Source organism: Lolium perenne, chromosome 3 (genome assembly GCF_019359855.2).
Source record: "Lolium perenne isolate Kyuss_39 chromosome 3, Kyuss_2.0, whole genome shotgun sequence".
Classification (NCBI taxonomy): domain Eukaryota; kingdom Viridiplantae; phylum Streptophyta; class Magnoliopsida; order Poales; family Poaceae; genus Lolium; species Lolium perenne.
In genome coordinates, this window is record NC_067246.2 from 281,778,596 (window position 1) to 281,850,684 (window position 72,089).

Sequence of the window (72,089 nt, forward strand, 5' to 3'; positions counted from 1 at the left end):
TGAGATACTCGATCTTTCAAAGATCCACCGTGCAGAGTTATTCCCTCTTTCCTTTAGGTGCAGTTGAGCAACAACCTCAAAGGGGAGGAAATGAAGCGCTTCATTCGTGGTGTGGTGGATCAGCTTAATTCATGGTGTAGTGGATCAAATTCATTCATGACATCATGGATCAACTTCTTCAACAAAGAAGGCCATCATTGTATCGACAAGCTCGTTGAAGATCGGTGTAGTCCTTGTTACCTTCTCTTTTCCTACTTTAGGAATCTCGGGACGAGATTCTTGTAAGGGGGATAGAGTTGTAACATCCCTGTTTTGCTAAACCCTAATTAGGATTTGTTTGTGCATTCATGAGCATCATTTAAAATTGCATTAAGAAAAAAATTTGCTTTTGAAATAAAGTGGAAACCCTAATGTGTGCAATTTCCCCTCCGTTTAAAATCCTCTCAAAATGTTTCAAACCAAATAGTTGGTCTCTCAAATACAAATAGAAAGGCCACTGAATATTTTACATAAAGTTTGGAGTTATTTTGGTTTTGCAGAAGAGTTGAAATATCAAAATACTATAGTTTTAAAGCTTGTTCTCAAGTTTCCAGGAAAACCCTCAAATGCCAGGGGGCTTTTTACAAAAATCACTGTTGTCTTCTTCCTCATGCCTAGGCAGGCACCTGCGTGTCGAGCTCCTTGCTCCCCGCACTGCCACCTCCTGCTGGCCGCCGCTGAACGAGGAGAGCACCCCGACCTCGACGCCCTCCTTCTCCCCTATCCTCTTCTCCCTAGCGCGCCCTCTCTTTTCCCTCTCTCTCTCCTCACCCCGACCCAAACCCTAACCTCCCAGACGCCGTTGGCCGCCGCCTCGCGCCGCCGCTACGGCCATTCCCCGGACACGCCGCCAGCACCACTAGAAGCGCCTCGTCGCCCTCTCCATCCCATCAAAAGGAATCGACCCGAGTCGTCCTAAATCGCCGCCGCCATCGCCGTTTCCGACCAGTACCGACGGCCACTTCGTCGTCGATTCCTCCGCCGTCGGGCCGCCATAGGCCTCGCCGCCGCCTCCATCCGTCTCAGGGTGAGCCTCTGCTGCCGTGGCGCTACTCGGCCCTCTCCCTTTCTTCCTCCACCGGCCCCGCACCGTGCAACCGAGCCCGCCGCCGCGCTGCTCGCCGTGGTTGTAGCTCCGGCGACCATCCCGGGGCGGCGCCGCCACTGGGTGGTTCCCCGTGGCCATGCGCATCCGATGCACTAGGCCACGTCGCCCCGCGCGTCTCCAAACGGCCAGGCCGTGGTCGACCTGCAAGGGCAGGCCATGGCTGATGTCGCGCTGACGTCATTATGACGTCAGCCGGCCATTTCCTTTTTCTGTTTTTCCATTTTCTGTTATATTTGATTTATATGACATGTGGGTCCATCCTGTCAGGGTTTTATTTATTTGGAAATTGTTAAAATGCTGACAGTGGGTTCAACTTGTCATACTTTTATTATTTTCCAGAAATTTCAGAAAATGAGTAAAACTTGTTTAATTAATAACTAATTCATTTTAATTCAGAAAAATGTGTATAATATATCAAAATCTTCAGAAAAATGAGATCTACACTTTAGTATCAAAAGCATGCATTATTAAACAACTTTGAACCCTGTCCTTAATAGAAGAACAAATGAACCCTTTTCTTTAATATGCGGGGTTTATGGAATTGCAAAGTATTATGCATTCCAACCCTATTTAAATTGATGAGCATGTTATAGGATCACTTTCATTACTATTAACATGGCATATCATCATCCTTGAGTGCGCATTGCATTATGCCATGTATTGAATGTTATTTCTCTATTTCTAGTGTTTGCTTCTTCGCGATCGATAGAGCACGAGTCTGAGACAACGAAGATCAACAACACCGAAGATCAACACTCATCCTCCGACGAACAAGTCAAGCATGGGATCCCCGAAGATCCACTTCGGTTTGTCAGGGACAAAGGCAAGCCCTAGCCTGGTTCATATATGATTTTGAAATGCTTTTACTCTGGTTCCTACATATTGCATGCGATTCAACTGTCTTTTATCGATAGATAGAGTTACCCTATCTGTTGCATGTCCTACCTTTGTAGCCTCAAATACATGATCCACTGCTCCTAGCATAACTAGGTTTGGCATGTGTGCATCGCTAGAGCCTTTATCTCTTTATGCTTAGTCATGCTTAGTTTGTTACGCTACTACTCCGGTCTTCGGACTGGAGCCATACAATGAAATGAATCTAGCATGACAGGTTGACATGGTAAGTATAGAGATGATGTTAAACATGATTAAAGGCTCAGACGAGAGGCCACATTGGGATGTGGTGGGTTGTTTCGTTTCTGCCGACCCTAGGAACCGAGTTCTCGCCTCTTGAACCAAGACTGAGCGTACAACCACGCGAGGCCCTATTATGGTACCCTCTCGACTCACTAACTTGCCTAGTAGATTCCATGAGTCACATAGTTTGCGCGTTACCTGGTCATATGCATTGCATTTTGCTTGGGGTTAAAGGTACATAACGAGTGTAAGCGTGGTCGTGGTGGCTGGGGGTTGCGGCCTCTGGGGAAACCCACCTCGGTACACATCGTTAAGGACCGACTTCGGGACTTGACCCGTTACGGCGGAACAATCCTTAGCGCGTGACTCATGGTCTCGGCGACAGCAAGGTAAAGGTCGTGGTCAACCACCCTCTGCCGGCTTTCCAAGGAAGAGAGCTAATAATTTGGCATTAAGAGTCGGTTGGCACGTGTGGGTAAAGTTGTGCACCCCTGCAGGGTTAATTTTTTTCGAAAAGCCGTGTCCACGGTTACGGACGACTTGGGAACGGACGTGGAGATCATAGACAACTTGAACCTAATCGTAAAACTTGGCAAACAATGTGTGTTTACGGATACCTTCTTCGGGTGTTGAGGGGGTGGTCCGAGGATAGTGGTTCGAGATGATGAAGATTGGTGGATACAACATGATGATCAATAGAGATAGAGATGTCGCTCTCTTATCCCCTTTCAAAGGTTCTGAGTAGTCGAACTTCTTATCCCTCTTGTTTATTAAAGGAAAACTGGCTTTACGCAAAAGAAGCTCCACAGAAAGCCCGCATACCCGCTTTGCTAAAAGGTTGTACTAAGTCTTGCTGAGTCCCTGTACTCAGCTTTGCATGCTTTTGTTTCAGACGAAGTCGCTCCAACAGATGGTGGTTTCTAGTCGACATCGACGAGTGGCTTGGGGTTCCCAGGTGGCAGCCTGGAATCTATGGGCTGGGACGTCGCCGTTATGCTCCTGGCCTCTTAGGCCTTTTGCTATCTTGCTATGTCTAATAGCATAACTTTGCTTCCGTTGATTGATGCATGCCAGGTCAGTGACCTCTGCTTGTAATGCTTTGGTTCTTCGCTCATTTATGAGCTTGTATTACCTCTTTGAGTCGTAGAGTCACTGTTGTGTTACCGATTCTCTCACTGTAGTCTCTCGAGCTCTAGGTTAGGCTTATGTCAGACGAAGATCTGGTATTTGTCTAATCCTGATCCCGGGGGTGCCACATGTTGCTAATGATATGGAAAATTCTAAGCTTGGGGAAGCTGGTTTTGATGAGCATGATATTTTTAGTCCCCCAAGCATTGAGGAGAAAATTTACTTTGATGATACTTTGCCTCCTATTTATGATGATTATAATGATAGTAGCCTTTTGGTGCCACCTACTATGGAGATTAAATTTAATTATGATTACAATATGCCTCCTATATTTGATGATAGCTACTTTGTTGAATTTGTTCCCACTACAACTAATAAAATTGATTATGCTTATGTGGGTAGTAATAAATTTATGCATGAGACTCATGATAAGAATGCTTTATGTGATATTTATATTGTTGAGTTTGCTCATGATGCTATTGGATATTATTATGAGAGAGGAAAATATGGTTGTAGAAATTTTCATGTTACTAAAACACCTCTCTATATGCTTAAAATCTTGAAGTTGAGCTTGTCTAGTTTTCCTATGCTTATTGCATTATGCCTACATAACTTGTTTATTTACAAGATTCCTTTTCATAGGAAGCATGTTAGACTTAAATGTGTTTTGAATTTGCTTCTTGATGCTCTCTTTTGCTTCAAATACTATTTCTTGCGAGTGCATCATTAAAACGGCTGAGCCCATCTTAATGGCTATAAAGAAAGAACTTCTTGGGAGATAACCCATGTGTTTATTTTACTTCTGCACTTTTATTTTATATTTGTGTCTTGGAAGTTGTTACTACTGTAGCAAACTCTCCTTATCTTATTTTATTGCATTGTTGTGCCAAGTAAAGTCTTTGATAGCAAGGTTGATACTAGATTTGGATTACTGCGCAGAAACAGATTTCTTGCTGTCACGAATTTGGGTTAAATTCTCTGTAGGTAACTCAGAAAAATCTGCCAATTTTTGTGTGTGATCCTCAGATATGTAGGCAACTTTCATTCAATTTGAGCATTTTCATTTGAGCAAGTCTGGTGCCTCTTAGAAATTTGTCTTTACGGACTGTTCTGTTTTGACAGATTCTGCCTTTTCTTTCGCATTGCCTCTTTTGCTATGTTGAATGGATTTCTTTGTTCCATTAACTTCCAGTATCTTTGAGCAATGTCCAGAAGTGTTAAGAATGATTGTGTCACCTCTGAACATGTGAATTTTGATTATGCACTAACCCTCTAATGAGTTGTTTTGAGTTTGGTGTGGAGGAAGTTTTCAAGGGTCAAGAGAGGAGGATGATACAATGCGATCAAGAAGAGTGAAAAGTCTAAGCTTGGGGATGCCCCGGTGGTTCGTCCCTGCATATTTCAAGAAGACTCAAGCATCTAAGCTTGGGGATGCCCAAGGCATCCCCATCTTCATCGACAAATTATCAGGTTCCTTCTATTGAAACTATATTTTTATTCGGTCACATCTTATGTACTTTACTTGGAGCGTCTGTATGTTTTTGTTTTTGTTTTTGTTTGAATAAATGCTTGTGTGGGAGATAGACACGCTCTGCTGGTTCATATGAACACATGTGTTCTTAGCTTTTAATTTTCACGGTAAAGGTTGAAACTGCTTCGTTAATTGTTATATGGTTGGAAACGGGAAATGCTACATGTAGTAATTGGTATGATGTCTTGAATAATGTGATACTTGGCAATTGTTGTGCTCATGTTTAAGCTCTTGCATCATATACTTTGCACCTATTAGTGAAGAAATACATAGAGCTTGTTAAAATTTGGTTTGCATGATTGGTCTCTCTAAGGTCTAGATATTTTCTGGTAAAGGTGTTTGAACAACAAGGAAGATGATGTAGAGTCTTATAATGCTTGCAATATGTTCTTATGTAAGTTTTGCTGTACTAGTTCATACTTGTGTTTGCTTCAAACAACCTTGCTAGCCTAAGCCTTGTATTGAGAGGGAATACTTCTCATGCATCCAAAATCATTGAGCCAAAAACTATGCCATTTGTGTCCACCATACCTACCTACTACATGGTATTTCTCCGCCATTCCAAAGTAAATTGCTTGAGTGCTACCTTTAAAAAATTCAAAATTTATCACCTCTGATTTGTGTCAATGTTTTATAGCTCATGAGGAAGTATGTGGTGTTTATCTTTCAATCTTGTTGGGCAACTTTCACCAATGGACTAGTGGCTTCATCCGCTTATCCAATAATTTTGCAAAAAGAGCTGGCAATGGGATTCCCAGTCCCAAATTAATTAACCTTCATAATTTTACAAAAAAATAGACACTCCTCCATGGTATGTGATTGTTGGACGGCACCCGAGGATTCGGTTAGCCATGGCTTGAGAAAGCAAAGGTGGGGAGGAGATTCATCCAAATAAAACTAAAATAAAAGGGCACTCCTTCATGGTATGAGATTGTTGGCAGGCACCCGAGGATTCGGTTAGCCATGGTTTGTGAAAGTAAAGGTTGGAAGGAGTGCCACCCAAAAATAAAAATGTTTCATGGGAGCCGCTCTTTGATGGTTTGTCTGGCAGGGGGGGTTAGAGTGCCCACTACCATTCATTGACAACAACAAACACCTCTCAAAACTTTACTTTTATGCTCTCTTATTGTTTTCAAAATAAAAGCTCTAGCACAAATACAGCAATCAATGCTTCCCTCTGCGAAGGGCCATTGTTCTACTTTATGTTGAGTCAGTTTACCCACTTCCTTCTATCTTAGAAGCAAACACTTGTGTTAACTGTGCATTGATTCCTACATACTTGCATATTGCACTTATTATATTACTTTGCATTGACAACTATCCATGAGATATACATGTTACAAGTTGAAAGCAACCGCTGAAACTTAATCTTCCTTTGTGTTGCTTCAATGCCTTTACTATGAATTTACTGCTTTATGAGTTAACTCTTATGCAAGACTTATTGATGCTTGTCTTGAAAGTACTATTCATGAAAAGTCTTTGCTATATGATTCAATTGTTTACTCATTGCATTTATATTGTTTTGAATCGCTGCATTCATCTCATATGCTTTACAATAGTATGATTAAGATCATGTTGGTAGCATGTCACTTCAGAAATTATCTTTGTTATCGTTTACCTACTCGAGGACGAGTAGGAACTAAGCTTGGGGATGCTGAAACGTCTCCAACGTATCTATAATTTCTGATGTTCCATGCTTGTTTTATGACAATACCTACATGTTTTGTTCACACTTTATATCGTTTTTATGCGTTTTCCGGAACTAACCTATTGACGAGATGCCGAAGTGCCAGTTCCTGTTTTCTGCTGTTTTTGGTTTCAGAAATCCTAGTAAGGAAATATTCTCGGAATTGGACGAAATCAACGCCCAGCATCTTAGAATCCCACGAAGCTTCCAGAACACCCGAGAGAGGCCAGAGGGGGGCCACTGGGCCACCAGACGCCAGGGTGGCGTGGCCCAGGCCTTGGCCGCGCCCCCCTAGTGTGTCACCGCCTCGTCGACCTTCCGACTTCGCCTCTTCGCCAATATAAAGGTCCCTGACCTAAATCTTCGATACGGAAAAGCCACGGTACGAGAAACCTTCCAGAGCCACCGCCATCGCGAAGCCAAGATCTGGGGGACAGGAGTCTCTGTTCCGGCACGCCGCCGGGACGGGGAAGTGCCCCCGGAAGGCTTCTTCATCGACACCGCTGCCATCTCCACCGCCATCTTCATCACCGTTGCTGTCTCCCATGAGGATGGAGTATTTCTCCATCGAGGCTAAGGGCTGTACCGGTAGCTATGTGGTTAATCTCTCTCCTATGTTCTTCAATACAATGATCTCATGAGCTGCCTTAAATGATTGAGATTCATATGAGTTTTGTATCACTATTCATCTATGTGCTACCCTAGTGATGTTATTAAAGTACTCTATTCCTCCTGCACGGTATAATGGTGATAGTGTGTGCATCGTGTAGTACTTGGCGTAGGTTATGATTGTAATCTCTTGTAGATTATGAAGTTAACTATTGCTATGATAGTATTGATGTGATCTATTCCTCCTTTCATAGTGTGAAGGTGACAGTGTGCATGCTATGTTAGTACTTGGTTTAGTTGTGTTGATCTATCGTGCACTCTAAGGTTATTTAAACATGAATATCAAATATTGTGGAGCTTGTTAACTCCGGCATTGAGGGTTCATGTAATCCTACACAATTAGTGGTGTTCATCATCCAACAAGAGAGTGCAGAGTATAGCATTTATCTATTCTGTTATGAGATCAATGTTGAGAGTGTCCACTAGTGAAAGTATAATCCCTAGGCCTTGTTCCCAAATACTGCAATTATCACTGCTTGTTTACTGTTTTACTGCATCTGTACTGCCTGCAATATTACCACCATTGACTGCACGCCAGTTGTAGCATCAAGCTATTTTCTGGTGCCGTTACTACTGCTCCTATATATTCATACCACCTGTATTTTACTATCTCTTCGCCAAACTAGTGCACCTATACATCTGACAAGTGTATTAGGTGTGTTGGGGACACAAGAGACTTCTTGCTTTGTGGTTGCAGGGTTGCATGAGAGGGATATCTTTGACCTCTTCCTCCCTGAGTTCGATAAACCTTGGGTGATCCACTTAAGGGAAAACTTGCTGCTGTTCTACAAACATCTGCTCTTGGAGGCCCAACACTGTCTACAAGAATAGAAGCACTCGTAGACATTAGCCATGTGTTATGATTCCCCAATAGATAGCTTGATAAGATAACGATAACAGTAACAAGATATAAATGGCACTAGCATGCACTACGACTCGTAAGGCAGACCCGATAACCAAAAAACAGTTGTAGGAGGGTGGTGGAGGCAATATGGGCTGCTTGAGGTAACAAGTGGATAGGACACGTGACAAACACAACTCAAGGCTAGCATAAGAGCGAAGGCAAAATAAAATAGGAGAGAGACTCTTGAAGAGACAAGAGTGTGGAAATGCTTGCATCTTAAAGATTGTCGAAGAACACCTGGAGGACTTGTCGTATCTCACAACACCACTGCGTGATCCTATCCGGGAAGAAGCAAATGCTACAAGAAACAACAGATGCAAAGCTTACAACTACGGAAGAAGAACCGGCATGATCAAGATGCTATGCTTGACATGTCAAAGATGATGCGATGCAACTTATCCATATTAATCAGAGCCAGAACCCCGGGCAAACAATTTAAGGTTGGAGTTGCATTTCTACCGACAAAATTAAGTGTTGATTAGCATGGCATATCATGGCAGGGCTGCTCTACTTCAATATTAAACGGAGCGGGAAAATCCTAGTTGGAATCCCGAAATACTCCCCATATATGTGAGGTGGAAATGCGAAATTATCAACGCGCAACATGATGCGATATACAAAGAAGCATATGGATGGCACATTCATGTTCAACACATTTTTCTGAGCAACTTTCATATAGAACACTTTTTATTTCGAGTTATAGATGAAAATATATGATTTTTGCAAGGTTTGAACATTTTCTGCAATTTTAAGAAAACAGAGAAAAGAGGAAACATTTTATACCCAGGAAGAGCCAGCTGCAGGGGCTGACGCATGGGGCCGGCTGCTGAATGGGACATTGACAAGGCAGGGAAGCTGAGGTGGCTCCAGGCAGAGGATGACGAATGGGGTCCACCTATCAGATCGGAATAGAAATAAAAATGGTGAGGCTTCTCTGGCTGCAAGGGGATTCGAACCGAAGATCTATTGAACAAGAACAAAGGAACCAACCATCCGGGCTACACTGATGGTCCTATAGGAATACTGGTGCTGCTATGGAAGAACCAGCAGAAGGCTGGAGGACCTTGAAAGCTGCAGCCACGGCGGAGCTCATATATGAGGATCGATTTGTCGATTTGGGGCGAACTGGGAAGGGGAGGAAGGTGCGCTGGACGCCCCTCGACGTGCTCACCCTGTTGGTGGCGGTCTTGGCGCCGGGGAAGCATCGGAGGAAGGCCGACGGCGAGCACCTGTAGGAAGAAACGGTGGTTACCGTCTGTAGATCGATCGAGAGCGGTAAAGGGAAGGAGGTGAAGCTCAAGAGAACGAGTACATCACCAGGAAGGTGTTGCAGGTCACGGCCGGGCCGGAGGAGGCACGACAGCGACAAAATCGTCGAGTTTCTCGCTGGTGATAGAGGAGGAATTGGTGACAGTGTCGTCGGTACGGGTTGCGTCGGTTCCATTCCTTGCACGAGGATGTGCATCTCGACGAGTCGCTTCTCCTGGTACTCTCGGTTTGGCGCGGGGTCGACCGTAGCGGCGGGGCAGCGAGAGTACTGTGGGGGCGGTCGATGGTGGTTTCCCTCTTTGTTTCTGTTCGTTAGAGGGAAGAAGAAAAGGGGAAGAGAGATGGTGGCGGTGCGAGAGGGAGGAGGGGTCTAGGGTTTGCTGGGGGCTCGAGTTGGGGATTTAAGAGGGGGGGGGGAGGGGACCGGTGGTTGAGAGGGAGGACCACGGTGGTACGTCTCCAACGTACCTATAATTTCTTATGTTCCATGCTAGTTTTATGACAATACCTACGTGTTTTATTCATACTTTATAATGTTTTTATGCATTTTCTAGGACTAACCTATTAACAAGATGCCACAGTGTCAGTTCCTGTTTTCTGCTGTTTTTGATTTCAGCAAAGTTGGTTTACAAATATTCTCGGAATTGGACGAAACAAAAGCCCACGGCCCTATTTTCCATGGAGTGTTCCAGAAGTCCGAAGAAGAGTCGAGGAAGGTCAAAAGGGGCCCACACTACATGGCGGCGCGGCTGTGGGCCCCCCCCGCGCCGACCTATGGAGGGAGCCTCCTGGCTCCCCCGACGCTGCCCCTTCGCCTATTTATTCCTTCGTTTCGGAAAACCCTAGTACCGAGAGCCAAAATACGAGAAAAGTTCCAGAGACGCCACCGCCGTCAACCCCATCTCGGGGGGTTCTGAAGATCACCTCCGGCACCCTGCCGGAGAGGGGAATCATCACCGGAGGGCTCTACATCACCATGCCCGCCTCCGGACTGATGCGTGAGTAGTTCATCCTTGGACTATGGGTCCATAGCAGCAGCTAGATGGTTGTCTTCTCCTATTATGCCATCATGTTTAGATCTTGTGAGCTGCCTATCATGATCAAGATCATCTATTTGTAATGCTACATGTTGTGTTTGGTGTGATCCGGTGAATATGGAATACTATGTCAAGTTGATTATTGATCTATCATATATGTTGTTTATGATCTTGCATGCTCTCCGTTGCTAGTAGAGGCTCTGGCCAAGTTGATACTTGTAACTCCAAGAGGGGGTATTTATGCTAGATAGTGGGTTCATGCCTCCATTGAATCTGGGACAGTGGCAGAAAGTTCTAAGGTTGTGGATGTGCTGTTGCCACTAGGGATAAAACATCAATGCTTTGTCTAAGGATATTTGTATTGTTAACATTACACACAGTACTTAATGCAATTGTCTGTTGTTTGCAACTTAATACTTGAAGGGGTGCGGATGCTAACCCGAAGGTGGACTTTTTAGGCATAGATGCATGCTGGATGGCGGTCTATGTTCTTTGTCGTAATGCCCTAAGTAAATCTCATAGTAGTCATCATGATATGTATGTGCATTGTTATGCCCTCTCTATTTGTCAATTGCCCAACTGTAATTTGTTCACCCAACATGTTATTTATCTTATTGGAGAGACACCACTAGTGAACTGTGGACCCCGGTCCATTCTTTTACATCTGAAATACAACCTACTGCAATCATTGTTCTCTTTTGTTTTTTGCAAGCAAACATCATTTTCCACACCATACGTTTAATCCTTTGTTTTCAGCAAGCCAGTGAGATTGACAACCTCACTGTTAAGTTGGGACAAAGTATTTTGATTGTGTTGTGCAGGTTCCACGTTGGCACCGGAATCCCTGGTGTTGCGCCGCACTACACTCCTTCACCAACAACCTTCACGTGGCCTTCATCTCCTACTGGTTCGATAACCTTGGTTTCTTACTGAGGGAAAACTCGCTGCTGTACTCATCATACCTTCCTCTTGGGGTTCCCAACGGACGTGTGCTTTACCGTCACAAGCACACGGCGATGAGGAAAAAGGAGGCACGCCTCCTGCATGACGAGGTGGAGAAGACGACAGGAAAAAGGAGTGGGGCGAAGGGGTACACAGGCCTTGGGCCAGAAGATGGGTTGGAAAGGAGATGGACTGGAGGAAGAAGAAAGCTTAGGGAAAAGAGAGATGGCCCAGGGGAGGTTAGGGATTTTTTAAATGAAAAGATAAGAGAAGGTTTTATTATAAACATGAGAGGGAAATAAAATATTTAGGGTTTATAAAATAGATTTATTTTATCGAAACATGGATGATTTGATGCATGATGCATGATGACATGATGATGCACAAAAAGAAAAGGAAACACGCAATTCTATTTGGGGGTATGATCTCGGGCCGTTACAGAACTCACACGAACTCACACGAGACCGAAACCCCGGAGTGAACCCAAGCCGATGCACCTAATGCAATGGCTAAGAACACCACTAAGATGCCCAAGTCCTTCTCTCCCAAATTCCAACAAAGCTACAAAAGCTATTGGGGGAATCGGGGAGGAAGAACAAAATAGGAGGAGGAACACCAAATTACTCCAAGATCTAGATCTAGCAAGATCCCCTCACTTGGAGAGGGATTCACTTGGTGGAGCACTAGATCTCCTCTCTCCTTTCCCCCAAAAAGATGCAAGAAATAGTGGGGGATCAAGAGGAGGATCAAGCTCTTCAAAGTCAACAATGGAGGAGAGAGAATGGATGGGAAGAACTACCTCAGACGGAGGTGAGAGAGATGTATAAATAGGGGCCCAGAAATATGACTGTTGGGCTGGAAAACGGTCAGATTCGCGACCCAAACCGGTACTACCACTTGTCGAAGCGATAGTACCGCTTGTGTCAAAACTGTGCAGAAAACTGACAGAAAACGACCCAAACCGGTTCTGCCTCTTGTGAAAGCAGTACTATCTCTTGAACCGATACTACTGGGTAGGTACCGGCCCAATACCGGTCCAGATCCAGGGGCTCACAGAGACCAAGCCGGTACTAGACCGGTACTGGACCGGTACTACCGCCCTTTTTCTTTTTCCCTCTAAACCGCGATACGGAAAACGCAATAACTCGAGCTAGGAAACTCCGATTGAGGTGAAACCAATTTTGCCGGAAAGAGGATGACAAGAGCTACCTCCACACATGGAAAAGAGTGGAGGATGATTTTCTTATGAATTTATAGGTGTAACCTCTCAATGCAGTAAACCGGGAAAATCATCCAACTCAAACACGCAACATGAGATGCATCCAGAATCTGTTTTCGATGAGCTAGAGCTTGTCATGAGAATGAACACAAGCTCTAGAACATATCATGGAGAAGAACCAACAACAACCAAGAAACACGATGAAATGAATGCAAGGTTTGAGCTCTCTCCGACGATGCGACCATCTATCCTACCTGGCACAAACCTTGTTCTTGCGCATTCCACCCGAGTTGGCAAGCTCCATCTTCATCCCTCTTCAACCTTGTACATGCCACAGTCTTGATCCTACATACACGCCACCTTGTTCATCCATCTTCTACGCACGCCACCGTCTTCATCTCTTCTTCACGGTCTTCGTCCCTCTTCATCTTCTACACCGTCTTCATCTCTCTTCGACACCGTCTTCTTCATTGTACTCGATCTTCTTCATCTTGCAACCTTGAGACAACCATATGGCTCAAGTATTGCCTATGGACGTGACCTAAGAGAGAATCTCAATACAACCATTAGTTCGTAGGGATTGTCATCAATTACCAAAACCACACATGGGGGCTCCATATCCTTTCAATCTCCCCCATTTTCGTAATTGATCACTACAAGAAAAGTTGCCATAGACGACGAAGTTGAAGTCGCGCCGTGGTTGCTGTTGCACCATGGCCAATGATTTTTTGCTCTCTCCATGGACTTTTTTCTGTCGTTTTTGAGGCCACCAAGCCCGATGAAAATGTCCCAAACGTCGCGTATGGTGGCCCGGGACGTGGTGCATCATGAATTCTTGGGTTTGCTGGCCGAGTCAACGCAAATCCGCACCGCCCAGGGATGTAGGGCGCATATGGCAGCCTCTCTAGCATTGTTTTTCTGTCGATCGCGCCATCTTGTTCAACGCTCTCCGATCGAGTCGTTTACGATGCAGGATCATGGATCCCGCATGTCATCCTCTAGGAACGAAAATTCTTTCTTTTCTTGGATTTTTGACCCCCTGATTTCTGGCTACTTCCTTTTTTTTGATCCTGTGCCGCCTTGGAAACATTGAGACCGCTGCTGCAAAATGGGACCCGCATGTCATCCTCTATATGCAATCAAGTTTCTTTTCTTGGAGTTATTTTTGGCAACTCATATTTGGTCACTTGCCTTTTTCTTTCGATCCCGTGCCGCCTCTCAAACGGTGATACTGCTGCTGCTAAATGGGATCCGCATGTCATCCTCTATGTGCAATCAAGTTTCTTTTCTTGGAGTTATTTTTGGCACCTCATATTTAGTCACTTGCATTTTTCTTTCGATCCCGTGCTGCCTCTCAAACAGAGATAGCGCTGCTGATAAATTGGACCCGCATGTCATCCTCTATGTGCAATCAAGTTTCTTTTCTTGGAGTTTTTTTGGCACCTGATATTTGGTCATTTGCCTTTTTCTTTCGATCCCGTGCCGCCTCTCAAACGGTGATATCGCTGCTACTGAATGGGACCCGCATGTCATCCTCTATGTACAATCTAATTTCTTTTCTTGGAGTTATTTTTGGCGCCTGATATTTGGTCACTTTCCTTTCCCTTTCGATCCCGTGCCGCCTCTGAAACATTGACACCGCTGCTGCTAATGGGACCCGCATGTCATCCTCTATGTACAATAAAATTTTCTTTTCTTGTATTATTTTTCTCCCTCTGATTTTGGGCTCTTTCCTTTTTCTTTCGATCCCCTGCTGCCTTGGAAACATTGAGGATGCTGCTGCCTCATGGGTCCCGCATGTCATTCTCTATGAACAATAAAAGTTTCTTTTCTTGGATTATTTTTGGCTCCTGATATTTGGTCACTTGCTTTTTTATTTCGATCTCATGCCGCCTTTGAAACATTGAGGAACCTGCTGGCTCATGGGACCCACATGTCATCCTCTATTTACTATAAAAGTTTATTTTCTTGGATTTTTTCACCCTCTGATTTTTGGCTATTTCATTTTTCTTTTGATCCCCTCCCGCCTTGGAAACGTTGAGTAAGCTGCTGACTCATGGGACCCGCATGTCATCCTCTATGTACAATCAATTTTCTTTTTTGGAGTTTTTTTCACCCCTGATTTTTGGCTACTTTCTTTTTATTTTGATCTCAAGCCGCATTTGAAACGTATAGACCGCTGCTGTAAAATGGGACCCGCATGTCATCCTCTATGTACAATAAAGTTTCTTTTCTTGGATTATTTTTGGCTCCTGATATTTGGTCACTTGCCTTTTTCTTTCGACCTTCTTTCGACCTCATGCCGTATTTGAAACGTTGAGTAAGCTGCTGGCTCATGGGTCCCGCATGTCATCCTCTACGAACAATAAAATTTTCCTTTCTTGGAGTTATTTTTGACCCCTAATTTCTGGCTACTTCCTTTTTTCTTTTGATCCCCTGCCACCTTTAAAATGTTGAGGATTCTGCTAGTTCATGGGTCCCACATGTCAGCCAATATGAATAATAAACCTTTACTTTCTTGGAGTTATTTTGACCTCTAATTTCTGGCTATTTTGCCTTTTTTGAAATCCTGTACCGCCTTGAAAACGTTGAGGATGATGCTGCCTCATGGGTCCCGCATGTCATCCTCTCAGAATGATAAATTTTATTTTCTTGTATTTTTTACCAACTGATTTTTGGTTTATTTTTTCTTTTGATCCCCTGCCACCTTTAAAACGTTGATGACGCTGCTGGGTCATGGGTCCCCGATGTCAGCCTCCCTGTACAAAAACATGTGATATCTTGATTATTTTGCAGACAATACACAGTGTATTTCGCTCTGAGCTATTGCAAACGGATAAATTAAATCTTTATTTTTACATAAACAAACTTATATGTTGAATCTCCTTGTTTTTTATATCTGCGAAACGTAGGACTTTCCTATTTTAGAGTGGGCTGAAATTGTACGAGTCAAAAGGAGTCCAGCAGGATAGTTCGAAGGCCCAGATGGCCAGATGCAGCCCAATTGAAATCTTTCTTTTCTTGGATTTTTTTGACCCCTTGATTTCTGGAGACTTCCTTATTCTTTTGATCCCGTGCCGCCTTGGAAACGTTGAGACCGCTGCTGCAAAAGGGGACCCGCATGTCATCCTCTATGTGCAATCAAGTATCTTTTCTTGGAGTTATTTTTGGCACCTCATATTTGGTCACTGGCCTTTTTCTTTCGATCCCGTGCCGCCTCTCAAACGGTGATACCGTTGATGCTAAATGGGACCTGCATGTTGATGACCGACAAGTATAGGGGATCGCAACAGTCTTCGCGGGAAGTAAAACCCAATTCATTGATTCGACACAAGGGGAGACAAAGAATACTTGAAAGCCTTAATAGCGGAGTTGTCAATTCAGCTGCACCTGGAAACAGACTTGCTCGCAAGAGTTTATCAGTAGTAACAGTTTATAGCAGTAGCAGTGGGGAAATAACAGCAGCAGAGTAACAAAGACAACAGTAGTGATTATAGTAAACAACAGGATTAAAATACTGTAGGCACTGGATGACGGGCGTTGCATGGATGAGAGAAACTCATGTAACAATCAAAGCAGGGCATTTGCAGATAATAATAAAACGGTGTCCTAGTACAAAGCAATCCATAGGCATGTGTTCCGTATATAGTCGTACGTGCTCGCAATGAGAAACTTGCACAACATCTTTTGTCCTACCAGCCGGTGGCAGCCGGGCCTCTAGGGAATCTACTGGATATTAAGGTAATCCTTTTAATAAAGTACCGGAGCAAAGCATTAACACTCCGTGAACACATGTGATCCTCACATCACTGCCATCCCCTCCGGTTGTCCCGATTTCTGTCACTTCGGGGCCTCGGGTTCCGGACAGCGACATGTGTATACAACTTGCAGGTAATATTATAAAACAATGCATATCATGATGAAACAATAACATGTTCAGATCTGAGATCATGGCACTCGGGCCCTAGTGACAAGCATTAAGCATAACAAGTTGCAACAATATCATCAAAGTACCAATTACGGACACTAGGCACTATGCCCTAACAATCTTATGCTATTACATGACCAATATCATCCAATCCCTACCATCCCCTTCAGCCTACAGCGGGGGAATTACTCACACATGGATGGGGGAAACATTGCTGGTCGATGGAGAGGTGTCGGTGGTGATGAAGGCGATGATCTCCTCCAATTCCCCGTCCCGGCGGAGTGCCAGAACGGAGTTTCTGGTCCCGAGATGGAGTTTCGCGACGGTGGCGGCGTACTGGGAGGTTTCTGGCGACTTCGACTTCTCTTCTCGCGTTTTTAGATCGAAACCCTTAAGTAGTCCAGAGGAGGGCGTCGGAGGCTAGCCGAGGAGGCCACACAGTAGGGCGGTGCGCCCCCCTCCTGGGCCGCGCTGGCCTAGTGTGTGGGGGCCTCGGGCCTCCACCTGGCTTGCCCTTCTGGCTCCGTAATTCTTCTGGAAAAATAAGACATTCGACATAAATTTCGGGGATTTTCCTGAAAGTTGGATTTCTGCACAAAAACGAGACACCAGAGCAATTCTGCTGAAAACAGCGTTAGTCCGTGTTAGTTGTATCCAAAATACACAAATTAGAGGAAAAACAATAGCAAAAGTGTTCGGGAAAGTAGATACGTTTTGGACGTATCAACTTCCCCCAAGCTTAGCTTATTGCTTGTCCTCAAGCAATTCAGTTAACAACTGAGTGCGATAAAAGAACTTTCACGAACACATTTGTTCATATGATGTAAATATTCTCATGACATGGACAAGTACTTAGGCAATTCATAATAAGATACATGCAAATAAGATCATCCAATAGCTATGTCAATCATGGAAAGGTACCAACAAATTAATAATAAGCATCATGAATCATGTCTATCAGCAGGATTGCAATGTTCATAAAAGGGTATGATAAAGTGGTATCTCGCTTGCCCGTATTTGAATAGCAAAACATAAATGCTCAGGCACCTCTGAAGTTCATAGAAAGACTAGAAATAGAGATTGTCGAAGATAAAAGCATCAAAGTTATACCACAGTCAATCATATTTTGGGACAAGCATATTATACTAAGAATGACAGTTGTGCTCTCGAGAAAGTGCTCAAAGAAAGGATGGAGACACAACATAAAAGTAAAATATTGACCCTTCGCAGAGGGAAGCAGGGATTAACATGCGCTAGAGATTTTCATTTTTAAAACAGGAGTAAAATTATTTTGAGAGGTGTTTGTTGTTGTCAACGAATGGTAATGGGTACACCAACTACCTCGCCAACCGGACTTTCAAGAGCGGCTCCCATGAAGGACGTTATTTCTACCAGCAAGGTAGATCATCCCTCTTCTCCTTTGTTTACACACGTATTTTAGTTTATTATGGGTGACACTCCCCCCAACCTTTCCTTACACAAGCCATGGCTAACCGAATCCTCGGGTGCCTTCCATCAATCTCATACCATGGAGGAGTGTCTATTTGCAAAATTAAGTTGCTTACTGATGAATCAGAGCAAAACATGTGAAGGGAATTATTAATGAAGTTTGATTAATTGGGGCTGGGAACCCCGTTGCCAGCTCTTTTTGCAAAATTATTGGATAAGCGGATGTGCCACTAGTCCATTATGAAAGTCTTTCAAAAGTAAATGACAAGGTTGAAAGATAAACACCACATACTTCCTCATGAGCTATAAAACATGGACACAAATTGAGAGGCATTTTGAAGGTTTAAAGGTAGCGCATGAGAATTTACTTGGAATGGTTTGAAATACCATGCATAGGTATTTATGGTGGACACTTTGGAACAACTTGGTTTTCAGGGGTTTGGAAGCACGAGCAGCGTTCCCGCTCAGTACTAGTGAAGGCTAGCAATAGACTGGGGAGCGACAATCAAGAGAGCAGTAACTGTCATAATCATGCTTGCGGCAAAATAAATTAACGGAGGCACAAAAGTGATACAAGAACTCTGAAGCAAAGTAAATCATCGAGGCTTAATTGACTTTTGTTCAGTCATATGCATGCGTGACCATGTGCCAAGTCAATTCAAATGAATTATTCAGAGGAGGATACCACAATGTCATACCTATTTATGAATAAAACAATGCAAGCAAACATCTATGACATGCTACTCATATTAATAAACTGGAGCTAAACATGAGAGATCATGAACTACTAGACTTTCTTAAATGACATATACCTCACATGAACCAACTAAGCATGCTCACATGGATGAGTATATGTACAAAAATGAAAATAAATAGAGTTCATACCAGCCTCTCACCACAGTCGAATTGTCGTAGATCGTCATTATTGCCTTTCACTTGTGTAGCTTGGATAATATGAAATGAAAACCACGCTCCAGCCACCGAAGACCATTGAACTCATAATGAACTTTACAAAACCAAAGAAGAACAGCAAATATTTTTGGTGTTTTCGAATTGGAAACAAGAACAAAAGGAAACAAGCAAACAAAGCAAAATCTTTTTGGATTTTCTTATAGCAAACCAACGATAGCAAGTAAAGCAAAATAAAAGCAAGAAACCAAAATGAACAAGTGGTGAAGAGAAACAACAGAAATATTTTTGGTCTTTTTGTGTTTTAGGAAAGAAACAAAGCAAAAACAAGAAAATGAAAACTAGATGAGTCACATAAACACAAAGCAGCAGGAATTCGTCAATCTTGACAGCAGTACAGTAATCGATTTTTAAGAAATTCTTCCGCTACTCAAATCGAAAAGTGTTCAACTAATGAAAGTTAGATAACAACCTGGGGAACATGCACAAAAATTGGCTCGCAAAATAACGTTCTGGCTGTTTTTGAGAATTTTTTCGGTAACAGCCCAGAATCTGTTTTCAGGCAGCACTTCCCCAAATATCATCTCCTTCTTATTAGAAAACCACTTAAAGAAACTAAACAAGTATATACAAGTATCCAGCAACCATAATATGCAAAGAATGAGTGATGCCGGTATACCTCCCCCCAAGCTTAGGCTTTTGGCCTAAGTGGAGTTCAACCCCAGCGAGGGTCAGTGTTCCACGCCGGTGGATCATACATGGCGTAGTCATAGTGAGGTCCCGGTGCAGAAGAAAAGGGTGAAGGCTCCACATGCCCAAAATGTTGGTGCGAAGAACTTGCTGCATCAGATGACGAGTTGAGGTGTTCCTCGGCCTCCTCCGTGCCATCTCTTGCATGATGGCCATCTCCCTCCAAGTATGCATTCAGTTCACCTTCCATGACTGACCAATCCTCCCTGGATTCAAGGTTAAATAGAACAGGTGCAGGCAATCCTACTAATTTTTCAGTTTTCTTAGTTGTTCTCCAAGTTTTCTTGTAAAATGTTATCTTGTAAGACAGGTTACCCAAATTAGATGAATCAGAAACAAATTCATGTTTAATCATGGATACTATGTCAAGTTTCTCTATGGGAAGCTGAATATCAAGATGATGAGGTTGTACACCATGCATAGCTAATAAACGAGAGGCGATGAGACCTCCGCAAATTCCTCCCCTCTCACGGTTAGTAGCAAGTCTATAGGCTATCAAAGCACCCAAATTATAGGTCTTATTACCTTGCAATGCAGTAGCTAGAAAGGCTAAATCCTGAATAGATAGCTTACTTGCATTCTTTCTAGCAAGAACGCATTTGGTGATGAAATGAGCAAAGTAACGAATAGCCGGGAGTTGAATACTACTGATTTTACCACCATCCTCTGAGAAGCTTCTTCCATGACAAATCATTTTGTAGAGATTCAAGAGCTCTTGCGGCGATCCCCTTATCTTCTCGCATGATCCCCATTGCGGCACTCTAATTGCTGCACAAAAATCATCGAATGGCAAGTTGATAGTTTTATTATAAATTTTGTACCGAACCATGGGGTTAGATTGCGACCAATTGAATTCAAAATCTTGCACTACAGACATAGTCAATTTTTCATATTGGCATGGTTCACCAACAACAAAATCATCCAACCCTGCACGAGAAATTAGATTCTGAACATCTCTCAAGATTCCTGCACTTCTCATGAAATCTGTGCACGGGTAGTAAGAGGGGTATACTCCCTCTTCGCGGTTAACTCTCATGACTTGTTGCACCTCCAATTCTTGTTGGTTTAGTTGATGCCTATTCCACTCCATTTTCTGAAATTTTTCAACAAACATTATAAAATTTGATTTGGTGACATATAATTGAGGGAAACTACTATAGGAACTTGCTAGAGTACTAATCATGCATCAAAACTAGTTTCTACAACTTAGAACAAGCATGCAAGCTCACTAAACATGTTACCTACAGCAGCAAAATATTCAAGATATACTCAACCAAACAAAATTCTACTTGGATAATCGGAGGAGTCACATACCGGAGAGCAAATGTGACAAATTTCAGACAGAAATCTGGGCTGAGCAAAGAGATCGAGAAATCTTGAGCTCTTGAGCAGAAACGCGAGTGAGAGAAATCTGGTGCGAGTTTTTTCGGGAGAGAGAAGAGAGTGGGAGGAAGAGATAAAGTAGTGGGGCAAGGAGGAGCCCACACTCCAGGGTGGCGCGCCCCCCTTCCAGGCCACGCCGGCCTGTGGGGTGCCACCCTGGGGTGCCCCACTGGTCATCCCCAGGTGCTCCCAGGTGTGTCTTCGAAAAATAAGACCAACGGTATAATTTTTGTGAATTTTTGAAAACTTTGAAAAATGCACATTTCTGGGTATTAAGTTTATTATTACTGGACAGAAAAAGATTTTGAAATCTCTAATTAACTAAGGAATTTAGCAAAACAAAAATGCTACAGCAAGTAGAACAAGGGGAGGAAGAAAGAAATGTTGTTTACCTCCTCTATGCATATAAAAAGTATTTGTTAACAAGGTTGATCAAGTCTTGCCACCAAATAAATTTTACATAGCATAAGAAGAAATAAACCTCAATTCAATCATGTTACCTTGAATTGTATTGATATGGATCCAATCATAAGATTTTGATATCCTTCTTTAGGCTCATATATAGGACAATCAATAGTTCCAACTTTGATAGTTCTCAAATTAGAAATGGTATTAACTCCACATACTTTATCAATCCTCTTGGGGAAATAGACGGTATGCTCCTTATCATCAACATTGAAAGTAACTTTTCCTTTATTGCAATCAATAACAGCCCCTGCGGTGTTAAGAAAAGGTCTCCCAAGAATAATAGACATATTATCATCTTCAGGCATTTCCAACACAACAAAATCAGTTAATATCAAGCAGTTATTAGTAACTTGAACAGGAACATCCTCACATATACCAACAGGAATAGCAGTAGATTTATCAGCCATTTGCAAAGATATATCAGTAGGTATCAACTTATCTAAATAAAGTCTCTTATAAAGAGAAAAAGGCATAACACTAACACCAGCTCCCAAATAACATAGAGCAGTTCTAACATAATTATTCTTAATAGAACAAGGAATAGTAGGTATACCTGGGTCGCCCAACTTCTTTGGAACTTTGCCATTGAAAGAGTAATTAGCAAGCATAGTGGAGATCTCCTCATTAGGAATTTTCCTTTTGTTAGAGACAATATCTTTCATATACTTTGAATAAGGAGGCAATTTAATAGCATCAGTCAAAGGGATTTGCAAGAATAAAGGTTTCATCCAATCGCAAAATTTATTATAGTGTTCTTCTTCCTTTGATTTTAGTTTCTTAGCAGGAAAAGGCATTTGCTTTTGTACCCAAGGTTCCCTTTCATTACCATGTTTCTTAGCAATAAAATCTTCTTTAGTATACTTTTTATTTTTAGCATGCTTTTCAGGTTCATCTTCAACTTCTTCTTTATCAGAAGCATCATTCTTATCATTATCATTATCATTATCATTTCATTACCACTTTCAGTTTCAGCATCAGAAATAGAAATACTATTAGGATCATTAACAGGTTCAGAGGATTCTACAACAGTTTTATGTTTCTTCTTCTTTTTCTTAGAAGGAGCACTAGGTTCAATGCGTTGAGAATCTTGTTCAACTCTTTTGGGATGCCCTTCAGGATATAGAGGATCCTGGGTAGAAACACCGCCTCTAGTTGTTACTTCATAAGCATGTTTTTCTCTAGAATTATTTTTTAACAAGTCATTTTGCAGTTTAGTGAGTTGATCAATTTGAGTTTGAACCATATGAAAATGTTTAAAAAGCATCTTAACATCATTGGAGGTTCTCTCCACAATATCATGCAAATTGATGATAGCTTGAGAATTTTCCATTAGATGATTCTCTACTCTCATATTAAAATTTTCTTGCTTAACAATATAATTATCAAACTCATCTAAGCATTGAGCAGGAGATTTCGAATACGGAATATCTTCCCTAGTAAAGCGTTGAAGAGAGTTTACCTCAATCATGGATGAAGGGGGAATTATCTTACATAGATCTTCTATGGGACGTAAGTTCTTCACATCTTCGGATTTAATACCCTTTTCCTTAAGAGATTTCTTGGCTTCCCTCATATCTTCATCGTTCAATTTAATTAAACCCCTCTTCTTCAATATCGGCGTCGGAGTTGGTTCAGGTGTAGTCCAATCATCATGATTCTGGCCTATTTTAGCCAATAATTCTTCAGCTTCGTCTGGAGTTCTTTTCCTGAAAACACAACCAGCACAACTATCCAAATATGCTCTAGATTCAACGGTTAGTCCACTATAGAATATATCAAGTAAATCATGCTTTTCCAAATCATGTCCAGGTCGAGCTCTGATAAGAGTGCAAAATCTTGCCCATGCTTCAGGCAATTTCTCTCCATCTTCCTGGTCAAAGCTATGAATTTTCTGTAAATCAGCATGTTGAGCACTGGCAGGAAAGTATTTCCGAAAGAAAACATTAAGCAAATCACCTGGACTTTTAATAGAGCCAGGAGGCAAATTATTATACCAAGTTTTAGCATCATCCTTTAATGAGAAAGGAAAAATTTTAGCAACAAAATAAGTACGCATCTTGACATCATCAGAAAACAAGCTACTCATAGAAGAAAGTTCATTCATGTGTTCTACAGCACTTTCTTTTTCAGTACCACAAAAGGGTGTTTTCTCAACAATAGCTATATGAGACAAATCAAGAGAAAAATCATAATCTTTATCCTTAATGTTTATAGGAGATGTGGCAAATTTAGGATCAGGAGATAGCTTATATCTAACAGTATGTTGTGCGAGAAACTTTTTAATTTTTCTTGCATTAGTAATAGCATTGCCTTTATCAATGAAATCATCATTAAGCTCCACATAATCCTCATCAAGATCATCACTAGAATAATCAACAGACTCAGGTGAATTAATAGGTGTAGCAGCATTAGGAGTTTCAGTATTTTCAATTTGTCTAGACCTAGCAATTGTAGCACCTAGAAAAGATCCCAATGAACCACTATCGTCAAGCACAGCAGAAACATTATCAATATTATGAGAATTTTCAGATTCAGCAGAAGTACCAGCAAGTGAAGCTTGTGGCGGTGAAACAAGTTGACTTATCACAGATGGTGAATCAAGAGCAGCAGAGGTACTCAGAGTTGTACCTTTTCTTATAGTGGATGGTAATATGGCGACTTTAGGATCGCGAGATTTACCCATGATGGAGAATTTGCAGCGAACAATATCAATCCAAGTGAACTTCCAAATAAAGCTATGCTCCCCGGCAACGGTGCCAGAAAATAGTCTTGATGACCCACAAGTATAGGGGATCGCAACAGTCTTCGTGGGAAGTAAAACCCAATTTATTGATTCGACACAAGGGGAGACAAAGAATACTTGAAAGCCTTTACAGCGGAGTTGTCAATTCAGCTGCACCTGGAAACAGACTTGCTCGCAAGAGTTTATCAGTAGTACAAGTTTATAGCAGTAGCAGACAAAGACAGCAGTAGTGATTATAGTAAACAGCATGATTAAAATACTGTAGGCACAAGGATGGATGACGGGCGTTGCATGGATGAGAGAAACTCATGTAACAATCAAAGCAGGGCATTTGCAGATAATAATAAAACGGTGTCCAAGTACAAAGCAATCCATAGGCATGTGTTCCGTATATAGTCGTACGTGCTCGCAATGAGAAACTTGCACAACATCTTTTGTCCTACCAGCCGGTGGCAGCCGGGCCTCTAGGGAATCAACTGGATATTAAGGTACTGTTATCACCAGAATTTGACCAAGTCAGAGGTGGGCCACGATCAAGATGGGCTTGAAGATTATATACGGAGAAAATACGTAGATCGGCCTTATATGCAAAGTTGGGCTAGATTGCCCATATATCTGTAATATAATAGATCGTATCTTGGACAGAGTTTTACCCGTGCACGGTTAGGTGCACGCCTAAATTAGAAAGTCCCCTGGACTATAAATATGTATCTAGGGTTTATGGAATAAACAACAACCAACGTTCAACCAAACAAATCAATCTCGGCGCATCGCCAACTCCTTCGTCTCGAGGGTTTCTACCGGTAAGCAACATGCTGCCTAGATCGCATCTTGCGATCTAGGCAGCACAAGCTCCACGTTGTTCATGCGTTGCTCGTACTGAAGCCTTGTTGATGGCGAGCAACGTAGTTATCATAGATGTGTTAGGGTTAGCATAGTTCTTCGCGTAACATGCTATCGTAGTGCAACCCTTGCATGTCTAGCCGCCCTTACACCTATCTTAGGTGTAGGGGCGGCACCCCGCTTGATCATTATTTAGTAGATCTGATCCGTTACGATTGCTCCTTGTTCTACAAGGATTAGTTTAATATCTGCAATAGTTAGGCCTTACAAAGGGGTGGAGGAACCAGCGGCACGTAGGGTGTCGTTCGCTAGCCCTAAACAGGATGTTCCGGGGATCAACCTCGTGTTGGTTTTTAGGCCTTGTTTAGGATCGGCTTACGATCACCGTGCGTGGCCGCGAGGCCCAACCGTGAGTAGGATGATCCGGTTATGCGGTGAAAACCTTAAATCGTCGTAGATCTCATTAGCTTTATCTTGATCAAGCAGGACCACCATATATTCATGCACCTCGTACGAATCATGGGTGGATCGGCTCCTTGAGCCGATTCACAGGATAACCTGAGAGCCGCTCGAGGCTCGTATTTAATGTTTACGTGTATGCCATGCAGGAAACTAAGCGAGGCATCTCCATCACCTTCCTGACCAGGTATAGGTCAGGTGGCACGCCCTTGCAATCAGCATCGGACGTGTGACCAGAAGGCTTTGCAGGCCGTCGCTCGGAGGGACCTCAGCCAGCCGCAGCTCTAGGTTGTTCCCGGCTCTACGGTGTTGCCCGTCGCTGCCCGCCGGTGGGTTTCGGACGTCAACACATTCTGGCACGCCCGGTGGGACGAGCTTCTACATCAACCACATACGAGATGGCGGACGGCACGCCAGTCACATACGAGGACCTGACCGACGAGCTCAAGAAGAAGTATGACGAGATCAAAGTCATCCTCGAAGCCGACCTCATCGGCTCTTTCCACAGAACCCGTTCACATGGCATCAGGTGGAAGGGGTTCTCACCGGAAGGCGCGCTCGATGGAGTGGACCTATCCGTCCCGTCAGAAGAACGAACCAGGGCCGTGCGCCAGGAGATTAGCGGCATGGTGACTCACTCGTTGCATCGCCATTCTGAGAGCCTGGTGAATACTTTGGAGCATGTCGCCGTTCGGATGATCAAGGAGGTCATGAAGCATCAGCACTCTCTATCAGAACCAGCTCTCGGGACCTACCAAGGAAAAGTGCCACTTCAGTCCCGTCCACCGTCGTCATTCACATTGGCGGCACCAGAAGTGCCTAATTCACCGTCATGCGCCGTTGACAGGGTTAACAACACTTACCCTGGGAGGTGCCAGCCAAGATACTCGTTCAACATCAACATGATAGAACTGGGGCACCCCCCTGATGAGGGTAGAGGCGAGGGCAACTGCTCTCGCAGCGAAGATAAGGAAGAAGCTGCTCCGCGCGATCGGCTCCGACACTGCCGAAAGATCCTGGTGATGATCAAGATGGAAGCCGATTCTAGCGATCGGCCTGTATCATCCGTACCACCTGCTCTCCCAGTATATGGCGTCGACCTCACAGGGGACGGAAAGCTAGGGTATGGGTTTACATCGGCTGACGAGCTGGAGGAAGTCGACATTGGTCCTGGGGATAAGCCGCGACCGACTTTTATCAGCAAGAAGCTAGATCCACAGCTCAGGGGACAGATGATAGCTCTGTTAAAAGAATACCCAGATTGCTTTGCATGGGATTACACGGAGATGCCTGGGTTGGACAGGAGCATCATTGAACATCGGCTCCCCCTTAAGAAAGGATTTCGGCCGTTCCAACAACGAGCACGTCAGATGAGGGCCGAAATTCTGGAAGAAGTCAAGAAAGAGATCGAGAAAATGTTGGCCGCCGGATTCATCAGGCCATGCAGGTATGCTGAGTGGATCTCCAGTATCGTTCCTGTAGAGAAGAAGGACGGCCGATGGCGTGTGGCCATCGATTTCCGAGATCTCAACAGAGCCACTCCAAAGGACGAGTATCCGATGCCTGTGGCAGAAACGTTGATAAACGCCGCTGCTGGCCACAAGGTGTTGAGCTTCATGGATGGCAACGCCGGCTATAACCAGATCTTCATGGCTCCGGAAGATATACACAAGACCGCATTCAGAGTGCCAGGGGCAGTAGGCTTGTTTGAATATGTGGTCATGACCTTTCGGTTGAAGAATGCTGGTGCAACGTACCAACGAGCCATGAATTATATATTTCATGATCTGATCGGAAAGTTGGTGGAGATCTATATCGACGACGTGGTAGTCAAATCTGTCTCCATGGAGGGACACTTGGATGATTTACGGCGCGTCCTAGACCGAACTCGGAAATTCGGACTGAGAATGAATCCGAAGAAGTGTGCCTTTGGCGTGACGGCTGGTCAGTTCCTAGGTTTTCTGGTTCATGAACGGGGAATTGAGATCGGCCTGAAAAGTCAGGAGGCGGTGCGTACCATGCAGCCGCCAACCACGAAGAAGGAGCTCCAACGTCTCATCGGCAAAATCAATTTCGTCCGACGATTCATCTCTAATCTGTCAGGGCGAATCGAGCCGTTCATGGCGCTGGTGAAAACTAAATCTGACGACGAGTTCCACTGGGGGGCAGAACAGCAGCAGGCGTTTGACGAGATTAAGCGGTATCTGACGACGCCGCCTGTGCTAGTTCCGCCCCAGCAAGACCGGCCGTTCTACATCTACTTGTCAGTAGCTGACACATCCATCGCTTCGGTAGTGGTGCAACTCTACGAGGGCGTTGAGAAGGTCGTTTTCTACCTCAGCAGGAGGATGCTGGACGCGGAGACAAGATATCCTGAGGTCGAGAAACTTTGCCTTTGCCTGTTCTTTACCTGCACCAAGCTTCATCACATCCTTTTGACGGCAGAGATCATCATCATATACAAGTCAGATGTTGCCAAGCACATGTTGTCGGCCCCTGTTCTGAAAGGCCGACTTGGTAAGTGGATGTTTGCGTTGTCAGAGTTTGATCTCCGGTATCAGCCTGCGAAAGCAGTCAAGGGACAAGCGTTGGCCGATCTTATCGTTGAACGGATCAGTACCAATATAGCAGCACTATCTATACGTGCATGGGCTATGTTCTTCGATGGATCGGTTTGTGACGATGGTTGTGGCATCGGCATTCTGCTCGTGTCGCCTCGGGGGGCAGAATACTCCTTCTCCATCAGATTATCTACCCCTTGCACCAACAACGTAGCAGAATATGAGGCAATACGTAAGGGAATGGAGTTGCTACTGGAGGTCGGAGCAGAAGCAGTAGAGCTTTTTGGGGACTCAAAGTTGGTGATTAACCAGCTCACGGATGAATATAAGTGCGAAAGTGAATCGCTTTTCCCATATTGGGCGGAATGCCGTGAGTTGATGACACAGTTTCAGTACATCAACTTTAATTGGGTCCCAAGATCCCAAAATGCCGAGGCCAACAATCTCGCACAAATGGCGTCAGGCTACATAGATACAGCTGACGGGTCAGAAGTTCAGATACAATTCCTGGAACAGGATGATTGGAGAGCCGAAATCTTCAATTATTTAAAAGATTCGGCTCGGGGGGCACCTAAACGGATAAGATACAAAGCCATGAAGTATGTCCTCATAGGAGACGACATGTTCTACAGGACGTTGGAAGGGTTGCTACTCAAGTGCCTGGGACCGACTGAGTCTAATCGGCTCTTACATGAGGTGCATGAAGGCGCCTGTGGAACGCATCAGTCGGCTCATAAGATGAAGTGGCTGATCAGACGATCAGGGTTTTATTGGCCCACCATGCTTGAAGATTGCTTCAATTATTACAAGGGGTGCCAAGCGTGTCAGATGTTCGGGAAGATTCAGATGGTACCAGCATCAGCGATGAACCCCATCATCAAGCCTTGGCCGTTTCGGGGGTGGGGCATGGATATGATCGGCAAAATCCATCCGGCGTCGAGCAAAAAACACGAATGGATTTTGGTTATCACAGATTACTTCACCAAGTGGGTGGAAGCCATCCCTATGAAGAAGGTGAAATCAGAAGATGTGATCAAATTTGTGAAAGAACACATCATTCATAGGTTCGGGATTCCCCAAACTATCACGACCGATGGAGGTTCGGTCTTTGTTTCTAAAGAATTCAGGAAGTTCTGCGATGACATGGGGATTAAACTGATCCGATCATCCCCATACTATGCTCAAGCTAATGGGCAGGCTAAAGCGTCCAATCAGAGTCTAATCAAGCTGATCAAGAGGAAAATTGACGAGAACCCTAGGGATTGGCATGAGAAGTTGTCAGAAGCATTATGGGCCTACCGCATGTCGTGCCATGGAGCTATAAAGACTTCGCCGTACCAGCTCGTCTATGGACAGGAAGCCGTATTGCCTTGGGAAATTACGGCTGGATCAAGACGTGTCACGTTTCAGAATGATCTGACAGCTGAAGAATATGCAGCTTTGATGAGCGACACTATTGAGGACGCAACAGAGCTTAGGCTTTGGTCGTTGGAAAAGATTAAGGAGAACAAAGCCAGGGTGGCTCGTGCCTACAATAAAAAGGTTAGACCAAAGGAGTTCCAAGTTGGTGATCTAGTATGGGAAGCTGTGTTGCCGTTGGGAACCAGGGATAAGGCATATGGCAAATGGTCTCCTAATTGGCACGGTCCGTACAAAGTTGTCCAGGCCTTGAAGGGTAATGCATACATGCTGGAAGAGTTGAGCGGCGAGAAGTTCCCAGTAGCTGTCAATGGTCAACACCTCAAGAAGTATTTCCCAAGCATGTGGGATGATGGGCAGTAAGATGTGGGGGCCAATTTCAAATCGGCCAGTAAAAAAAAAAATCACAGCCGATGCGCAGACATCGACTTGAGAAAACGTATGGAGATAAAAGTATGCAAATGCAGCCGATGCACGGGCATCGACTTCAGAATAACAAAGCCGATACACGGATATCGACTCTAGAGGAATAAGCTCAGATTAGCAAGTTAACGGAATCGGTTCAGGCCAGAAATCATGATATGTGAGACGAATCTCCTAATGGTTGCTGAGGAATTCAATCTGATTAGGCAACAGCTTGGCCTCGGATCGCAATATGAGCCGATGTTCTGCTATCGGCTCCCTGTACGGCAGCCCCATTCGACAATCGGCAAGGTTGACAAGGAAGCGAAATTAATTAAGGGATTTTTCTTCATTAATAGGGGATTCCTTACAAAGAAAGAGCTGGTTGCTCAAGGGAGAAGAGGGCAAAAGCCAACTACTACTACTACTGATCCCTAATCTAGGGGCCGTTGCTGCCCTCGTCGTTGCTGCCTCCGGCGCAGCTGCTGAGAGGCTCCTCATCGGAGCTTCCGTAGCCTTCTACGGGGGCTTCATCTTCCTCATCGTCGTCCTCGCTGTCGTCGTCCCACCAGGTGCGGAGGCGCTTCGCTGGTGGGTAACCTTCAAGGGAGTCGTCGTCCTCCTCCTCCTCCTCCGCCTCTTCCTCGGAAGAGGTGAAATCGTCCCAGGAGAAGCGGTCGTCCTCGCTCTCCGCCTCTTCTTCCCCTTCGACGAGGAATTGAAGGTCGCCCTCTCCGTCGGTCAGGGATTTGTCATCCTCAGACCAGATGGAGGAATCGTGTTCCTCCTTGTCCCACGTCGTCGGGGCGAGAATGTCGTGCGCCGCCAACGAGCCCCACTCCGGCGTCGGCTCGCGGGAGGGGGAGGAGTCATAAAAGACCGACGAGGAAGAGGAGGAAGAGGAAGATATGGCTATGGGAGATTGGGGGTTTTTTGGGTGCCGATGGCCAGAACAGAGCAGGATGATGAAGTGGCAAACTGCTCAGAGCGGTTAAATAAAGGGGCTATGGTAAAAAATTCAATGCCACGGCAGTTTCCGAGGAGGCGGTGCCCAAAGACAACGGTCAAATCACGCGGAATAGTTGAGAAGACAGGGCATCATGATGAAGAATGCTGCGACGGTTCTGCTCTGCCATGACATGACCCGACGAAGAAAAAACGGAGTGATTTTGGAATTGATAATTCCAAAACCAGGGGGGCATGTGTTATCACCAGAATTTGACCAAGTCAGAGGTGGGCCACGATCAAGATGGGCTTGAAGATTATATACGGAGAAAATACGTAGATCGGCCTTACATGCAAAGTTGGGCTAGATTGCCCATATATCTGTAATATAATAGATCGTATCTTGGACAGAGTTTTACCCGTGCACGGTTAGGTGCACGCCTAAATTAGAAAGTCCCCTGGACTATAAATATGTATCTAGGGTTTATGGAATAAACAACAACCAACGTTCAACCAAACAAATCAATCTCGGCGCATCGCCAACTCCTTCGTCTCGAGGGTTTCTACCGGTAAGCAACATGCTGCCTAGATCGCATCTTGCGATCTAGGCAGCACAAGCTCCACGTTATTCATGCGTTGCTCGTACTGAAGCCTTGTTGATGGCGAGCAACGTAGTTATCATAGATGTGTTAGGGTTAGCATAGTTCTTCGCGTAACATGCTATCGTAGTGCAACCCTTGCATGTCTAGCCGCCCTTACACCTATCTTAGGTGTAGGGGCGGCACCCCGCTTGATCATTATTTAGTAGATCTGATCCGTTACGATTGCTCCTTGTTCTACAAGGATTAGTTTAATATCTGCAATAGTTAGGCCTTACAAAGGGGTGGAGGATCCAGCGGCACGTAGGGTGTCGTTCGCTAGCCCTAAACAGGATGTTCCGGGGATCAACCTCGTGTTGGTTTTTAGGCCTTGTTTAGGATCGGCTTACGATCACCGTGCGTGGCCGCGAGGCCCAACCGTGAGTAGGATGATCCGGTTATGCGGTGAAAACCCTAAATCGTCGTAGATCTCATTAGCTTTATCTTGATCAAGCAGGACCACCATATATTCGTGCACCTCGTACGAATCATGGGTGGATCGGCTCCTTGAGCCGATTCACAGGATAACCTGAGAGCCGCTCGAGGCTCGTATTTAATGTTTACGTGTATGCCATGCAGGAAACTAAGCGAGGCATCTCCATCACCTTCCTGACCAGGTATAGGTCAGGTGGCACGCCCTTGCAATCAGCATCGGACGTGTGACCAGAAGGCTTTGCGGGCCGTCGCTCGGAGGGACCTCAGCCAGCCGCAGCTCTAGGTTGTTCCCGGCTCTACGGTGTTGCCCGTCGCTGCCCGCCGGTGGGTTTCGGACGTCAACAGGTACTCCTTTTAATAAAGTACCGGAGCAAAGCATTAACACTCCGTGAACACATGTGATCCTCACATCACTGCCATCCCCTCCGGTTGTCCTGATTTCTGTCACTTCGGGGCCTCGGGTTCCGGACAGCGACATGTGTATACAACTTGCAGGTAAGATCATAAAACAATGCATATCATGATGAAACAATAACATGTTCAGATCTGAGATCATGGCACTCGGGCCCTAGTGACAAGCATTAAGCATAACAAGTTGCAACAATATCATCAAAGTACCAATTACGGACACTAGGCACTATGCCCACAATCTTATGCTATTACATGACCAATCTCATCCAATCCCTACCATCCCCTTCAGCCTACAGTGGGGGAATTACTCACACATGGATGGGGGAAACATTGCTGGTCGATGGAGAGGCGTCGGTGGTGATGATGGCGATGATCTCCTCCAATTCCCCGTCCCGGCGGAGTGCCAGAACGGAGTTTCTGGTCCCGAGATGGAATTCCGCGACGGTGGCGGCGTACTGGGATGTTTCTGGCGACTTCGACCTCTCTTCTCGTGTTTTTAGATCGAAACCCTTAAGTAGTCCAGAGGAGGGCGTCGGAGGCCAGCCGAGGAGGCCACACAGTAGGGCGGCGCACCCCCCTCCTGGGCCGTGCCGGCCTAGTGTGTGGGGGCCTTGGGCCACCACCTGGCTTGCCCTTCTGGCTCCGTAATTCTTCTGGAAAAATAAGGCCTTCGACATAAATTCCGGGGATTTTCCTGAAAGTTGGATTTCTGCACAAAAACGAGACACCAGAGCAATTCTGCTGAAAACAGCGTTAGTCCATGTTAGTTGTATCCAAAATACAAAAATTAGAGGCAAAACAATAGCAAAAGTGTTCGGGAAAGTAGATACGTTTTGGACGTATCACATGTCATCCTCTATGTGCAATCAAGTTTCTTTTCTTGGATTTATTTTGGCACCTGATATTTGGTCACTTGCGTTTTTTCTTTTGGTTCTGTGCCGCCTTGGAAACATTGAGACCGCTGCTGCAAAATGGGTCCCGCATGTCATCCTCTATGTACAATAAAAGTTTCTTTTCTTGGATTATTTTCGGCTCCTGATATTTGGTCACTTGCATTTTTTCCTTCGATCTCCTGCCGCCTTTGAAACATTGAGGAACCTGCTGGCTCATGGGACCCGCATGTCATCCTCTATGTACAATAAAACTTTCTTTTCTTGTAGTTATCTTTCACCCTCTGATTTTTGGCTATTTCCTTTTTCTTTCGATCCCCTACTGCCTTGGAAACAATGAGGATGCTGCTGCCTCATGGGTCCCGCATGTCATCCTCTATGTACAATCAAGTCCCTTTTCTTGGATTTTTTACCCCCTTATTTTTGGTCACTTGCCTTTTTCTTTCGATCTCATGCAGCCGTTGAAACGTTGAGGAAGTTGCTGGCTCATGGGACCCTCATGTCATCCTCTGTACTATAAAAGTTTCTTTTCTTGGATTATTTTCGGCTCCTGATATTTGGTCACTTGCCTTTTTTCCTTCGATCTCCTGCCGCCTTTGAAACGTTGAGGAACCTGCTGGCTCATGGGACCCGCATGTCATCCGCTATGTACAATAAAAGTTTCTTTTCTTGTAGTTATCTTTCACCCTCTGATTTTTGGCTATTTCCTTTTTCTTTCGATCCCCTGCTGCCTTGGAAACATTGAGGATGCTGCTGCCTCATGGGTCCCACATGTCATCCTCTATGTACAATCAAGTCTCTTTTCTTTGTTTTTTTACCCCCTTATTTTTGGTCACTTGCCTTTTTCTTTCGATCTCATGCAGCCTTTGAAACGTTGAGGAAGTTGCTGGCTCATGGGACCCTCATGTCATCCTCTGTACTATAAAAGTTTCTTTTCTTGGATTATTTTCACCCTCTGATTTTTGGATATTTCCTCTTTTCTTTTGATCCCTTTCCGCCTTAGAAACGTTGAGTAAGCTGTGGACTCATGGGACCCGCATGTCGTCCTCTATGTACAATCAACTTTCCTTTCTTGGAGTTTTTTACCCCCTAATTTATGGCTACTCTTTTTCTTTTGATCTCAAGCCGCATTTGAAATGTTGAGACCACTGCAGCAAAATGGGACCCGCATGTCATCCTCTATGTACAATAAAGTTTATTTTATTGGATTATTTTTGGCACCTGATATTTGGTCATTTGCCTTTTTCTTTCGATCCCGTGCCGCCTCTCAAACGGTGATATCGCTGCTACTGAATGGGACCCGCATGTCATCCTCTATGTACAATCAAATTTCTTTTCTTGGAGTTATTTTTGGCGCCTGATATTTGGTCACTTTCCTTTCCCTTTCGATCCCGTGCCGCCTCTGAAACATTGACACCGCTGCTGCTAATGGGACCCGCATGTCATCCTCTATGTACAATAAAATTTTCTTTTCTTGGATTATTTTTCTCCCTCTGATTTTGGGCTATTTCCTTTTTCTTTCGATCCCCTGCTGCCTTGGAAACATTGAGGATGCTGCTGCCTCATGGGTCCCGCATGTCATTCTCTATGAACAATAAAAGTTTATTTTCTTGGATTATTTTTGGCTCCTGATATTTGGTCACTTGCTTTTTTATTTCGATCTCATGCCGCCTTTGAAACATTGAGGAACCTGCTGGCTCATGGGACCCACATGTCATCCTCTATTTACTATAAACGTTTATTTTCTTGGATTTTTTCACCCTCTGATTTTTGGCTATTTCATTTTTCTTTTGATCCCCTCCCGCCTTGGAGACATTGAGTAAGCTGCTGACTCATGGGACCCGCATGTCATCCTCTATGTGCAATCAAATTTCTTTTTTGGAGTTTTTTTCACCCCTGATTTTTGGCTACTTTCTTTTTATTTTGATCTCAAGCCGCATTTGAAACGCTGAGACCGCTGCTGCAAAATGGGACCCGCATGTCATCCTCTATGTACAGTAAAGATTCTTTTCTTGGATTATTTTTGGCTCCTGATATTTGATCACTTGCCTTTTTTCTTTCGACCTCATGCCGTATTTGAAACGTTGAGTAAGTTGCTGGCTCATGGGTCCCGCATGTCATCCTCTACGAACAATAAAATTTTCCTTTCTTGGAGTTATTTTTGACCCCTAATTTCTGGCTACTTCCTTTTTTCTTTTGATCCCCTGCCACCTTTGAAATGTTGAGGATTCTGCTGGTTCATGGGTCCCACATGTCAGCCAATATGAACAATAAACCTTTACTTTCTTGTAGTTATTTTGACCTCTAATTTCTGGCTATTTTGCCTTTTTTGAAATCATGTACCACCTTGGAAACATTGAGGATGATGCTGCCTCATGGGTCCCGCATGTCATCCTCTCAGAACGATAAATTTTATTTTCTTGTATTTTTTACCAACTGATTTTTGGTTTATTTTTTCTTTTGATCCCCCGCCACCTTTAAAACGTTGATGACGCTGCTGGGTCATGGGTCCCCGATGTCAGCCTCCCCGTACAAAAACATGTGATATCTTGATTATTTTGCAGACAATACACAGTGTATTTCGCTCTGAGCTATTGCAAACGGATAAATTAAATCTTTATTTTTACATAAACAAACTTATATGTTGAATCTCCTTTTTTTATTTCTGCGAAACGTAGGACTTTCCTGTTTTAGGGTGGGCTGAAATTGTACGAGTCAAAAGGAGTCCAGCAGGATAGTTCGAAGGCCCAGATGGCCAGATGCAGCCCAATTGAAATCTTTCTTTTCTTGGATTTTTTTGACCCCTTGATTTCTGGAGACTTCCTTATTCTTTTGATCCCGTGCCGCCTTGGAAACGTTGAGACCGCTGCTGCAAAATAGGACCCGCATGTCATCCTCTATGTGCAATCGAGTATCTTTTCTTGGAGTTATTTTTGGCACCTCATATTTGGTCACTGGCCTTTTTCTTTCGATCCCGTGCCGCCTCTCAAACGGTGATACCGTTGATGCTAAATGGGACCTGCATGTCATCCTCTATGTGCAATCAAGTTTCTTTTCTTGGATTTATTTCTGGCACCTGATATTTGGTCACTTGCCTTTTTTCTTTTGGTCCTGTGTCGCCTTGGAAACGTTGAGACCGCTGCTGCAAAATGGGTCCCACATGTCATCCTCTATGTACAATAAAAGTTTCTTTTCTTGGATTATTTTCTGCTCCTGATGCTTGGTCACTTGCATTTTTTCCTTCGATCTCCTGCCGTCTTTGAAACGTTGAGGAACCTGCTGGCTCATGGGACACGCATGTCATCCTCTATGTACAATAAAAATTTCTTTTCTTGTAGTTATCTTCCACCCTCTGATTTTTGGCTATTTCCTTTTTCTTTCGATCCCCTACTGCCTTGGAAACATTGAGGATGCTGCTGCCTCATGGGTCTCGCATGTCATCCTCTATCTTTACTATTAACCGGCGATGCGACCGTGGTATCCGTGATGTTTTGGTCATCGCTAATTTTTCTTCTCGCCATGTTGGAATCCGCTCGAGAAACGGTCGATCCGATCTGTCTTTGCAAACCGCTCCTGTCCTAAACGTTCACGTCATCCATCGTATGTGTGCTTCATCCACTCGGGCCGGAGACCAGATATTTTGATACTGAATCCATCACGAAATCCATCAGCGGCCCACGATCGTTTCAATAAAATACGCAGGAACACACGCGTAAAGCCGGGAGCTCCTATACTCGATTCGGCGCCGAATCATCCGTCTTGGATTGCTATTTTTCACCTTCTTGATCGATCCACCTCCCCGAGCGTTCTGCAAGAAGAGAATCGGGGGTGCGACTTTGTGGCTGGCGTGGACGCCGCCCATCGCCCTGGTGCGCCATCGGGAGCGCCAACCGCTGCGTCGGACGAGACGGAAGATCGGGTTGGTCTCAACCAGGTAGTGTCGACGTCATTGGCGCCGCGGAGATGGCGAGGTAGAGTGCTGTGTTAGGAGATGACCGGATCTTCCATCGTCGACGCGAGCGTGATATGAGATGCATGACCGGACAAGCTGCTGGCTGGCTACACGAGGGACGACCACTAGAGGACGTCTCGGGATCTGGTAGGGCAGCCATTTCGTCTACAAGACATTCCGCGGGGCGCTGCAAGGGAGCTCCAGGTCGCACTGGAGGCTCTCGCTCCTACTAGGCTATGACCACTCACTCCTCAAGATGAAACCTGAACGCTTCGGTTGGCTCCGTCGTCCTACATCAGTGTTCCGAGCTCGTCGTCGTTTGTGAATTCCACAATGTCACACTACACAATCAGGACTCAGGGGCGCCTCACTGCCTTGGCGAAGAGGGTAACAGATTCGCGGCAACGTTGTTCGGACCATATAGAAGCAAGTAGCACACAACTGAACAAAGTAGTAATACAAACGTTATTTAGGTTGGACTCTATCCATAGAAGCATATTTTCCGTTGAGCGGAGGCAATCCCCAATGTATGTTATAATTCTCTGTTTGACTAGAGCAGTTTTGATTTCTTTGAAATCAGACTCAACTCGCAAGTTGTTGGGATTCGTGGCGGAATAAAGCATCTTGCTTCTTACAGGAGGATGGTGTAAGGATATAATTTTGAGATATATGGTGCAATAGCATGCAAGGTAGGCCCATAAAATAAGATGCCAATTTCAGTTTTGAACGACGAACATCCCAATTTGAAGGATTAATCCCGCCAAGTACCATATGGTAAGATTTTTCCTCATGAAAAATCAGCGAGTCAAGTTTACATTTTCTTATTTGCCATTTTCTTCCTTTAAAAATCAGCGAGTCAAGTTTACATTTTCTTATTTGCCATTTTCTTCCTTGTCCTTCAAATATCTTTTGCAATGTAGTTTTATTTCTCTGCACATACCTTATTCAGTGTCCTCTTCTACAAGAAAAATTCCACATAACTTTCCATGTACAATTAGTTTGTTAACAGTCCCTCGCATTGAGAGAGAAATTTCACCTCCCCGGAGAACTCACCATTGTCACCATGTGGCTAATTTTTGGCTTGTCCACTGCCGGCGCACCGCCTACACCATCTCCGATGCACTGCAAGTCCATTCCCGCCATCGCCAGAGCTCAAACTAGCAGCGGGTTGGTCCTCGCAATTTTGTTGCTTGGTTGACTCCCGACCATCTTTTATAGTTTTCGTTTTTATAATACATGATTCATAAGGACACTCTTTTGTACAGAAAATAATCTTTTAGTATATTAAAGTCTTTTTAAAGTCTTTTTCCGTTGTATCAATATGCATGTTTAAGTGTATATTATCTTTAGATGTACATGACAAAATAAGTTAAGAGATCTGTAACAAAAGGTGTCAACCATTTGATGTTTACCCGTAGCAACGCACGGGTATTGTGCTAGTGTACAATCAAGTCTCTTTTCTTGGATTTTTTTACCCCCTTATTTTTGGTCACTTGCCTTTTTCTTTCGATCTCATGCAGCCTTTGAAACGTTGAGTAAGTTGCTGGCTCATGGGACCCTCATGTCATCCACTGTACTATAAAAGTTTCTTTTCTTGGATTATTTTCGGCTCCTGATATTTGGTCACTTGCCTTTTTTCCTTCGATCTCCTGCCGCGTTTGAAACGTTGAGGAACCTGCTGGCTCATGGGACCCGCATGTCATCCTCTATGTACAATAAAAGTTTCTTTTCTTGTAGTTATCTTTCACCCTCTGATTTTTGGCTATTTCCTTTTTCTTTCGATCCCCTGCTGCCTTGGAAACATTGAGGATGCTGCTGCCTCATGGGTCCCGCATGTCATCCTCTATGTACAATCAAGTCTCTTTTCTTGGATTTTTTTACCCCCTTATTTTTGGTCACTTGCCTTTTTCTTTCAATCTCATGCAGCCTTTGAAACGCTGAGAAAGTTGCTGGCTCATGGGACCCTCATGTCATCCTCTGTACTATAAAAGTTTCTTTTCTTGGATTATTTTCACCCTCTGATTTTTGGATATTTCCTTTTTCTTTTGACCCCTTGCCGCCTTAGAAACGTTGAGTAAGCTGTGGACTCATGGGATCCGCATGTCGTCCTCTATGTACAATCAACTTTCTTTTCTTGGAGTTTTTTACCCCCTAAGTTCTGGCTACTCTTTTTCTTCTGATCTCAAGCCGCATTTGAAATGTTGAGACCGCTGCAGCAAAATGGGACCCGCATGTCATCCTCTATGTACAATAAAGTTTATTTTATTGGATTATTTTTGGCTCCTTATATTTGGTCACTTGCCTTTTTCTTTCGATCTCATGCCGCCTTCGAAACGTCGAGGAAGCTGCTGGCGCATGGGTCCCGCATGTCATCCTCTATGAACAATTAAAATTCCTTTCTTGGAGTTATTTTTGACCCCTAATTTCTGGTTACTTCCTTTTTCTTTTGATCCCCCGCCTTTGAAACGTTGAAGACTTTGCTTGTTCACGGGTCCCACATGTCAGCCTCTATGAACAACAAACATTTCCTTTCTTGGAGTTATTTTTGACCCCTAATTTCTGGCTATTTGCCTTTTTCTTTCGATCCTCAGTCGCCTTTGAAACGTAGAGGACGCTGCTGGCTCATGGGTCCCACATGTCAGCCTCTATGAACAATAAACCTTTCTTTTGTTGGATTTATTTTTCACCAGCTGATTTTGGCTGTTTCTTTTTTTCTTTTGATCCACTGCGCCGCCTTGGAAACGTTGAGTAAGCTGCTGACACATGGGGCCCGCATGTCATCATCTATGTACAATCAACTTGCAAGATTTTGGAGCGAAAGAGCTTGTATTAGTGGGACCGTTATGTCATCCTCTATGTGCAATAAAAGTTTTTTTTCTTGGATTATTTTTTGCTCCTGATATTTGGTCACTTTTATTTTTCTTTCGATCTCATGCCGCCTCTGTAACGTTGAGTAAGGTGTTGGCTCATGGGACCCGCATGTCATCCTCTATGTACAATAAAGTTTCTTTTCTTGGATTTTTTTACCTCGTGATTTTTTGAAACTTGCCTTTTTTCTTTCGATCATGTGCTGCCTTTGAAATTGAGGACGATGCTGGCTCATGGGTCCCACATGTCAGCCTCTATGAACAATAAACCTTTCCATTGTTGGATTTATTTTTTACCCCTAATTTCTGGCTATTTGCCTTTTTCTTTTGATCCCGTGCGGCCTTTGAAACGATGAGGACGCTGCTGGCAGGTCGGTCCTACATGTCATCCTCTCTGAAGAATAAAAGTTTCATTTTTTGGATTTATTTTTGACCCCTAATTTCTGGCTATTTTCCTTTTTCTTCTGATCCCCTATCGACTTCGAAATGATGAGGATGCTGCTGGCAGATCGGTCCCACATGTCAGCCTCTATGAACTATAAATGTTTCCCTTCTAGGATTTATTTTTTACCCCTATTTTCTGGCCACTTGCCTTTTTCTTTGAAACGTTGAGGACACTACTGTCTCATGGGTCCCACATGGCATCCTCTCTGAATGATAAACCTTCATTTCTTGTTGACGACAGGTTTATCTGTATTATTTTTGCAGAGTAATACAAGCTCTTTCGCTCCAAGATCTTGCAAGTTGATAGATTGAATCATGGAATTATTAGGATATTTTTAAATTTAAAATCCACTTTATGAATTTTTAAAAATACCATGATCCATGTGGGTATGGAGCGATCAAGGATTTTCATATTGGGCATGAGCAGTTTCAAAAATTGGAACCCAGTAATTCAAAATAAATAAAAACAACTTTATGTAGAATCTCGGTGTTTTTTTTCCAATCATAGGATCTGTGTTTCATTAGAAAAGGGCCGAAAATGCATGAGCAGAAAGACCGATGTGTAATTATTGGGCTTCTATAGCCGGAGCAAGTAGGCCGATAGAAATTACCATGTAGATGGTCGTTGGCAACCTAAAAGTGAAATATTGGGCCCAACAGGGGAAGGCTGAACAGTACTATTTTCTAATGGGAAGGTGGTACATGGCGTTATCCTGCCAAAAAAAAGATGGAACATGGGTTGCTGAAATTTGCCCATATGCGCCTAATATCGCCGCCGCGGCTCCGCTTCGGCTGCCTCCGCCATGCCTCGTCTCGCGTCGAGCTCGCGGTACTTCCGCGTCTCGAGCACAGGGTATTGCAGCATCCGCGCGCGCCCCAAAGGTACGTATTACGCGGAGATACGTGACAGCGACGAGCGCATCAGCCTCGGCACCTACGAGGCCACGCACGAGGCCGCGTGCGCGTACGACGCAGTGGCGTGGCGGCTCGGGCGCCCGCGATCGTCGATGAATTTCCATGACGTGTGGACGCGCCAGCAGGCCGAGGATCTCGCGCCGCCGCCGTACATCGTTAGACAGGAGGAACAGCGCCACCGCTGTGAGACGGAGCGCCATTTGCACATCGCCGAGCAGGACAAGCGCGCGGCGTGAGAGTGGCCTGCCCTCTTCCCCGAGGACGTCGCCTCTAAGAACAAGCAGTTCTGTAGACGGAGGGCGGAGAAGGCGACGAGGCGGGCTGCGAAGAAGGAGGACAGCGCACGACGCAGGGCGGAGAAGGTAACGAAGCGGGCCTTCATCGAAGCGCAGCTCTCCGGGCCGACCACCATTGGTGACGATGACCCACGTGGGATTGACCTCTTCTCGTCGGATCCGGTGTCGGGCATGACACTGGACTCGTCAGATATCGAGTTTTAGTTTAGTTTTATCGCACTACTTTGTAAAAATATGAACTATCTTCCAAGCTATTTTTATCCGATTTTATGTCTATTTCTAGTTTTTGTTTGATCTTGTTTTACTGCACTCTATTTTTCATTATATTCTGTTTTTGGTGCTGCATTATAGCGCCTATGAAAATACGCTGTTTCAGCCCTGCATTTGGCCGCCACAGTTTGCAGCTTCCGATGAAGCTATTGTCGGCTCCATGCGTAGCATCAGCCCACAACGCCAAAATATAGAGCCAATGCTGGAGTTGCTGTAATATGTTTGTCAGCAGGAGCTTACCTAATTAGTGAAAAAGATGTTCAGCGTGGGATTCGAAAAAAAGATCTTCATGTTTTTTTTCCTCGCAATCCAACAAAGGATCGAATTTCATTACCAGAGAGATAACCAACATGAGCATAGGCAGTACAACCAAAAACTATCAATTCTGCAAACCATGTTCAAGATATTAGAACTACCGACAGCAAAAGGAAAATTCGCTTCTAATGCTAGCGTCTGAAAAACAGCTAAGCAGAATTAACAAAGTCTAGACTTATTACAGGAAACTGAACGGGGAAGATGACATCCAAACATATGCAAACAATCTCCAAATGAGACCAGGCCACAAAACAAGGAAACATCGTGCGATAACCAGCAGATTTTCCATCATCAGCCAGCAACTTCCCAGAACATTTTTCAGACAATGTTACCAGGCTCCTTGTCTTCGTCCGGCTTCTTGTCCTCAAAGACGTAGCGGAGGATCCAGGGCAGATTTTCCGGTCTCAACATTTTCACCTGTCGACGCAAATCTCATGAGAAACAACATGTATGGTCCCTTTTGAGTTGCAAGATGTTAGAGCAAAAGAGCTGTATTATAGTGGGCCTATCAACTTGCAAATATCTTAGAGCGAAATAGCTTGTATTAGTCTGCAAAAGAATACAGATAAACCTGTCGTGAACAAGCGCAACGTTTCGAACCTTAAAAAGCTCTCTAGCAGAAACAACAGAACAGTGTGTGTTTCATCATAATATGGGTAGCTAAATTGTGAAAAAGATGTACAACTCGGGATTCGAGAAAAAATCTTCAGATCTGCTACATTTTGACTTCACCAAACAACATAACAGCATGTGTTCATCATAATACTGGTAGCTAATTTTGTTAAGATCTGTTTGTGGGATTCAAAACAAAGATCTTCATGTCTGCTACATTTTTTACTTTAGGTACCAAATAAATTAACAACACATGTTCATCATAATATGTGCAATAAAAGATATAAAAGCACATAATATATTAAAGGAACTAGACATGAACAATCAATCATTCAAGTTTAAGAAAAAAACATACTTAACCACACACATCAGACTTCCGTGCAAGTTTAATTACCGAAAATAATATTACAGATGCACAGGCATACTTAACCACACACATCAGACTAAGCACATGCGCCAAATCTGAACATGGAACAAGTAGCAATGCAAGGTAGGAGAGGAAAAACACGTACATCACGACCGGGAAGGTCACACCAGCTGTTGTATTGTGATCTAAATTCATTCTAAAGGGAGGCTAACTTCTGACGAGCGGAGTACAGATCGTTGCCACCATGTATAAATACATCTTGTAAGCCACCGGCTAGGGTTTATCAGATTATAAGATTTCCCACGGCGTTTGTAAACACTCCTCGATATAGTGAAGTTTTGCTGGCTAGCGCCCGTGGTTGTTACCTCTCTTTGTTGGAGAGGGTTTTCCACGTTAAAATCTTGTGTCCCCTGCGTGTGTTCTTGTTTCGTTTTTCATTATTTGCTTGTCGCTTTTATAACACCAGCAGTACCACCATGGCACTCGTAGACATCAGCCATGTGTTATGATTCCCCAATAGATAGCTTGATAAGATAACGATAACAGTAACAAGATATAAATGGCACTAGCATGCACTACGACTCGTAAGGCAGACCCGATAACCAAAAAACAGTTGCAGGAGGGTGGTTGAGGCAATATGGGCTGCTTGAGGTAAAGTGGATAGGACACGTGACAAACACAACTCAAGGCTAGCATAAGAGCGAAGGCAAAATAAAATAGGAGAGAGACTCTTGAAGAGACAAGAGTGTGGAAATGCTTGCATCTTAAAGATTGTCGAAGAACACCCGGAGGACTTGTCGTATCTCACAACACCACTGCGTGATCCTATCCGGGAAGAAGCAAATGCTACAAGAAACAACAGATGCAAAGCTTACAACTACGGAAGAAGAACCGGCATGATCAAGATGCTATGCATGACATGTCAAAGATGATGCGATGCAACTTATCCATATTAATCAGAGCCAGAACCCCGGGCAAACAATTTAAGGTTGGAGTTGCATTTCTACCGACAAAATTAAGTGTTGATTAGCATGGCATATCATGGCAGGGCTGCTCTACTTCAATATTAAACGGAGCGGGAAAATCCTAGTTGGAATCCCGAAATACTCCCCATATATGTGAGGTGGAAATGCGAAATTATCAATGCGCAACATGATGCGATATACAAAGAAGCATATGGATGGCACATTCATGTTCAACACATTTTTCTGAGGAACTTTCATATAGAACACTTTTTATTTCGAGTTATAGATGAAAAGATATGATTTTTGCAAGGTTTGAACATTTTCTGCAATTTTAGGAAAACAGAGAAAAGAGGAAACGTTTTATACCCAGGAAGAGCCAGCTGCAGGGGCTGACGCATGGGGCCGGCTGCTGAATGGGACATTGACAAGGCAGGGAAGCTGAGGTGGCTCCAGGCAGAGGATGACGAATGGGGTCCACCTATCAGATCGGAATAGAAATAAAAATGGTGAGGCTTGTCTGGCTGCAAGGGGATTCGAACCGAAGATCTATTGAACAAGAACAAAGGAACCAACCATCCGGGCTACACTGATGGTCCTATAGGAATACTGGTGCTGCTATGGAAGAACCAGCAGAAGGCTGGAGGACCTTGAAAGCTGCAGCCATGGCGGAGCTCATAGATGAGGATCGATTTGTCGATTTGGGGCGAACTGGGATGGGGAGGAAGGTGCGCTGGACGCCCCTCGACGTGCTCACCCTATTGGTGGCGGTCTTGGCGCCGGGGAACCATCGGAGGAAGGCCGACGGCGAGCACCTGTAGGAAGAAACGGTGGTTACCGTCTGTAGATCGATCGAGAGCGGTAAAGGGAAGGAGGTGAAGCTCAAGAGAACGGGTACATCACCAGGAAGGTGTTGCAGGTCACGGCCGGGCCGGAGGAGGCACGACAGCGACAAAATCGTCGAGTTTCTCGCTGGTGATAGAGGAGGAATTGGTGACAGTGTCGTCGGTACGGGTTGCGTCGGTTCCATTCCTTGCACGAGGATGTGCATCTCGACGAGTCGCTTCTCCTGGTACTCTCGATTTGGCGCGGGGTCGACCGTAGCGGCGGGGCAGCGAGAGTACTGTGGGGGCGGTCGATGGTGGTTTCCCTCTTTGTTTCCGTTCGTTAGAGGGAAGAAGAAAAGGGGAAGAGAGATGGTGGCGGTGCGAGAGGGAGGAGGGGTCTAGGGTTTGCTGGGGGCTCGAGTTGGGGATTTAAAATGGGGGGGAGGGGACCGGTGGTTGAGAGGGAGGACCACGGTGGTACGTCTCCAACGTACCTATAATTTCTTATGTTCCATGCTAGTTTTATGACAATACCTACGTGTTTTATTCATACTTTATAATGTTTTTATGCATTTTCTGGGACTAACCTATTAACAAGATGCCACAGTGTCAGTTCCTGTTTTCTGCTGTTTTTGATTTCAGCAAAGTTAGTTTACAAATATTCTCGGAATTGGACGAAACAAAAGCCCACGGCCCTATTTTCCATGGAGGGTTCCAGAAGTCCGAAGAAGAGTCGAGGAAGGTCAGAAGGGGCCCACACTACATGGCGGCGCGGCTGTGGGCCCCCCCGCGCCGACCTATGGGGAGGGAGCCTCCTGGCTCCCCCGACGCTGCCCCTTCGCCTATTTATTCCTTCGTCTCGGAAAACCCTAGTACCGAGAGCCAAAATACGAGAAAAGTTCCAGAGACGCCACCGCCGTCAACCCCATCTCGGGGGGTTCTGAAGATCACCTCCGGCACCCTGCCGGAGAGGGGAATCATCACCGGAGGGCTCTACATCACCATGCCCGCCTCCGGACTGATGCATGAGTAGTTCATCCTTGGACTATGGGTCCATAGCAGCAGCTAGATGGTTGTCTTCTCCTATTATGCCATCATGTTTAGATCTTGTGAGCTGCCTATCATGATCAAGATCATCTATTTGTAATGCTACATGTTGTGTTTGGTGTGATCCGATGAATATGGAATACTATGTCAAGTTGATTATTGATCTATCATATATGTTGTTTATGATCTTGCATGCTCTCCGTTGCTAGTAGAGGCTCTGGCCAAGTTGATACTTGTAACTCCAAGAGGGGGTATTTATGCTAGATAGTGGGTTCATGCCTCCATTGAATCTGGGACAGTGGCAGAAAGTTCTAAGGTTGTGGATGTGCTGTTGCCACTAGGGATAAAACATCAATGCTTTGTCTAAGGATATTTGTATTGTTTACATTACACACAGTACTTAATGCAATTGTCTGTTGTTTGCAACTTAATACTTGAAGGGGTGCGGATGCTAACCCGAAGGTGGACTTTTTAGGCATAGATGCATGCTGGATGGCGGTCTATGTTCTTTGTCGTAATGCCCTAAGTAAATCTCATAGTAGTCATCATGATATGTATGTGCATTGTTATGCCCTCTCTATTTGTCAATTGCCCAACTGTAATTTGTTCACCCAACATGTTATTTATCTTATTGGAGAGACACCACTAGTGAACTGTGGACCCCGGTCCATTCTTTTACATCTGAAATACAACCTACTGCAATCATTGTTCTCTTTTGTTTTTTGCAAGCAAACATCATTTTCCACACCATACGTTTAATCCTTTGTTTTCAGCAAGCCAGTGAGATTGACAACCTCACTGTTAAGTTGGGGCAAAGTATTTTGATTGTGTTGTGTAGGTTCCACGTTGGCACCGGAATCCCTGGTGTTGCGCCGCACTACACTCCTTCACCAACAACCTTCACGTGGCCTTCATCTCCTACTGGTTCGATAACCTTGGTTTCTTGCGAGGAAAACTTCATTGCTGTACTCATCATACCTTCCTCTTGGGGTTCCCAACGGACGTGTGCTTTACCGTCACAAGCACACGGCGATGAGGAAAAAGGAGGCACGCCTCCTGCATGACGAGGTGGAGAAGACGACAGGAAAAAGGAGTGGGGCGAAGGGGTACACAGGCCTTGGGCCAGAAGATGGGTTGGAAAGGAGATGGACTGGAGGAAGAAGAAAGCTTAGGGAAAAGAGAGATGGCCCAGGGGAGGTTAGGGATTTTTTAAATGAAAAGATAAGAGAAGGTTTTATTATAAACATGAGAGGGAAATAAAATATTTAGGGTTTATAAAATAGATTTATTTTATCGAAACATGGATGATTTGATGCATGATGCATGATGACATGATGATGCACAAAAAGAAAAGGAAACACGCAATTCTATTAGGGGGTATGATCTCGGGCCGTTACAGAACTCACACGAACTCACACGAGACCAAAACCCCGGAATGAACCCAAGCCGATGCACCTAATGCAATGGCTAAGAACACCACTAAGATGCCCAAGTCCTTCTCTCCCAAATTCCAACAAAGCTACAAAAGCTATTGGGGGAATCGGGGAGGAAGAACAAAATAGGAGGAGGAACACCAAATTACTCCAAGATCTAGATCTAGCAAGATCCCCTCACTTGGAGAGGGATTCACTTGGTGGAGCACTAGATCTCCTCTCTCCTTTCCCCCAAAAAGATGCAAGAAATAGTGGGGGATCAAGAGGAGGATCAAGCTCTTCAAAGTCAACAATGGAGGAGAGAGAATGGATGGGAAGAACTACCTTGGACGGAGGTGGGAGAGATGTATAAATAGGGGCCCAGAAATATGACTGTTGGGCTGGAAAACGGTCAGATTCGCGACCCAAACCGGTACTACCACTTGTCGAAGCGATAGTACCGCTTGTGTCAAAACTGTGCAGAAAACTGACAGAAAACGACCCAAACCGGTTCTGCCTCTTGTGAAAGCAGTACTATCTCTTGAACCGATACTACTGGGTAGGTACCGGCCCAATACCGGTCCAGATCCAGGGGCTCACAGAGACCAAGCCGGTACTAGACCGGTACTGGACCGGTACTACCGCCCTTTTTCTTTTTCCCTCTAAACCGCGATACGGAAAACGCAATAACTCGAGCTAGGAAACTCCGATTGAGGTGAAACCAATTTTGCCGGAAAGAGGATGACAAGAGCTACCTCCACACATGGAAAAGAGTGTAGGATGATTTTCTTATGAATTTATAGGTGCAAGCTCTCAATGCAGTAAACCGGGAAAATCATCCAACTCAAACACGCAACATGAGATGCATCCAGAATCTGTTTTCGATGAGCTAGAGCTTGTCATGAGAATGAACACAAGCTCTAGAACATATCATGGAGAAGAACCAACAACAACCAAGAAACACGATGAAATGAATGCAAGGTTTGAGCTCTCTCCGACGATGCGACCATCTATCCTACCTGGCACAAACCTTGTTCTTGCGCATTCCACCCGAGTTGGCAAGCTCCATCTTCATCCCTCTTCAACCTCGTACATGCCACAGTCTTGATCCTACATACACGCCACCTTGTTCATCCATCTTCTACGCACGCCACCGTCTTCATCTCTTCTTCACAGTCTTCGTCCCTCTTCATCTTCTACACCGTCTTCATCTCTCTTCGACACCGTCTTCTTCATTGTACTCGATCTTCTTCATCTTGCAACCTTGAGACAACCATATGGCTCAAGTATTGCCTATGGACGCGACCTAAGAGAGAATCTCAATACAACCATTAGTTCGTAGGGATTGTCATCAATTACCAAAACCACACATGGGGGCTCCATATCCTTTCAATCTCCCCCATTTTCGTAATTGATCACTACAAGAAAAGTTGCCATAGACGACGAAGTTGAAGTCGCGCCGTGGTTGCTGTTGCACCATGGCCGATGATTTTTTGCTCTCTCCATGGACTTTTTTTCTGTCGTTTTTGAGGCCACCAAGCCCGATGAAAACGTCCCAAACGTCGCGTATGGTGGCCCGAGACGTGGTGCATCATGAATTCTTGGGTTTGCTGGCCGAGTCAACGCAAATCCTCACCGCCCAGGGATGTAGGGCGCATATGGCAGCCTCTCTAGCATTGTTTTTCTATCGATCGCGCCATCTTGTACAACGCTCTCCGATCGAGTCGTTTACGATGCAGGATCATGGATCCCGCATGTCATCCTCTAGGAACGAAAATTCTTTCTTTTCTTGGATTTTTGACCCCCTGATTTCTGGCTACTTCCTTTTTTTTTGATCCCGTGCCGCCTTGGAAACATTGAGACCGCTGCTGCAAAATGGGACCCGCATGTCATCCTCTATATGCAATCAAGTTTCTTTTCTTGGAGTTATTTTTGGCACCTCATATTTGGTCACTTGCCTTTTTCTTTCGATCCCGTGCCGCCTCTCAAACGGTGATACTGCTGCTGCTAAATGGGATCCGCATGTCATCCTCTATGTGCAATCAAGTTTCTTTTCTTGGAGTTATTTTTAGCACCTCATATTTGGTCACTTGCATTTTTCTTTCGATCCCGTGCTGCCTCTCAAACGGAGATACCGCTGCTGATAAATTGGACCCGCATGTCATCCTCTATGTGCAATCAAGTTTCTTTTCTTGGAGTTTTTTTTGGCACCTGATATTTGGTCATTTGCCTTTTTCTTTCGATCCCGTGCCGCCTCTCAAACGGTGATATCGCTGCTACTGAATGGGACCCGCATGTCATCCTCTATGTACAATCAAATTTCTTTTCTTGGAGTTATTTTTGGTGCCTGATATTTGGTCACTTTCCTTTCCCTTTCGATCCCGTGCCGCCTCTGAAACATTGACACCGCTGCTGCTAATGGGACCCGCATGTCATCCTCTATGTACAATAAAATTTTCTTTTCTTGGATTATTTTTCTCCCTCTGATTTTGGGCTATTTCCTTTTTCTTTCGATCCCCTGCTGCCTTGGAAACATTGAGGATGCTGCTGCCTCATGGGTCCCGCATGTCATTCTCTATGAACAATAAAAGTTTATTTTCTTGGATTATTTTTGGCTCCTGATATTTGGTCACTTGCTTTTTTATTTCGATCTCATGCCGCCTTTGAAACATTGAGGAACCTGCTGGCTCATGGGACCCACATGTCATCCTCTATTTACTATAAAAGTTTATTTTCTTGGATTTTTTCACCCTCTGATTTTTGGCTATTTCATTTTTCTTTTGATCCCCTCCCGCCTTGGAAACGTTGAGTAAGCTGCTGACTCATGGGACCCGCATGTCATCCTCTATGTACAATCAATTTTCTTTTTTGGAGTTTTTTTCACCCCTGATTTTTGGCTACTTTCTTTTTTATTTTGATCTCAAGCCGCATTTGAAACGTATAGACCGCTGCTGTAAAATGGGACCCGCATGTCATCCTCTATGTACAATAAAGTTTCTTTTCTTGGATTATTTTTGGCTCCTGATATTTGGTCACTTGCCTTTTTCTTTCGACCTTCTTTCGACCTCATGCCGTATTTGAAACGTTGAGTAAGCTGCTGGCTCATGGGTCCTGCATGTCATCCTCTACGAACAATAAAATTTTCCTTTCTTGGAGTTATTTTTGACCCCTAATTTCTGGCTACTTCCTTTTTTCTTTTGATCCCCTGCCACCTTTGAAATGTTGAGGATTCTGGTAGTTCATGGGTCCCACATGTCAGCCAATATGAATAATAAACCTTTACTTTCTTGGAGTTATTTTGACCTCTAATTTCTGGCTATTTTGCCTTTTTTGAAATCCTGTACCGCCTTGGAAACGTTGAGGATGATGCTGCCTCATGGGTCCCGCATGTCATCCTCTCAGAATGATAAATTTTATTTTCTTGTATTTTTTACCAACTGATTTTTGGTTTATTTTTTTTGATCCCCTGCCACCTTTAAAACGTTGATGACGCTGCTGGGTCATGGGTCCCCGATGTCAGCCTCCCCGTACAAAAACATGTGATATCTTGATTATTTTGCAGACAATACACATTGTATTTCGCTCTGAGCTATTGCAAACGGATAAATTAAATCTTTATTTTTACATAAACAAACTTATATGTTGAATCTCCTTGTTATTTATATCTGCGAAACGTAGGACTTTCCTGTTTTAGAGTGGGCTGAAATTGTATGAGTCAAATGGAGTCCAGCAGGATAGTTCGAAGGCCCAGATGGCCAGATGCAGCCCAATTGAAATCTTTCTTTTCTTGGATTTTTTTGACCCCTTGATTTCTGGAGACTTCCTTATTCTTTTGATCCCGTGCCGCCTTGGAAACGTTGAGACCGCTGCTGCAAAAGGGGACCCGCATGTCATCCTCTATGTGCAATCAAGTATCTTTTCTTGGAGTTATTTTTGGCACCTCATATTTGGTCACTGGCCTTTTTCTTTCGATCCCGTGCCGCCTCTCAAACGGTGATACCGTTGATGCTAAATGGGACCTGCATGTTGATGACCCACAAGTATAGGGGATCGCAACAGTCTTCGCGGGAAGTAAAACCCAATTCATTGATTCGACACAAGGGGAGACAAAGAATACTTGAAAGCCTTAATAGCGGAGTTGTCAATTCAGCTGCACCTGGAAACAGACTTGCTCGCAAGAGTTTATCAGTAGTAACAGTTTATAGCAGTAGCAGTGGGGAAATAACAGCAGCAGAGTAACAAAGACAGCAGTAGTGATTATAGTAAACAACAGGATTAAAATACTGTAGGCACTGGATGACGGGCGTTGCATGGATGAGAGAAACTCATGTAACAATCAAAGCAGGGCATTTGCAGATAATAATAAAACGGCGTCCAAGTACAAAGCAATCCATAGGCATGTGTTCCGTATATAGTCGTACGTGCTCGCAATGAGAAACTTGCACAACATCTTTTGTCCTACCAGCCGGTGGCAGCCGGGCCTCTAGGGAATCTACTGGATATTAAGGTAATCCTTTTAATAAAGTACCGGAGCAAAGCATTAACACTCCGTGAACACATGTGATCCTCACATCACTGCCATCCCCTCCGGTTGTCCCGATTTCTGTCACTTCGGGGCCTCGGGTTCCGGACAGCGACATGTGTATACAACTTGCAGGTAAGATTATAAAACAATGCATATCATGATGAAACAATAACATGTTCAGATCTGAGATCATGGCACTCGGGCCCTAGTGACAAGCATTAAGCATAACAAGTTGCAACAATATCATCAAAGTACCAATTACGGACACTAGGCACTATGCCCTAACAATCTTATGCTATTACATGACCAATCTCATCCAATCCCTACCATCCCCTTCAGCCTACAGCGGGGGAATTACTCACACATGGATGGGGGAAACATTGCTGGTCGATGGAGAGGTGTCGGTGGTGATGAAGGCGATGATCTCCTCCAATTCCCCGTCCCGGCGGAGTGCCAGAACGGAGTTTCTGGTCCCGAGATGGAGTTTCGCGACGGTGGCGGCGTACTGGGAGGTTTCTGGCGACTTCGACTTCTCTTCTCGCGTTTTTAGATCGAAACCCTTAAGTAGTCCAGAGGAGGGCGTCGGAGGCCAGCCGAGGAGGCCACACAGTAGGGCGGTGCGCCCCCCTCCTGGGCCGCGCTGGCCTAGTGTGTGGGGGCCTCGGGCCTCCACCTGGCTTGCCCTTCTGGCTCCGTAATTCTTCTGGAAAAATAAGACATTCGACATAAATTCCGGGGATTTTCCTGAAAGTTGGATTTCTGCACAAAAACGAGACACCAGAGCAATTCTGCTGAAAACAGCGTTAGTCCATGTTAGTTGTATCCAAAATACACAAATTAGAGGAAAAACAATAGCAAAAGTGTTCGGGAAAGTAGATACGTTTTGGACGTATCAACTTCCCCCAAGCTTAGCTTATTGCTTGTCCTCAAGCAATTCAGTTAACAACTGAGTGCGATAAAAGAACTTTCACGAACACATTTGTTCATATGATGTAAATATTCTCATGACATGGACAAGTACTTAGGCAATTCATAATAAGATACATGCAAATAAGATCATCCAATAGATATGTCAATCATGGAAAGGTACCAACAAATTAATAATAAGCATCATGAATCATGTCTATCAGCAGGATTGCAATGTTCATAAAAGGGTATGATAAAGTGGTATCTCGCTTGCCCGTATTTGAATAGCAAAACATAAATGCTCAGGCACCTCTGAAGTTCATAGAAAGACTAGAAATAGAGATTGTCGAAGATAAAAGCATCAAAGTTATACCACAGTCAATCATATTTTGGGACAAGCATATTATACTAAGAATGACAGTTGTGCTCTCGAGAAAGTGCTCAAAGAAAGGATGGAGACACAACATAAAAGTAAAAGATTGACCCTTCGCAGAGGGAAGCATGGATTAACATGCGCTAGAGATTTTCATTTTTAAAACAGGAGTAAAATTATTTTGAGAGGTGTTTGTTGTTGTCAACGAATGGTAATGGGTACACCAACTACCTCGCCAACCAGACTTTCAAGAGCGGCTCCCATGAAGGACGTTATTTCTACCAGCAAGGTAGATCATCCCTCTTCTCCTTTGTTTACACACGTATTTTAGTTTATTATGGGTGACACTCCCCCCAACCTTTCCTTACACAAGCCATGGCTAACCTAATCCTCGGGTGCCTTCCATCAATCTCATACCATGGAGGAGTGTCTATTTGCAAAATTAAGTTGCTTACTGATGAATCAGAGCAAAACATGTGAAGAGAATTATTAATGAAGTTTGATTAATTGGGGCTGGGAACCCCGTTGCCAGCTCTTTTTGCAAAATTATTGGATAAGCGGATGTGCCACTAGTCCATTATGAAAGTCTTTCAAAAGTAAATGACAAGGTTGAAAGATAAACACCACATACTTCCTCATGAGCTATAAAACATGGACACAAATTGAGAGGCATTTTGAAGGTTTAAAGGTAGCGCATGAGAATTTACTTGGAATGGTTTGAAATGCCATGCATAGGTATTTATGGTGGACACTTTGGAACAACTTGGTTTTCAGGGGTTTGGAAGCACGAGCAGCGTTCCCGCTCAGTACAAGTGAAGGCTAGCAATAGACTGGGGAGCGACAATCAAGAGAGCAGTAACTGTCATAATCATGCTTGCGGCAAAATAAATTAACGGAGGCATAAAAGTGATACAAGAACTCTGAAGCAAAGTAAATCATCGAGGCTTAATTGACTTTTGTTCAGTCATATGCATGCGTGAGCATGTGCCAAGTCAATTCAAATGAATTATTCAGAGGAGGATACCACAATGTCATACCTATTTATGAATAAAACAATGCAAGCAAACATCTATGACATGCTACTCATATTAATAAACTGGAGCTAAACATGAGAGATCATGAACTACTAGACTTTCTTAAATGACATATACCTCACATGAACCAACTAAGCATGCTCACATGGATGAGTATATGTACAAAAATGAAAATAAATAGAGTTCATACCAGCCTCTCACCACAGTCGAATTGTCGTAGATCGTCATTATTGCCTTTCACTTGTGTAGCTTGGATAATATGAAATGAAAACCACGCTCCAGCCACCGAAGACCATTGAACTCATAATGAACTTTACAAAACCAAAGAAGAACAACAAATATTTTTGGTGTTTTCGAATTGGAAACAAGAACAAAAGGAAACAAGCAAACAAAGCAAAATCTTTTTGGATTTTCTTATAGCAAACCAACGATAGCAAATAAAGCAAAATAAAAGCAAGAAACCAAAATGAACAAGGGTGAGGTCAGTGTTCCACGCCGGTGGATCATACATGGCGTAGTCATAGTGAGGTCCCGGTGCAGAAGAAAAGGGTGAAGGCTCCACATGCCCAAAATGTTGGTGCGAAGAACTTGCTGCATCAGATGACGAGTCGAGGTGTTCCTCGGCCTCCTCCGTGCCGTCTCTTGCATGATGGGCATCTCCCTCCAAGTATGCATTCAGTTCACCTTCCGTGACTGACCAATCCTCCCTGGAATCAAGGTTAAATAGAACAGGTGCAGGCAATCCTACTAATTTTTCATTTTTCTTAGTTGTTCTCCAAGTTTTCTTGTAAAATGTTATCTTGTAAGATAGGTTACCCAAATTAGATGAATCAGAAACAAATTCATGTTTAATCATGGATACTATGTCAAGTTTCTCTATGGGAAGCTGAATATCAAGATGATGAGGTTGTACACCATGCATAGCTAATAAACGAGAGGCGATGAGACCTCCGCAAATTCCTCCCCTCTCACGGTTAGTAGCAAGTCTATAGGCTATCAAAGCACCCAAATTATAGGTCTTATTACCTTGCAATGCAGTAGCTAGAAAGGCTAAATCCTGAATAGATAGCTTACTTGCATTCTTTCTAGCAAGAACGCATTTGGTGATGAAATGAGCAAAGTAACGAATAGCCGGGAGTTGAATACTACTGATTTTACCACCATCCTCTGAGAAGCTTCTTCCATGACAAATCATTTTGTAGAGATTCAAGAGCTCTTGCGGCGATCCCCTTATCTTCTCGCATGATCCCCATTGCGGCACTCTAATTGCTGCACAAAAATCATCGAATGGCAAGTTGATAGTTTTATTATAAATTTTGTACCGAACCATGGGGTTAGATTGCGACCAATTGAATTCAAAATCCTGCACTACAGACATAGTCAATTTTTCATATTGGCATGGTTCACCAACAACAAAATCATCCAACCCTGCACGAGAAATTAGATTCTGAACATCTCTCAAGATTCCTGCACTTCTCATGAAATCTGTGCACGGGTAGTAAGAGGGGTATACTCCCTCTTCGCGGTTAACTCTCATGACTTGTTGCACCTCCAATTCTTGTTGGTTTAGTTGATGCCTATTCCACTCCATTTTCTAAAAAAATTCAACAAACATTATAAAATTTGATTTGGTGACATATAATTGAGGGAAACTACTATAGGAACTTGCTAGAGTACTAATCATGCATCAAAACTAGTTTCTACAACTTAGAACAAGCATGCAAGCTCACTAAACATGTTACCTACAGCAGCAAAATATTCAAGATATACTCAACCAAACTAAATTCTACTTGGATAATCGGAGGAGTCACATACCGGAGAGCAAATGTGACAAATTTCAGACAGAAATCTGGGCTGAGCAAAGAGATCGAGAAATCTTGAGCTCTTGAGCAGAAACGCGAGTGAGAGAAATCTGGTGCGAGTTTTTTCGGGAGAGAGAAGAGAGTGGGAGGAAGAGATAAAGTAGTGGGGCAAGGAGGAGCCCACACGCCAGGGTGGCGCGCCCCCCTTCCAGGCCGCGCCGGCCTGTGGGGTGCCACCCTGGGGTGCCCCACTGGTCATCCCTAGGTGCTCCCAGGTGTGTCTTCGAAAAATAAGACCAACGGTATAATTTTTGTAAATTTTTGAAAACTTTGAAAAATGCACATTTCTGGGTATTAAGTTTATTATTACTGGACAGAAAAAGATTTTGAAATCTCTAATTAACTAAGGAATTTTGCAAAACAAAAATGCTACAGCAAGTAGAACAAGGGGAGGAAGAAAGAAATGTTGTTTACCTCCTCTATGCATATAAAAAGTATTTGTTAACAAGGTTGATCAAGTCTTGCCACCAAATAAATTTTACATAGCACAAGAAGAAATAAACCTCAATTCAATCATGTTACCTTGAATTGTATTGATATGGATCCAATCATAAGATTTTGATATCCTTCTTTAGGCTCATATATAGGACAATCAATAGTTCCAACTTTGATAGTTCTCACATTAGAAATGGTATTAACTCCACATACTTTATCAATCCTCTTGGGGAAATAGACGGTATGCTCCTTATCATCAACATTGAAAGTAACTTTTCCTTTATTGCAATCAATAACAGCCCCTGCGGTGTTAAGAAAAGGTCTCCCAAGAATAATAGACATATTATCATCTTCAGGCATTTCCAACACAACAAAATCAGTTAATATCAAGCAGTTATTAGTAACTTGAACAGGAACATCCTCACATATACCAACAGGAATAGCAGTAGATTTATCAGCCATTTGCAAAGATATATCAGTAGGTATCAACTTATCTAAATAAAGTCTCTTATAAAGAGAAAAAGGCATAACACTAACACCCGCTCCCAAATAACATAGAGCAGTTCTAACATAATTATTCTTAATAGAACAAGGAATAGTAGGTATACCTGGGTCGCCCAACTTCTTTGGAACTTTGCCATTGAAAGAGTAATTAGCAAGCATAGTGGAGATCTCCTCATTAGGAATTTTCCTTTTGTTAGAGACAGTATCTTTCATATACTTTGAATAAGGAGGCAATTTAATAGCATCAGTCAAAGGGATTTGCAAGAATAAAGGTTTCATCCAATCGCAAAATTTATTATAGTGTTCTTCTTCCTTTGATTTTAGTTTCTTAGCAGGAAAAGGCATTTGCTTTTGTACCCAAGGTTCCCTTTCATTACCATGTTTCTTAGCAATAAAATCTTCTTTAGTATACTTTTTATTTTTAGCATGCTTTTCAGGTTCATCTTCAACTTCTTCTTTATCAGAAGCATCATTCTTATCATTATCATTTCATTACCACTTTCAGTTTCAGCATCAGAAATATAAATACTATTAGGATCATTAACAGGTTCAGAGGATTCTACAACAGTTTTATGTTTCTTCTTCTTTTTCTTAGAAGGAGCACTAGGTTCAATGCGTTGAGAATCTTGTTCAACTCTTTTGGGATGCCCTTCAGGATATAGAGGATCCTGGATAGAAACACCGCCTCTAATTGTTACTTCATAAGCATGTTTTTCTCTAGAATTATTTTTTAATAAGTCATTTTGCAGTTTAGTGAGTTGATCAATTTGAGTTTGAACCATATGAAAATGTTTAACAAGCATCTTAACATCATTGGAGGTTCTCTCCACAATATCATGCAAATTGCTGATAGCTTGAGAATTTTCCATTAGATGATTCTCTACTCTCATATTAAAATTTTCTTACTTAACAATATAATTATCAAACTCATCTAAGCATTGAGCAGGAGATTTCGAATACGGAATATCTTCCCTAGTAAAGCGTTGAAGAGAGTTTACCTCAATCATGGATGAAGGGGGAATTATCTTACATAGATCTTCTATGGGAGGTAAGTTCTTCACATCTTCGGATTTAATACCCTTTTCCTTAAGAGATTTCTTGGCTTCCCTCATATCTTCATCATTCAATTTAATTAAACCCCTCTTCTTCAATATCGGCGTCGGAGTTGGTTCAGGTGTAGTCCAATCATCATGATTCCGGCCTATTTTAGCCAATAATTCTTCAGCTTAAATGCTGAGTTCTTTTCCTGAAAACACAACCAGCACAACTATCCAAATATGCTCTAGATTCAACGGTTAGTCCACTATAGAATATATCAAATAAATCATGCTTTTCCAAATCATGTCCAGGTCGAGCTCTGATAAGAGAGCAAAATCTTGCCCATGCTTCAGGCAATTTCTCTCCATCTTCCTGGTCAAAGCTATGAATTTTCTGTAAATCAGCATGTTGAGCACTGGCAGGAAAGTATTTCCGAAAGAAAACATTAAGCAAATCACCTAGACTTTTAATAGAGCCAGGAGGCAAATTATTATACCAAGTTTTAGCATCATCCTTTAATGAGAAAGGAAAATTTTTAGCAACAAAATAAGTACGCATCTTGACATCATCAGAAAACAAGCTACTCATAGAAGAAAGTTCATTCATGTGTTCTACAGCACTTTCTTTTTCAGTACCACAAAAGGGTGTTTTCTCAACAATAGCTATATGAGACAAATCAAGAGAAAAATCATAATCTTTATCCTTAATGTTTATAGGAGATGTGGCAAATTTAGGATCAGGAGATAGCTTATATCTAACAGTATGTTGTGCGAGAAACTTTTTAATTTTTCTTGCATCAGTAATAGCATTGCATTTATCAATGAAATCATCATTAAGCTCCACATAATCCTCATCAAGATCATCACTAGAATAATCAACAGACTCAGGTGAATTAATAGGTGTAGCAGCATTAGGAGTTTCAGTATTTTCAATTTGTCTAGACCTAGCAATTGTAGCATCTAGAAAAGATCCCAATGAACCACTATCGTCAAGCACAGCAGAAATATTATCAATATTATGAGAATTTTCAGATTCAGCAGAAGTACCAGCAAGTGAAGCTTGTGGCGGTGAAACAAGTTGACTTATCACAGATGGTGAATCAAGAGCAGCAGAGGTACTCAGAGTTGTACCTTTTCTTGTAGTGGATGGTAATATGGCGACTTTAGGATCGCGAGATTTACCCATGATGGAGAATTTGCAGCGAACAATATCAATCCAAGTGAACTTCCAAATAAAGCTATGCTCCCCGGCAACGGTGCCAGAAAATAGTCTTGATGACCCACAAGTATAGGGGATCGCAACAGTCTTCGCGGGAAGTAAAACCCAATTTATTGATTCGACACAAGGGGAGACAAAGAATACTTGAAAGCCTTAACAGCGGAGTTGTGAATTCAGCTGCACCTGAAAACAGACTTGCTCGCAAGAGTTTATCAGTAGTAACAGTTTATAGCAGTAGCAGACAAAGACAGCAGTAGTGATTATAGTAAACAGCAGGATTAAAATACTGTAGGCACAAGGATGGATGACGGGCGTTGCATGGATGAGAGAAACTCATGTAACAATCAAAGCAGGGCATTTGCAGATAATAATAAAACGGTGTCCAAGTACAAAGCAATCCATAGGCATGTGTTCCGTATATAGTCGTACGTGCTCGCAATGAGAAACTTGCACAACATCTTTTGTCCTACCAGCCGGTGGCAGCCGGGCCTCTAGGGAATCTACTGGATATTAAGGTACTCCTTTTAATAAAGTACCGGAGCAAAGCATTAACACTCCGTGAACACATGTGATCCTCACATCACTGCCATCCCCTCCGGTTGTCCCGATTTCTGTCACTTCGGGGCCTCGGGTTCCGGACAGCGACATGTGTATACAACTTGCAGGTAAGATCATAAAACAATGCATATCATGATGAAACAATAACATGTTCAGATCTGAGATCATGGCACTCGGGCCCTAGTGACAAGCATTAAGCATAACAAGTTGCAACAATATCATCAAAGTACCAATTACGGACACTAGGCACTATGCCCTAACAATCTTATGCTATTACATGACCAATCTCATCCAATCCCTACCATCCCCTTCAGCCTACAGTGGGGGAATTACTCACACATGGATGGGGGAAACATTGCTGGTCGATGGAGAGGCGTCGGTGGTGATGATGGCGATGATCTCCTCCAATTCCCCGTCCCGGCGGAGTGCTAGAACGGAGTTTCTGGTCCCGAGATGGAATTCCGCGACGGTGGCGGCGTACTGGGAGGTTTCTGGCGACTTCGACTTCTCTTCTCGTGTTTTTAGATCGAAACCCTTAAGTAGTCCAGAGGAGGGCGTCGGAGGCCAGCCGAGGAGGCCACACAGTAGGGCGGCGCGCCCCCCTCCTGGGCCGCGCCGGCCTAGTGTGTGGGGGCCTCGGGCCACCACCTGGCTTGCCCTTCTGGCTCCGTAATTCTTCTGGAAAAATAAGACCTTCGACATAAATTCCGGGGATTTTCCTGAAAGTTGGATTTCTGCACAAAAACGAGACACCAGAGCAATTCTGCTGAAAACAGCGTTAGTCCGTGTTAGTTGTATCCAAAATACAAAAATTAGAGGCAAAACAATAGCAAAAGTGTTCGGGAAAGTAGATACGTTTTGGACGTATCACATGTCATCCTCTATGTGCAATCAAGTTTCTTTTCTTGGATTTATTTTGGCACCTGATATTTGGTCACTTGCGTTTTTTCTTTTGGTTCTGTGCCGCCTTGGAAACGTTGAGACCGCTGCTGCAAAATGGGTCCCGCATGTCATCCTCTATGTACAATAAAAGTTTCTTCTCTTGGATTATTTTCGGCTCCTGATATTTGGTCACTTGCATTTTTTCCTTCAATCTCCTGCCGCCTTTGAAACATTGAGGAACCTGCTGGCTCATGGGACCCGCATGTCATCCTCTATGTACAATAAAACTTTCTTTTCTTGTAGTTATCTTTCACCCTCTGATTTTTGGCTATTTCCTTTTTCTTTCGATCCCCTACTGCCTTGGAAACATTGAGGATGCTGCTGCCTCATGGGTCCCGCATGTCATCCTCTATGTACAATCAAGTCCCTTTTCTTGGATTTTTTACCCCCTTATTTTCGGTCACTTGCCTTTTTCTTTCGATCTCATGCAGCCGTTGAAACGTTGAGGAAGTTGCTGGCTCATGGGACCCTCATGTCATCCTCTGTACTATAAAAGTTTCTTTTCTTGGATTATATTCGGCTCCTGATATTTGGTCACTTTCCTTTTTTCCTTCGATCTCCTGCCGCCTTTGAAACATTGAGGAACCTGCTGGCTCATGGGACCCGCATGTCATCCTCTATGTACAATAAAAGTTTCTTTTCTTGTAGTTATCTTTCACCCTCTGATTTTTGGCTATTTCCTTTTTCTTTCGATCCCCTGCTGCCTTGGAAACATTGAGGATGCTGCTGCCTCATGGGTCCCACATGTCATCCTCTATGTACAATCAAGTCTCTTTTCTTTGATTTTTTACCCCCTTATTTTTGGTCACTTGACTTTTTCTTTCGATCTCATGCAGCCTTTGAAACGTTGAGGAAGTTGCTGGCTCATGGGACCCTCATGTCATCCTCTGTACTATAAAAGTTTCTTTTCTTGGATTATTTTCACCCTCTGATTTTTGGATATTTCCTCTTTTCTTTTGATCCCTTTCCGCCTTAGAAACGTTGAGTAAGCTGTGGACTCATGGGACCCGCATGTCGTCCTCTATGTACAATCAACTTTCTTTTCTTGGAGTTTTTTACCCCCTAATTTATGGCTACTCTTTTTCTTTTGATCTCAAGCCGCATTTGAAATGTTGAGACCACTGCAGCAAAATGGGACCCGCATGTCATCCTCTATGTACAATAAAGTTTTGGATTATTTTTGGCACCTGATATTTGGTCATTTGCCTTTTTCTTTCGATCCCGTGCCGCCTCTCAAACGGTGATATCGCTGCTACTGAATGGGACCCGCATGTCATCCTCTGTGTACAATCAAATTTCTTTTCTTGGAGTTATTTTTGGCGTCTGATATTTGGTCACTTTCCTTTCCCTTTCGATCCCATGCCGCCTCTGAAACATTGACACCGCTGCTGCTAAATGGGACCCGCATGTCATCCTCTATGTACAATAAAATTTTCTTTTCTTGGATTATTTTTCTCCCTCTGATTTTGGGCTATTTCCTTTTCCTTTTGATCCCCTGCTGCCTTGGAAATATTGAGGATGCTGCTGCCTCATGGGTCCCGCATGTCATTCTCTATGAACAATAAAAGTTTCTTTTCTTGGGTTATTTTTGGCTCCTGATATTTGGTCACTTGCTTTTTTATTTCGATCTCATGCCGCCTTTGAAACATTGAGGAACCTGTTGGCTCATGGGACCCACATGTCATCCTCTATTTACTATAAACGTTTATTTTCTTGGATTTTTTCACCCTCTGATTTTTGGCTATTTCATTTTTCTTTTGATCCCCTCCCGCCTTGGAGACATTGAGTAAGCTGCTGACTCATGGGACCCGCATGTCATCCTCTATGTGCAATCAAATTTCTTTTTTGGAGTTTTTTTCACCCCTGATTTTTGGCTACTTTCTTTTTATTTTGATCTCAAGCCGCATTTGAAACGCTGAGACCGCTGCTGCAAAATGGGACCCGCATGTCATCCTCTATGTACAGTAAAGATTCTTTTCTTGGATTATTTTTGGCTCCTGATATTTGATCACTTGCCTTTTTTCTTTCGACCTCATGCCGTATTTGAAACGTTGAGTAAGTTGCTAGCTCATGGGTCCCGCATGTCATCCTCTACGAACAATAAAATTTTCCTTTCTTGGAGTTATTTTTGACCCCTAATTTCTGGCTACTTCCTTTTTTCTTAGGATCCCCTGCCACCTTTGAAACGTTGAGGATTCTGCTGGTTCATGGGTCCCACATGTCAGCCAATATGAACAATAAACCTTTACTTTCTTGGAGTTATTTTGACCTCTAATTTCTGGCTATTTTGCCTTTTTTGAAATCCTGTGCCACCTTGGAAACGTTGAGGATGATGCCGCCTCATGGGTCCCGCATGTCATCTTCTCAGAACGATAAATTTTATTTTCTTGTATTTTTTACCACTGATTTTTGGTTTATTTTTTCTTTTGATCCCCTGCCACCTTTAAAACGTTGATGACGCTGCTGGGTCATGGGTCCCCGATGTCAGCCTCCCCGTACAAAAACATGTGATATCTTGATTATTTTGCAGACAATACACAGTGTATTTCGCTCTGAGCTATTGCAAACGGATAAATTAAATCTTTATTTTTACATAAACAAACTTATATGTTGAATCTCCTTTTTTTATTTCTGCGAAACGTAGGACTTTCCTGTTTTAGAGTGGGCTGAAATTGTACGAGTCAAAAGGAGTCCAGCAGGATAGTTCGAAGGCCCAGATGGCCAGATGCAGCCCAATTGAAATCTTTCTTTTCTTGGATTTTTTTGACCCCTTGATTTCTGGAGACTTCCTTATTCTTTTGATCCCATGCCGCCTTGAAAACGTTGAGACCGCTGCTGCAAAATAGGACCCGCATGTCATCCTCTATGTGCAATCGAGTATCTTTTCTTGGAGTTATTTCTGGCACCTCATATTTGGTCACTGGCCTTTTTCTTTCGATCCCGTGCCGCCTCTCAAACGGTGATACCGTTGATGCTAAATGGGACCTGCATGTCATCCTCTATGTGCAATCAAGTTTCTTTTCTTGGATTTATTTCTGGCACCTGATATTTGGTCACTTGCCTTTTTTCTTTTGGTCCTGTGCCTCCTTGGAAACGTTGAGACCGCTGCTGCAAAATGGGTCCCACATGTCATCCTCTATGTACAATAAAAGTTTCTTTTCTTGGATTATTTTCTGCTCCTGATGCTTGGTCACTTGCATTTTTTCCTTCGATCTCCTGCCATCTTTGAAACGTTGAGGAACCTGCTGGCTCATGGGACACGCATGTCATCCTCTATGTACAATAAAAATTTCTTTTCTTGTAGTTATCTTCCACCCTCTAATTTTTGGCTATTTCCTTTTTCTTTCGATCCCCTACTGCCTTGGAAACATTGAGGATGCTGCTGCCTCATGGGTCTCGCATGTCATCCTCTATCTTTACTATTAACCGGCGATGCGACCGTGGTATCCGTGATGTTTTGGTCATCGCTAATTTTTCTTCTCGCCATGTTGGAATCCGCTCGAGAAATGGTCGATCTGATCTGTCTTTGCAAACCGCTCCTGTCCTAAATGTTCACGTCATCCATCGTATGTGTGCTTCATCCGCTCGGGCCGGAGACCAGATATTTTGATACTGAATCCATCACGAAATCCATCAGCGGCCCACGATCGTTTCAATAAAATACGTAGGAACACACGCGTAAAGCCGGGAGCTCCTATACTCGATTCGGCGCCGAATCATCCGTCTTGGATTGCTATTTTTCACCTTCTTGATCGATCCACCTCCCCGAGCGTTCTGCAAGAAGAGAATCGGGGGTGCGACTTTGTGGCTGGCGTGGACGCCGCCCATCGCCCTGGTGCGCCATCGGGAGCGCCAACCGCTGCGTCGGACGAGACGGAAGATCGGGTTGGTCTCAACCAGGTAGTGTCGACGTCATTGGCGCCGCGGAGATGGCGAGGTAGAGTGCTGTGTTAGGAGATGACCGGATCTTCCATCGTCGACGCGAGCGTGATATGAGATGCATGACCGGACAAGCTGCTAGCTGGTGGACGATAATTTTTTTGTCTCCCTGCAGCGGCTTGGACGAAGGTCTACACGAGGGACGACCACTAGAGGACGTCTCGGGATCTGGTAGGGCAGCCATTTCGTCTACAAGACATTCCGCGGGGCGCTGCAAGGGAGCTCCAGGTCGCACTGGAGGCTCTCGCTCCTACTAGGCTATGACCTCTCACTCCTCAAGATGAAACCTGAACGCTTCGGTTGGCTCCGTCGTCCTACATCAGTGTTCCGAGCTCGTCGTCGTTTGTGAATTCCACAATGTCACACTACACAATCAGGACTCAGGGGCGCCTCACTGCCTTGGCGAAGAGGGTAACAGATTCGCGGCAACGTTGTTCGGACCATATAGAAGCAAGTAGCACACAACTGAACAAAGTAGTAATACAAACGTTATTTAGGTTGGACTCTGTCCATAGAAGCATATTTTCCGTTGAGCGGAGGCAATCCCCAATGTATGTTATAATTCTCTGTTTGACTAGAGCAGTTTTGATTTCTTTGAAATCAGACTCAACTCGCAAGTTGTTGGGATTCGTGGCGGAATAAAGCATCTTGCTTCTTACAGGAGGTTGGTGTAAGGATATAATTTTGAGATATATGGTGCAATAGCATGCAAGGTAGGCCCATAAAATAAGATGCCAATTTCAGTTTTGAACGATGAACATCCCAATTTGTAGGATTAATCCCGCCAAGTACCATATGGTAAGATTTTTCCTCATGAAAAATCAGCGAGTCAAGTTTACATTTTCTTATTTGCCATTTTCTTCCTTTAAAAATCAGCGAGTCAAGTTTACATTTTCTTATTTGCCATTTTCTTCCTTGTCCTTCAAATATCTTTTGCAATGTAGTTTTATTTCTCTGCACATACCTTATTCAGTGTCCTCTTCTACAAGAAAAATTCCACATAACTTTCCATGTACAATTAGTTTGTTAACAGTCCCTCGCATTGAGAGAGAATTTCACCTCCCCGAAGAACTCACCATTGTCACCATGTGGCTAATTTTTGGCTTGTCCACTGCCGGCGCACCGCCTACACCATCTCCGATGCACTGCAAGTCCATTCCCGCCATCGCCAGAGCTCAAACTAGCAGCGGGTTGGTCCTCGCAATTTTGTTGCTTGGTTGACTCCCGACCATCTTTTATAGTTTTGGTTTTTACAATACATGATTCATAAGGACACTCTTTCGTACAGAAAATAATCTTTTAGTATATTAAAGTCTTTTTAAAGTCTTTTTCCGTTGTATCAATATGCATGTTTAAGTGTATATTATCTTTAGATGTACATGACAAAATAAGTTAAGAGATCTGTAACAAAAGGTGTCAACCATTTGATGTTTACCCTAGCAACGCACGGGTATTGTGCTAGTGTACAATCAAGTCTCTTTTCTTAGATTTTTTTACCCCCTTATTTTTGGTCACTTGCCTTTTTCTTTCGATCTCATGCAGCCTTTGAAACGTTGAGTAAGTTGCTGGCTCATGGGACCCTCATGTCATCCTCTGTACTATAAAAGTTTCTTTTCTTGGATTATTTTCGGCTCCTGATATTTGGTCACTTGCCTATTTTCCTTCGATCTCCTGCCGCCTTTGAAACGTTGAGGAACCTGCTGGCTCATGGGACCCGCATGTCATCCTCTATGTACAATAAAAGTTTCTTTTCTTGTAGTTATCTTTCACCCTCTGATTTTTGGCTATTTCCTTTTTCTTTCGATCCCCTGCTGCCTTCTAAACATTGAGGATGCTGCTGCCTCATGGGTCCCGCATGTCATCCTCTATGTACAATCAAGTCTCTTTTCTTGAATTTTTTTACCCCCTTATTTTTGGTCACTTTCCTTTTTCTTTCAATCTCATGCAGCCTTTGAAACGCTGAGAAAGTTGCTAGCTCATGGGACCCTCATGTCATCCTCTGTACTATAAAAGTTTCTTTTCTTGGATTATTTTCACCCTCTGATTTTTGGATATTTCCTTTTTCTTTTGACCCCTTGCCGCCTTAGAAACGTTGAGTAAGCTGTGGACTCATGGGACCCGCATGTCGTCCTCTATGTACAATCAACTTTCTTTTCTTGGAGTTTTTTACCCCCTAAGTTCTGGCTACTCTTTTTCTTTTGATCTCAAGCCGCATTTGAAATGTTGAGACCACTGCAGCAAAATAGGACCCGCATGTCATCCTCTATGTACAATAAAGTTTATTTTATTGGATTATTTTTGGCTCCTTATATTTGGTCACTTGCCTTTTTCTTTCGATCTCATGCCGCCTTTGAAACATCGAGGAAGCTGCTGGCGCATGGGTCCCGCATGTCATCCTCTATGAACAATTAAAGTTTCCTTTCTTGGAGTTATTTTTGACCCCTAATTTCTGGTTACTTCCTTTTTCTTTTGATCCCCCGCCTTTGAAACGTTGAAGACTTTGCTGGTTCACGGGTCCCACATGTCAGCCTCTATGAACAACAAACATTTCCTTTCTTGGAGTTATTTTTGACCCCTAATTTCTGGCTATTTGCATTTTTCTTTCGATCCTCAGTCGCCTTTGAAACGTAGAGGACGCTGCTGGCTCATGGGTCCCACATGTCAGCCTCTATGAACAATAAACCTTTCTTTTGTTGGATTTATTTTTCACCAGCTGATTTTGGCTATTTCCTTTTTCTTTTGATCCACTGCGCCGCCTTGGAAACGTTGAGTAAGCTGCTGACACATGGGGCCCGCATGTCATCATCTATGTACAATCAACTTGCAAGATTTTGGAGCGAAAGAGCTTGTATTAGTGGGACCGATATGTCATCCTCTATGTGCAATACAAGTTTTTTTTCTTGGATTATTTTTTGCTCCTGATATTTGGTCACTTTTATTTTTCTTTCGATCTCATGCCGCCTCTGTAACGTTGAGTAAGGTGTTGGCTCATGGGACCCGCATGTCATCCTCTATGTACAATAAAGTTTCTTTTCTTGGATTTTTTTACCTCGTGATTTTTTGAAACTTGCCTTTTTCTTTCGATCATGTGCTGCCTTTGAAATTGAGGACGATGCTGGCTCATGGGTCCCACATGTCAGCCTCTATGAACAATAAACCTTTCCATTGTTGGATTTATTTTTTACCCCTAATTTCTGGCTATTTGCCTTTTTCTTTTGATCCCGTGCGGCCTTTGAAACGATGAGGACGTTGCTGGCAGGTCGGTCCTACATGTCATCCTCTCTGAAGAATAAAAGTTTCATTTTTTAGATTTATTTTTGACCCCTAATTTCTGGCTATTTTCCTTTTTCTTCTGATCCCCTATCGACTTCGAAATGATGAGGATGCTGCTGGCAGATCGGTCCCACATGTCAGCCTCTATGAACTATAAATGTTTGCCTTCTAGGATTTATTTTTTACCCCTATTTTTGGGCCACTTGCCTTTTTCTTTGAAACGTTGAGGACACTACTGTCTCATGGGTCCCACATGGCATCCTCTCTGAATGATAAACCTTCATTTCTTGTTAACGACAGGTTTATCTGTATTATTTTTGCAGAGTAATACAAGCTCTTTCGCTCCAAGATCTTGCAAGTTGATAGATTGAATCATGGAATTATTAGGATATTTTTAAATTTAAAATCCACTTTATGAATTTTTAAAAATACCATGATCCATGTGGGTATGGAGCGATCAAGGATTTTCATATTGGGCATGAGCAGTTTCAAAAATTGGAACCCAGTAATTCAAAATAAATAAAAACAACTTTATGTAGAATCTCGGTGTTTTTTTTCCAATCATAGGATCTGTGTTTCATTAGAAAAGGGCCGAAAATGCATGAGCAGAAAGACCGATGTGTAATTATTGGGCTTCAATAGCCGGAGCAAGTAGGCCGATAGAAATTACCATGTAGATGGTCGTTGGCAACCTAAAAGTGAAATATTGGGCCCAACAGGGGAAGGCTGAACAGTACTATTTTCTAATGGGAAGGTGGTACATGGCGTTATCCTGCCAAAAAAAAGATGGAACATGGGTTGCTGAAATTTGCCCATCTGCGCCTAATATCGCCGCCGCGGCTCCGCTTCGGCTGCCTCCGCCATGCCTCGTCTCGCGTCGAGCTCGCGGTACTTCCGCGTCTCGAGCACAGGGTATTGCGGCATCCGCGCGCGCCCCAAAGGTACGTATTACGCGGAGATACGTGACAGCGACGAGCGCATCAGCCTCGGCACCTACGAGGCCACGCACGAGGCCGCGTGCGCGTACGACGCAGTGGCGTGGCGGCTCGGGCGCCCGCGATCATCGATGAATTTCTATGACGTGTGGACGCGCCAGCAGGCCGAGGATCTCGCGCCGCCGCCGTACATCGTTAGACAGGAGGAACAGCGCCACCGCTGTGAGACGGAGCGCCATTTGCACATCGCCGAGCAGGACGAGCGCGCGGCGCGAGAGTGGCCTGCCCTCTTCCCCGAGGACGTCGCCTCTAAGAACAAGCAGTTCTGTAGACGGAGGGCGGAGAAGGCGACGAGGCGGGCTGCGAAGAAGGACGACAGCGCACGATGCAGGGCGGAGAAGGTAACGAAGCGGGCCTTCATCGAAGCGCAGCTCGCCGGGCCGACCACCATTGGTGACGACGACCCACGTGGGATTGACCTCTTCTCATCGGATCCGGTGTCGGGCATGACACTGGACTCGTCAGATATCGAGTTTTAGTTTAGTTTTATCGCACTACTTTGTAAAAATATGAACTATCTTTCAAGCTATTTTTATCCGATTTTATGTCTATTTCTAGTTTTTGTTTGATCTTGTTTTACTGCACTCTATTTTTCATTATATTCTGTTTTTGGTGCTGCATTATAGCGCCTATGAAAATACGCTGTTTCAGCCCTGCATTTGGCCGCCACAGTTTGCAGCTTCCGGTGAAGCTATTGTCGGCTCCATGCGTAGCATCAGCCCACAGCGCCAAAATATAGAGCCAATGCTGGAGTTGCTGTAATATGTTTGTCAGCAGGAGCTTACCTAATTAGTGAAAAAGATGTTCAGCGTGGGATTCGAAAAAAAGATCTTCATGTTTTTTTCCTCGCAATCCAACAAAGGATCAAATTTCATTACCAGAGAGATAACCAACATGAGCATAGGCAGTACAACCAAAAACTATCAATTCAGCAAACCATGTTCAAGATATTAGAACTACCGACAGCAAAAGGAAAATTCGCTTCTAATGCTAGCGTCTGAAAAACAGCTAAGCAGAATTAACAAAGTCTAGACTTATTACAGGAAACTGAACGGGGAAGATGACATCCAAACATATGCAAACAATCTCCAAATGAGACCAGGCCACAAAACAAGGAAACATCGTGCGATAACCAGCAGATTTTCCATCATCAGCCAGCAACTTCCCAGAACATTTTTCAGACAATGTCACCAGGCTCCTTGTCTTCGTCCGGCTTCTTGTCCTCAAAGACGTAGCGGAGGATCCGGGGCAGATTTTCCGGTCTCAACATTTTCACCTGTCGACGCAAATCTCATGAGAAACAACATGTATGGTCCCTTTTGAGTTGCAAGATGTTAGAGCAAAAGAGTTGTATTATAGTGGGCCTATCAACTTGCAAATATCTTAGAGCGAAATAGCTTGTATTAGTCTGCAAAAGAATACAGATAAACCTGTCGTGAACAAGCGCAACGTTTCGAACCTTAAAAAGCTCTCTAGCAGAAACAACAGAACAGTGTGTGTTTCATCATAATATGGGTAGCTAAATTGTGAAAAAGATGTACAACTCGGGATTCGAGAAAAAATCTTCAGATCTGCTACATTTTGACTTCACCAAACAACATAACAGCATGTGTTCATCATAATACTGGTAGCTAATTTTGTGAAGATCTGTTTGTGGGATTCAAAACAAAGATCTTCATGTCTGCTACATTTTTTACTTTAGGTACCAAATAAATTAACAACACATGTTCATCATAATATGTGCAATAAAAGATATAAAAGCACATAATATATTAAAGAACTAGACATGAACAATCAATCATTCAAGTTTAAGAAAAAAATATACTTAACCACACACATCAGACTTCCGTGCAAGTTTAATTACCGAAAACAATATTACAGATGCACAGGCATACTTAACCACACACATCAGACTAAGCACATGCGCCAAATCTGAACATGGAACAAGTAGCAATGCAAGGTAGGAGAGGAAAAACACGTACATCACGACCGGGAAGGTCACACCAGCTGTTGTATTGTGATCTAAATTCATTCTAAAGTGAGGCTAACTTCTGACGAGCGGAGTACAGATCGTTGCCACCATGTATAAATACATCTTGTAAGCCGCCGGCTAGGGTTTATCAGATTATAAGATTTCCCACGGCGTTTGTAAACACTCCTCGATATAGTGAAGTTTTACTGGCTAGCGCCCGTGGTTGTTACCTATCTTTGTTGGAGAGGGTTTTCCAAGTTAAAATCTTGTGTCCCCTGCGTGTGTTCTTGTTTCGTTTTTCATTATTTGCTTGTCACTTTTATAACACCAGCAGTACCACCATGGGAATCGTTGATGTTTCCCATGGTGTTGTCGGATTTGTCGAGGAAGCAGGCGATCCGGCGAAGAAGAGCACGAACAGTAGCATGTAACCCATTCCCCGTCATTACTGAGGAACCTCAGGCCTGATAAGAGGTAAACATCGAGATGTCAGCACACACATGAACATTAGCACATGTATCAACCCACCATTCGGTGGGCTGAAACACCGAAAGAACAGTACGTAGTATATTACCATACCCTGTAGTTCCTTCCTCTGTGTTTCCAATGACCATGTTGACGGAATTTGAGTTCTATCCAGCCTGACCTTTCTTTACTTTGCGTTGTGGACAACGATGAGCCCAATGGCCCGTCTCGCCACACACCCATCAAGGATCTTTCTTCTCCGTTTTCCCCTTCTTTCTGAAGTTGGTAGTCTGGGAGACTCCCTTGTTCGTTCTCTTGAACTTGTGGGCATTTTTCTGTACCATATTGGCAGCAGAACATCCCTCGGTTCTTCCAGTGTGTTTGTATTTTGCCCTCACCTTCTCCTCAACATCCAGAGATCCAATGATATTCTCAGTAGAGAACTCATTCCTCTGATGTTT